This window comes from Strix uralensis, chromosome 12 (assembly GCF_047716275.1).
Source record: "Strix uralensis isolate ZFMK-TIS-50842 chromosome 12, bStrUra1, whole genome shotgun sequence".
Lineage (NCBI taxonomy): Eukaryota > Metazoa > Chordata > Aves > Strigiformes > Strigidae > Strix > Strix uralensis.
The window spans coordinates 25,167,864-25,225,578 of record NC_133983.1 but is presented as its reverse complement, the minus strand read 5'-3'; the positions used below and the strand labels follow the sequence as shown (position 1 = coordinate 25,225,578).

The 57,715-nt window shown below is 48.2% G+C and overlaps 3 protein-coding genes and 1 long non-coding RNA gene across 6 annotated transcripts; 2 read left to right on the top strand and 2 right to left on the bottom strand.

Moving 5' to 3' along the window:
• Nucleotides 1–2,552: 2,552 nt before the first annotated feature.
• Nucleotides 2,553–12,111, bottom strand: TAT (tyrosine aminotransferase). Of its 2 annotated transcripts, XM_074881565.1 has the most exons (13): nt 11,989–12,111; nt 10,146–10,388; nt 9,864–9,968; nt 9,025–9,092; nt 8,483–8,641; nt 8,169–8,307; nt 7,586–7,638; nt 7,078–7,230; nt 6,037–6,165; nt 5,513–5,596; nt 3,990–4,088; nt 3,038–3,218; nt 2,553–2,933 (listed from the first exon to the last, which is right to left on the bottom strand). In XM_074881565.1, the coding sequence occupies exons 2-12, from the start codon at nt 10,378–10,380 to the stop codon at nt 3,075–3,077; spliced, it is 1,368 nt and encodes a 455-aa protein (XP_074737666.1). In that variant the 5' UTR covers nt 10,381–10,388; nt 11,989–12,111; the 3' UTR covers nt 2,553–2,933; nt 3,038–3,074. The 2 variants fall into 2 exon arrangements, with proteins under 2 accessions (XP_074737666.1, XP_074737665.1); XM_074881564.1 differs by having other exon boundaries at nt 2,553–3,218.
• Nucleotides 12,112–15,832: 3,721 nt separating this feature from the next.
• On the top strand, nt 15,833–18,393 carry LOC141949011 (uncharacterized). Its single transcript, XR_012630626.1, has 2 exons — nt 15,833–15,959; nt 18,049–18,393. It is a non-coding gene; the product is annotated as an uncharacterized LOC141949011 (long non-coding RNA).
• A 722-nt stretch (nt 18,394–19,115) lies between these two features.
• Nucleotides 19,116–21,170, top strand: MARVELD3 (MARVEL domain containing 3). The gene is made up of 2 exons (XM_074881390.1): nt 19,116–19,680; nt 19,784–21,170. The coding sequence occupies exons 1-2, from the start codon at nt 19,116–19,118 to the stop codon at nt 20,392–20,394; spliced, it is 1,176 nt and encodes a 391-aa protein (XP_074737491.1). The 3' UTR covers nt 20,395–21,170.
• Nucleotides 21,171–21,954: 784 nt separating this feature from the next.
• Nucleotides 21,955–56,359, bottom strand: PHLPP2 (PH domain and leucine rich repeat protein phosphatase 2). Of its 2 annotated transcripts, XM_074882148.1 has the most exons (20): nt 56,201–56,355; nt 55,553–55,797; nt 49,500–49,633; nt 45,667–45,857; nt 45,097–45,222; nt 43,761–43,915; nt 39,587–39,733; nt 39,347–39,439; nt 36,845–37,075; nt 35,907–36,109; nt 35,356–35,416; nt 34,525–34,620; nt 32,414–32,569; nt 31,448–31,648; nt 30,883–31,045; nt 30,235–30,365; nt 29,727–29,837; nt 29,086–29,274; nt 28,723–28,954; nt 21,955–27,064 (listed from the first exon to the last, which is right to left on the bottom strand). In XM_074882148.1, the coding sequence occupies exons 1-20, from the start codon at nt 56,324–56,326 to the stop codon at nt 25,925–25,927; spliced, it is 4,131 nt and encodes a 1,376-aa protein (XP_074738249.1). In that variant the 5' UTR covers nt 56,327–56,355; the 3' UTR covers nt 21,955–25,924. The 2 variants fall into 2 exon arrangements, with proteins under 2 accessions (XP_074738249.1, XP_074738250.1); XM_074882149.1 differs by lacking the exon at nt 39,347–39,439 and having other exon boundaries at nt 56,201–56,359.
• Between the last annotated feature and the right edge of the window lie 1,356 nt (nt 56,360–57,715).

Below are 57,715 nucleotides of genomic sequence, written 5' to 3'. Positions count from 1 at the left end.
TCTTCCATTATTTCCCCACAGTCAGCCATAAAGGCACGGAGGGAGCTCTACCAAAGCTCTGCAGACCTTGTCCAAGCATCTGAGGAAGAGCAGCTCCAGACCTGTGCCTTGGCTTCTTAGTTGGTCTTGGTGCTGAAGGGGCTTTCTTTGGCACAAAGCACCTCCAAACACCAGCTTGTATGGCACAAAGCATCTGTGAGTATAACACCTGAAAAATGGTACTAGCACATTAATGATTTAATGCTAGTTTGGTATTGCAGCAAGGAAAACGTAGGTGTGGTCAAAAGGCAGTGTTATGTTTGCAAAAGATGGCAAAAGAGGATGTGGCCTTGAGAAATCACAGAATTGTCTAGGTTGGAAAAGACCTTGAAGAACATTCAGTCCAACCGTGAACCTAACATTGACAGTTCCCAACTACACCATATCCCTAAGCACTATGTCAACTCTACTCTTAAACACCTCCAGGGATGGGGACTCCACCACCTTCCTGGGCAGCCCATTCCAATGCCCAACAACCCCTTCTGGAAAGAAATACTTCCTAATATCCAGTCTAAACCTTCCCTGGTGCATCTTGAGGCCATTCCCTCTTGTCCTATTGCTTATTACTTGGTTAAATAGACTCATCCCCCCTCTCTGCACCCTCCTTTCAGGGAGTTGTAGAGGGCCATGAGGTCTCCCCTCAGCCTCCTCTTCTCCAGACTAAACCCCCCCAGTTCCCTCAGCCACTCCCCATCAGACCTGTGCTCCAGACCCTGCACCAGCTCCGTTGCCCTTCTCTGGACACGCTCGAGTCATTCAATGGCCTTTTTGGAGTGAGGGGCCCAAAACTGAACCCCTCATCGAGGGGCGGCCTCACCAGTGCTGAGCACAGGGGTAAGATCACTTCCCTGTCCCTGCTGGCCACGCTATTTCTGATACAAGCCAGGATGCCATTGGTCTTCTTGGCCACCTGGGCACACTGTTGGCTCCTGTTCAGCCGGCTGTCAATCAACACCCCCAGGTCCCTCTCTGACTGGCAGCTCTCCAGCCACGGTTGTTGTGGCTGAAGTGCAGAACCTGGCATTTGGCCTTACCGAAACTCCTACAGTTGTCTAACTGATCTGATCTAACTATCTTGAGATTTTGAGCTATATATATGGCTATGTCTCTGGCTTTCTCAGTGTCCCTAGCAAAATGCTGCTGGGCTAACAACAAACAGAATGGTGTTAATCATTGCGGAATATTTTCATGTTAACAAACACCTCTGAGGGGACTCTGAAAGGAAAGGGGTCCATGAAGGGAGAGCGGTCTGAAAAGAGCAGCTTGCTCTAAAAATGGGGTCCATTCATTACTAATGGGAATTAAAGCCACAGAATCCAAGATACATGGAGAAGAGCTCAAGGAGACAGATGAAACTTGACAGCTGTAGTAGATGCAAGACAGCGTAACAACGCAGCAATGTCATGCTGTAAAGGCCTGCTGACCCAACAGACCCCTCACATACCAGCCTACTTATTATTTGTCAATGTTTTATCTTAAGCAGCTCAGGTTATTTGGCTCTATTTGGAGGTCTAATGACATGAAATCTCTGAGGCCATCTACCATTCACCCATAGCCCCAGCTTCTCTCTCTTTGTTCTGGCACTGCTTTCTTTGAAGGGAAAGGATGTGGCACAGACACTCAGCTGATGTGTCAATAGCCTTTTCATACACTGCTGTCATTCTCAGATAGATACCTCCCCTCTAATGGAGTGCTGGTGCCCAGACTGTCCTGGGCAGGGGAAGGGGAGGCAATGAGATGTCTATGGAACCTGGCAGGAGGTCTGGCAGTGTGTAATCTAGAGCTAGCTCACTTCTGGTGTCACTGGGGGAGGCACGGCTGACCGTGTCCCAGTTCTGCAGGAGGACAGGTGAACAGAGTGGTAAGTGAGGACGTGAGGCACTCCCCAAGCTGCCCCTCTGTTGGTTTCAGAAATGGCTCCCTGAGGCCCTGGGCAGCTCACCAGAACAGGCAGGCCGACAAGCTAACGTTACTGTCTCTTGACTGCCGAGGCACTCCTCCTGTTTCTGCGGAATGGATAGACACACCAGGCCGCTGGGTCCTTATCAGCTGATGGGGCTGATGTATTTGGCCATCAGTGGCCCTGGTGCTGTTGGTGCCCGACAAACCCTCCACACAGCATGAGCGGTGCCCCCTTCCTCGCTGCTGCAGCAGGAAGGCCCGGCTGCCCCCGCCTGAGCACCCAGACACCAGCACCTGGCCTGGCCGGTGGTGGGCAGGGGCTGCGGGCAGCGGCCACTCTGCCGGGGGTCGGGCTGTGAGGGCCAGCTGGGGCGGTTCTGTGGGGAAGGGCCAGGCTGCCACAGCGACACCCAGCACCGGCTTGCAGGGCCCACCCTGCCCTCGGCACCTGGTTGGTGCCTTGAGAGTCTGACGCTCCCGCCGGGGCAGCCCTGGACAGCCGGTGGCCAGGCAGAGGCCAGCCAGGGGCACTGCAGCGCCGTGGGCCGAGCAAGTGGGACCCACACGGTGGCCAAGCCAGGCCTGGTGCAACAGGAGCATGGTGCAGGGACTGGCACTTCAGAATGTTTATTAATAAAAAAAGTCACAATAACTTACTCCCTTTGTTGCACAAAGGGCTCGGTATAAAGATCTCTGGCCTCCTAATGTAACACAGGTAAGTGAGAGGTGGGTACTTTTCTCTTGTCCTCCGAGACAGCGGCCTTCTCCTGTCCCCAAGGGGTCATGCAGCCAGCACAGGAGCTCCTGGCCGCGTGGGGCCGGGCTGGGGGGCCTGTCCCAGCAGCAGCCCCATGCCCCTGCCTGCAGCACACACCAACGGAGGGTACGGATGCAGAGTACACAAGAGCCTGGGCATGGGATGCTGGAGGGTGTGCAAGCTGCAGTGGAGGAGGAGAGAGAAGGGACTGCTTCTTCCTGTAGTGCTGAGGGGTCTGTGGAGGACAAGAAGTGAAGCAGCAGGACAGCAGCTGCTTACAGGCCGGGGGTGGGGGGGCTGGCTGGAAGCAGCCCTGCCTGCCCAGCTGCTGCCTCGTACAAGGTCTCGCCTGGCAGAGGCAGGAGGCCAGCTGTGGCTACTTGTCACACTCCAGATCCTGGGCCCCCTCAGCACCCTGGTAGTGCATCTCACAGAACTCCTGAATGCGACTGCAGGCCTCCAAGATCATCTCCTCCGGCACGGTGATCACCACACGGAAGAAATTTGGGTATTCAAAGCACTGAAATGAGAAAGGAAGAAGCTGGCAAATTACCTGGGGTAGTGCTGTAGTTTCAGAGTCCTGCCGTGGGGCCATGTGCTGCATCAACAAGTGAAAATAGTCAGTGTAGGACAGCAGGGCTGAGGTCTTGCTCCCTTAGACTGTTTTTTCTGTTCCAAGCAAATATCCCTTCTCTGTCTGTGCAGACATGATGCTGTGAGGGTGACAGGCCAAAGGACTCTGTATGGACTAGGCAGGACCCAGGAAATGGGCTGGAAGGAGACAGGGAAGGGGAGGGCTGGAGAGGATCCAAGGTCCCCTCTGTCATCAGTGCTGAAAGGGGAGCTGGGAGGAGGTGGGCACAAGGCACAGATGTTCTCAGCCTGTGCTCCGTCCCTGTGCCTACAGGGATGGGGGACTGGAAACAGAGTGAAGAAAGGAGCTTAGGTGAGAGCAGTCCGGGGCCTCTGAGGCAGCAGATTCAGCAAGGAGGTGTGGGGGTACATAGGGTCCAGGGGTACAGCTCTGCCAGCTTGAGAAATACAGAGCAAGCCTGGAGCTGGGAAGATCCTGGCAGCCTGACTGAGGGCTGTTAGTGAGCCAGAGACTGCCTGTCCCCATGCCTACATACCACGTGTGGAGCTCACGGCCAGCACATACACACCGCTGCAGGCCACAGACACTGCACACACCTCCCGGCCTGTCCCCAGAGCTCAGGCCTGCAAACCCCTGTTGCTTCTCTCCCCGTGCTTTGGCCCCGCAGCTGCCTGTGGCTCTCAGGGTTAGGCTCACCGTGGCTGGCAAGCAGAACACAGACTGCTCCGAGATGAGCCGCTCAGTGAACTCCACGTCATTTTCAAACTCAGGGAAATGCTCCATCTCAATCTCAACCTGCAGCAGAGAGATGTAACATGGCAACCAAGGGCACCAAAACTATCTGTAGTGTCCCTGCTTACCCACATGGCCCAGAAACTTCCCAGCCAAGCACAGCTGTTCACCCTCAATTTTTGCTCATGAATTGGGCTGACTGGAATGTAAGACACAAACAGAAACATATAAATGAAAATTTGGGTTTCTTTAAGAAGTGTTCATTAACTACCTAAAGCTAGAATTTCAGTTAAGGACAACTTTAGTAAAAAAACTGTTGGCAAAGATACAGTAACCAATTAGAAGTGAGCAGGAATAAATAAGATAGTGAAAAAGAGCTTGAGAGAGAACTCTAGTCAATATGCATTAATAATTCTGTCATGCAAGAAATTCATATGGTAAGAAAAAGACAAACTAAAAAGACAAAAAAGAAAGATAGCAAGGTCTAGCATATCACAAACAAAATAAATCCTTGTAGGATGATACAATTGGTAAAATGACACTGAAATGCTGGAATGTTCAATAAATATTTCTGTTATGTATTTGGAAAGGTGGAGGCTGTCCCTTTATTCTATAAAGACACAGTGATATCCTGGCCATCTGTTTGTAACCAAAGATAATTTTAAACATCTTATGAGAATATTCTTAAACAAACCAGGTGAAAGATAATTTGCATGCAGAAGTTCTGAAAGAGCCAGTGGGAGAAAAATTTTACCAGATGACTTAATTTGAAATAAATGTTCAGATACTGCAATAGGTGTGAAAGAATCTTAGACCTGTGCCTCTACACGAAGAGCATAAGCAGAATGACCTGTGTAGCTCTGGGTAAGATTGGAAGCAAGGTCAACTGATAGAGACTTATCTATAGAACATGAGTGAGACTGATATTGCAGTATTCTCCAGTTCTGGGTCCACATTTTTAAAAGCTGATGAAAAACTGGAGACACTATGAGACAAAAAAAAGATTAAAAATGTGTTAAACTTAAGAGAGTTAAATCTCTCAATTGAGCTTGTTGAGATGAAAAAGGAAGTTTCACCAGAAGAGTTAAAAAAAAACAGGTATGGAAAAGGCAGAAAAAGAGGCAACAGCACAGGCAGAAGACAGGCATGATAGTAGGAAGAAGGCTACATCTTCAACAGGAAGTATGATAATCTGATTTGTAGTGCAGGGGCTTCCCATTGCCAGCTGGCTTTAAATCCAGGTAAAACAACATTGTCTTGAAAAGTACAAGTCATTGATTTCTGTGCAGGAGCAAGTGGGTGAGATGTACCAGCCTCTGCTATGCAAGGAGTGAACAACATATTCTGGCCTTCTAAAGTGACCAAGGGATGTGTGGTAACAGAGACCTGGTGCCAAGCATCAGTCTGAGACCATTGACAAGCAATGGCCACGAGACCTGGTGTGAGTGTTGATGATCTGGAAATGGCACGTCGCTCTCCTTGCTTACCATGAGGTACATGGCTCCGGCAGGCCGGACAGGCTGGAGGCCAGGGATAGCTGATAAGGCAGCATAACAAAGGTCAGCATTGGACTGAAAAGCAGAAAGGAGAAATTTCAAAACAGGAGAAATTCCAGGAAGCAGCTCAGCAAATGGAAGCCAAGCTCTGGACCAGGACTATAAACAGGTTTGCCCACTGCAAATAAAGGAAGACTGAATGCAAACAGCATGGGTGATCATGGCCTTGAGCACAGCAGGCGTGACTGAGCTGAGCTCAGCAAGTCAGTGCCAAACATCCCATCCCCTGGGTCACCAGCTCCAGCTGCAGGGCTGGGCTGCCTGAATCTTATCACAGCCCATATTTCTGCCCCAGTTACCACATCTCCTGCTGGAATTGGATTTGTTAGCCTCTCCCAGTCACAGATAGAACTGCACCTTGAAGCAGGGTGAGGAGAGGGATGATGAACTAGAGAGATATGACTCCCTCCAAACAATCATGAACAAACTGTGCTCACCTGTCACAGCTTGTTTACCTTGAGGATGCTGAGGGTGTTGTGGTAGAATTCAGGGGGTGTTTGATGCAAGATACGTTCCAGTGCTCCTTGGACAATTGTACAGGGCCCTAGGATCCTTTGGCTCAGTCTTACAAGGCCATCCCTGATCTGAAAAAACATGGTGATATTTGCAGCTCAGTCTGTGCTTCTATGAAGAACAGGAACGGCTCCAAGGCCTACTCTCTTGTGTTCCTACAGCTGTTCACATTCATCTCTTCAGTGAGCATAGAGTACTAAAGAACATTTGCTTGACTATATGCCAGGTATCTGCAGACTATTTACAGTGTCATTCTCTGTTCCTCAGTTGGAGTCTGTAATGCCAACAGAGACAACCTTTGGAGCTTCCCAATCAGACCAAAACCAGGCTGGAATAGAGCTAATACAAATAAAGCAAGAGCTATTCCAAATACCACTTTGCATTTCCCTTAGGTCTGAGCTCCCAATGCACACTTTCAAAGCCAGGTAGGGACAACCAACACTGGCCCTTCAGCTCAGTCAGTTGGTCCTCTCTTCTCCCTCTTCCTCAACAGAAAGCTCTCTAGGTGGACGGGTCACTGCAGTAGATGGTTATTCTTGTAACACAGATGAACAAACAGCCAGATAAAGCACTGGCAGCACTGCAAGGTGCTTCTTTTAAGAGAAAGCATATAAGAGCACATAGAGACCACACCTGGACTCCACATGCTGGATAAGCCATGCAATACTTTCAGTGCACACTGGAGCTATTTGAGAAGAGAAGGACTTAGACACACACAAAAAGGACAAGGCATATATGAAGGAACAGCAGACACAAGGAGAGTGTTACAGTGTAGATGTGGGTAGAAGTCCATGTATGGGAGCAGATGGAGTGAGGAAGGGACATGAAAAGCCCAGAGGTGCAGAAAAGCATGTAAGCAATTGTGTGACACCCATGTGAGAGCGAAAGAGCAGTACATGCCTGTATCAGTTAAAGCCCTGATGATCCACACACTGAAGATGCTCCAGTCTGTAGCTGTGACAGCAACACTCAGCAGTTCTCACCTCATTGCCAAAGATGTCTCTCCTGTCATGAATCAGGATCCAGCCCATCCGCCAGCCAGGGACTAGCCACCGCTTTGCCAAGCCACCACAGGACAAGATTGGCACGTTGGTGCTGAGAGTTGCAATGGGTTCATATTTGCAGTCAGCAAACACCTGTGACAGGAGGCTGTGTTAGGGCTGTCCCTGCCTCTTACTGCAGGAGCTGTGGGGGCGTGCATGAGGCAAAACAAGAAGGGAGGCAAGGAAATGATGCAAAATTGGTGGTGAAAGCTCCCAGCTTCAAGCTATGAACATGGTAAGTGTGCTCACATGAAAGTGAGTGGTTTGGGAAGAGGAAAGGAGCTGGACATCAGAGGTGCTCCCAGGACTGCACACCAGAGGACTGGGAACTCCGGGCATTGACCCAGGCACAGTATAGGGGAGTGGAGCTGTGACTCACCTCTGGAGACCTGGCTGCATCAGAAAGGACAGGTAGCATGGGGGTGCAAGGGACTACAGTGACACTCACCATGTCTCCATAGATCTCGTCAGCAAGGACAGGCACGCACTGTCTTGACGCCACTGTGGGAGAAAGGGCAGTCAGCCTGGCCACCCTGCATCCTCCGCAGGAGCAGACTTGCCCTTTGCTGCAGGGCCTGGCAGGGCTCTAAGGGAAGCTCTATCCCAGGGCAGAGGGTCCCTACCTTCCTCCTACAGACTGTTCTTTCTGAGAGCCCAAGCACTGGAAATCTGTGCCCTGGCTGAGCCTAGTTCTGCTCTCACCTGCGGGGGCAGCTGCCTCCCTCCGACAGCCCTCCCACTGACAGGCCAGGGCTGAGGAAGTGTAGGGCTCCCGGTGAACACTCTCTCTCTGTGGAGCCGGAGTTGAGAAGTGAGCAGTCCAAGCCACACAGAGCATTTGAGGAAAGGCAAGAGGCACACTCCGCATGTTCTTGCCCAGATAAGGCAACACCTTCACACTGAGCAAGCCCTGTTTTCTGAGCTGGAGTCAGTCATGAGGGGAGAGGCAAAGCCCTGGGCCACAGTGCTGCAGTGATCAGGACATGGGCGATGTGGGCAGACACTAGACTGCAACCATGGCCCAGGCTCACCTGCCAGGATCTTCTGGAGGTGGCTCTTGCTGAACACAGAGCCACAGGGATTTGACGGGTTGTTCACAATGAGGCAAGCTGTCTTCTCATCCACCAGAGATTCCAAGTGCTCCAAATCAATTTCCCAGGCTTTCTCGGGCTAGAGAAGTGAAGGGGAAGTAACAGCTGAGGAACTGGACTTGCCACACAGAGTGGGGCATGACAGGGTGCCCAGGGTTGCTCGGGTCATCTTCACCCACTCTCCAGGCAGGGCCAGGGTATTTCTGAGAGGCAGAAATGTCAGGGCTGCCCCTTCCAGGCCTGCCACCACTTACCAAGAGGTTGTAGAGTTTGACCTCAATCCCCATAGACAATGCCAGAGTCTTGTAGAGGGAGAAGCCGGGCCGTGGCACCAGGATGTTCTGGCCTGGGTTGGCCAGCACTGCCAAGGCAAGCTCTATGGCCTGGCTGCAGCCGCTCGTTAAGATGACATCCTGCAAAGAGCACACAGGAGTTCAGCAGAAAGCACAGCCACTCTGAAGTGCCCCAGACACGTGGGAGTGACATAATGCCCAGGCTCTGCCAGGTGAGAGCTTCTCAGCCAAGAAGACAAGTCCAGAGCCTGACCGAAAGCTGGAAACCTCCAACAGTTGGAGAACTCCACCTCCTCCTGAGGAGGGTGGAGAAGAAGGGCTCAGGGCAGGGGGTGAGGGCAGCAGGAGGCTGCTGGGGGACAAGGCTGTGGGCTAGCCTTCAGTCTCACAGCTGGGCAGGGGAGGAAGAGAGCTGGGGCAGGCCCCCATGCTGTGTGGTCTAGGCATGGGCAGCAGCACCCTGCCTGCACTTCAGTGGGAGTGCCTCAGCTGGGCGCCAGTACCTGGGCCTCCAGTGGTGCCTCTGGGCAGTTGTAGTATGCGGCCACTGCTTCCCGGCAGGACTGGTAGCCTGGCGAAAGAGGAGCCAAACATGGAAGGGAGGTTTTTCCAGACTGTTTCCTTTTTCTTGCCAGTACAAGGCTCACAGCTGCCACCCAGCTGGGGGAAGCCCATTTGTCAGTGACACAGTCCCAAGGCAGCAGAGGCTGTCCTGCCTCGGGCCAAGCACGGTGCAGCCGTGGCGGGCCAAGAGCAGGGACAGACCCTGGGCAGGGAGACAGGCTCTGGCCCCAGCATGGGCCGAACGCAGGACTGACAGGAGGAGGGCAGCCAGGGAGCTGCTCTGACCCAGCGGGAGGCCAAGGGCCTCACTGTTTAGTGATGACATGGGAGCAGCCCTCCCTGTCACCACATGGCATCTCGGGTGAGGCAGGTGTGACCTTGTGCTCTGTGCAGGCTTTGTGCACTGACTGCAAACAGGGCTCAAGTTGTCTGTGAAGTCAAGGAGTCCAAGGAGAGTCCTTGTCAGGGCAGTTCAGAAAGGAACTTGGCTGCAGCCCATGGCAGGGAGACATAGACCTGAGCCCTTCTGGGCTGTTGTAATGGCTGGGGGAGCAAACACAGCTTCTGCAGGAGGCTCTGGGCCTCAAACAGATGACACAGGGAAGGGCATGCAGGTGTATCTGGGGGATACACATGCTCACGTGCTCATGGGACTATCGGTGAGGGCAGCTGCAGGGTGCTACTGGAAAGACATCTGTGGGCTCCATATACCTGCGGTGGTGTAGGGCCTGGCACATGCCTTCATCCTACTCTCACAGGAAGAGCTTTGTCAACTTACCAACGGATGGAGCATAACCGTTGTAACGTCCCGAGTCCAAAGCCTCCTTCATAGCCCGTGTGACCTCGTCGTTTGTGGGAAGGTTTCCAAAGACCGTCGGGTCTCCTTTTCAAAGATTGAAAAATGGTGAAGTTCTCACTGATCTGTGCAGGCACAGAGCTGTGTGGTTGTCTGGCCTATCCCTGGGTGTCTGCACAAGCTTTGTGCTTCAGAGCCCTGCAATCTGCCAGCCACACAGTCAACCCCACTGCCCAGAGGCTTCAGCCACAGCACTATGCTCACCTAAGGACAAGGAGATCATAGCTTTCTTTGGGTTGGGCTCCACCTTCATGCTGTCTACGATGGCTCGGACAGGATTGAAAGTCTTCTTTGACATTTCAGAAGCCCTGACAGCCCATCTTGGCTTCCGGCCCTTCACCTTCCCCAGCGATATGCTGTTCCCATTGGTCTTGAGATGAACATCCAGCACAGGGGCATGATCTCCATGGCCATTCACTTGAATCAGGTATGAGTCCATCCTGAGAGCTGTCAGTGTGAAGTGGATTTCCTGGGCTTAGTTAACACATGCCAAACAAGGGATCTGCCTGTCTGGGGACACAGCCCGTGACTTTCCAAAAGTAAACCTTCTGAAAGCTGTAGACCCTACCTCCTGCCTATGGACAACTCAGTCAGAAGCAGCAAGTAGGGCTGTATTTGGGGCCAGGATGGAGTGAAACCCCACACATAAGTGAGAGCACAGTGCAATGGGAAAGATAAAGGCACCTCTCTGTGCTAGCTGCACCCCTGCCTAGCATGGACTTACTGTGCTGAGGAGCAGGTCCCGCAAAAGCCAGCGGCCAGGAGTTAGCAGCATGTGGTGGTCGCTGCTTGACTGCAGATTCAATGTTCCACTGACAGAAGGGCCAGGTTCACCCTGCTCCTCCCCCAGCTATCAACTCGCACACCTCAATCTGCAACCACAAGGATCAGCCCACTATGTGTGTTCACATCTAGAATGTCCCTCCAGTCTGCAGACAGAAATGCAGCACTCTGAAAATCAAATCTCAGATGCCAAAAAGCTAGTTCTGGTCCAGTGTTACCACGATGCACTGGGCAGCGGCAGGGTATAGGTTACAGACAGTTGCCTCTTAGCAGAGCAACAGCCTGGTCCAGAGAGCCTAGATCAAAAGGCAGTGCTTAGAAAATGGAGCAAGACTGCTACAGCCAAGAGGGAAATCAGGGAGGTGGCACTACCCCAAGCAAAGGGTCTGTACTCCTGCCCCAGGCTGGGTAACAAGCAAGGCACAGCAGGGGAACAGCTGCCTTCTAGGCCCCAAAATGCACTCTCCAGCATGTATACCCAGAGCACAAGCCAGACCCAGCCAGCAAAAGCCTTACAAGCTGCTGCTGACCTAGGGCTTGCCACCGGCAGAAGGTTAGGGGCAGGGCACAGGGCAGGCAGAGACCTCCTGAGCCACCAAGCCCATTCTTGCTGATATTGCCACACTATCTTGTAATCCTGCCACAAACCGCTTATGCTCTCTGTACTGCCCTATTTCTCTGCTCCACTGACAGGCACTTCAGTGAACAGCTGCCCTTTTCTGATGGCAGTTACTTAGCCCCATGCTCACAGATATTCACAACACGTCTAACCTTTCCTTGTTGCAGAAACTGAGCTGGATGGGTTGTAGCATTGCCTGGTTCAGGCAGGATTTGCCATCTGAACAAATTTCTCACAGCTTCAGTGAAGTCTGCACCTAGAGATGCCCCACGCTGCTGCAGTTACTCTGCCAGCAGTACCGCATTAGCCTGTTTATAGCAACTCAGGCTGATATAACAGGGTCACAAAACAAGACTTCAGCTTCTCTGCTGCTAATATCTTCTGGGTCTCCTTTCTACCCAAAGCAAGACAGTCGAAGAAGCATGCAGCAGGGCTGCATAAAAATTGAGCAGAGAAATGAGCGACATATCTCAGCTGGACACAGCGCAGAGTCTATCCCCCAAGAGCCTTCACACCACCCAGCAACATGATTCTCCTGCAAAGGGGAGCTTCGGGCACAACGGACTCCTTCAGCGTAGACAGCCAGGGAAGATCTCTCTGCTTCTCCCCCCAAAAGAAGCAAGGTACCAGAGCATAGCACTTTACCTTTTACAGCACAGAGAGGGAGACACCAACAAGCTTGGGGGTCCAGTCCCTACTTTTCATCCAGGACAAATCCCCTTGAGAAGAAATTCCTGCAAATTCTTGCCCATGAAATAAGCCCCAAAACTGGGCGTTGGGAGTGAATCGTTTAGCCATTGGCTCACAGAGAGGGCTGCTCTCCCCACCCAAAACCACCCTCTCCTCCGCACTGAAAGTGTGTTCACTTCAAACATCTGGAACATGCCTGCGCATTAACTCTTTCTGGGGGCAGCCTGCCCCCCTTTGGCACCACTTCCCTCAGTCCTCAAAGACTGCGGAAGCAAATCTGCAGAGTCCAGGTATTCCAGCCCTAGCATCTTGTAATGCACCAAAAGTGGACTGATGGACCCCAAAGCCTGCAGAAAGCATCAGTCTGCCCTGACCTCAAAGGCTCTGGGCTCCCAGTCCACCAGCTAGCAAGGAGTTTGTGGCATCATTACAACCAAGAGCTATCTTCCTCTGTAGGCTGAAGGGAGGCAGGCACTTCCCTAGCTGGTGTCTTGGAGGCACCTGAACCTGAAGGGTTAAAGGAAGCTCAGGTTGCCATGAGTTTGGGTTTTTTGTTTTTTTTTTTTTTTTTTTGTTGCTGCAGGTCCCAGGCAAACTCATAATTTTGGCAGCTAACAGGAATGATGCAATTCTTCCCCCTCTGATGGTTTTGCAAAGCACAGATGACACCATTCCCAGAAGGTCCTTTTTTGCTAAGTGATGTGAAATCTATGCATTCCTGTCCCTTGCCTCCTGCAGGCCTGGGATAAATGAGAGGCATTTGCACCCTCCCTGTCTCAGGGGCTAGAAGCAGGTTGGGAGGTGGTGGGGTGCAGCCAGCGAGTCCGGACAGGGTTCCTAGCCCCAGACTGGCTGGCAGGCCTCTCACAGCTCCTGGGGGCTTTGGACAAGGAATAGCACCTTTCAAAAACACTTCACAAACATCTTGTATTGGAAGCTGCTTGGACTCTCTTCTGCTGAGACCTGCACAGTTCCAGACTATTTTCTTTCTTCCTTTTACTGAAGTCTGACATGAGTGACCTTCAGAAGTCCATGCAGGCCTTCTCCAAGCACCTATGGTTATTTTCTTGCTTTCCCTAGCTGGCCCCATGCTGCAGCCCTGCCAGGGTTAAATGTGGCACTGGGAGGCCTCAAGGACAATGCTGCATGTTCTGCCTAGCAACAACCCGAAGCTGACGCAACTGGAGCTCTACCCATCATACTGCACACAGCCGTGGGGTTCAGGGGAGGGCACACTAGAAGCCTGCTGCCAAGAGGGGAAAAAAAATGTGGCTCTGGAGACATAGGTAGATGCAGTTACATAAGGCTGAGAACCTGGCCAGATGCAGGGGGAGGACAGTGGTGCACAATGGGGTCAGTGGGTTTCTCCTGGTATTACTATGCCCTTCTTCTCTCTCTGCACGACTCCAGGCCTCTGGATGCTCTCACATGGGCTCTGCAGCTCCCCTCCACCTTGTGGTGCACAGAGCTTCCCAGGGCTGAAGCTGGAGCACACAGCTCAGCACTTCATATTCTACAAATACGGCCAAGCCACCCCTTGTGTGGTGTGGAGAAAGAGGTGGCCATACCCCGCAGGATGTATTTCTGACAGCAAGACAGCTGGCTGTCTTGACCATCAGGACCTCTGTACCCCACTAGCCCTGACCAGCCTCCCCTCTGCAGTTTTCTCCTCCGTCTCGGCAGCTCTCCCCCACAGGTATCTTCCTGTATACCTCTTCAGCTCCCTCTTTCTTGTGTACCTTGAGCAAGTGATTTTTGTCTCTTCCCAGTGGAAGAAGAAACTGGTGATGGCTTCAATGTTTTTTTGGTACGGCCTTGCTCTGGTACCAGGACTGCCCAAGAGTCCCGTTCCTGTGAACAGAAGCCAAGCCAGCAAGAGCCAGCAGTTCCCTTTGCCAGGGCCAGACGCAGTTAGAAAGCAGGACTGGCAAAGGGTCGCTTGAGTGGAGTACAGGCTCAGTCCCCTGTCTCTGTCAGGCTGCAGGCAGGACGTGCACCAGTGGGGCTTTGCCCACATGCTCTGGACCCCCAGTTCAGGGTGCCCTGCTCCAGGGACAGACACTCCATTGATACTCTGCACAGAAATCCACCGGGCTCAATAACAAATCACTTTACTAGTTATCCTCACATTTTGCTTTTATTTTCAGCAATTTCTGCCCACTCCTTTCTGATACTGGTACAGCCCCAACCAGTTCAGGGCTGGCAACCACAAATATGTGTGTAGCCTAATCTCTGTTTGGTCTCTGCATTTCCTATTGAATCAGCTTTTAATAACCAAATATGCAATTTTTCCTTTTTCTTTTTTTTTAAATCAATTTACTCTTACTCTCATTTAAATGGGCAAACAGCCAGGAAGCCTTCTTGGCTCGCATGAATTTTGTGACTGTTTATCGATTCCCACAGCATATTTACCTTCATAACACTGCGGCAGGTTTCCTGAAATGCCAGGGACAAACCTTGCCTGTTACAGGTCAGGTCACACGGGCACTCTGAAAATGCACATATTCACAGCTAAACCTGCCTTGCGGTGTGAACAGGGCTGCTGTTCCGAACCTACATATAACTGCATGAGTCTCTGACCAAACCATGATGATCTTAATTATCCAGCATTCACCTGAAAGGGGGCATAGCACCTGTTATCTCTTTGCATAATCAGAGCAGAAAATCAGCGCCAAAAGAACCCGGCTAGGTTCTACAAAGCTGTGCAAACATTGTGTGAAGGAGCCAGAATGATGGCACAATCCACACAGTGTGACTCAAAGCCAGTAACTGAGTGACTCAAAAATAGACAGAAGCTACTTCATCTATCTGCCGGTAGTTAGGATCAATTTTGATTTGATCTCAGAAATAAAAATCTGAAAGACATTAAAAGGTAAATAGCACAGTCTAGCTAGAGATGCCTCATTCTGGAAAAGTCACCTGTGTACAGCAAGCGGTTTGCAGGGTGAGCTGGGCTTTGGAAAGGGGAGCACTGGCACCTGGAGCTTCTCTGATCTCTGCACCTCCTCTGAAGGTGGACCGAGGTGGCTCACACTGCAGCAATGCAGGGCGTGGCAGCAGGGACAGCGATACTCTGTCCAGGCTCCTGGTGGAGATCTCCTTGGCAGGCCCCAGGCCAGGCTGAAAACAGCTGCATTAATGAACGCTATCTCCTACCACTGCCATTTCCCTCTGTCAAGAAAACTAGGGAATGTACAAACCAAATGCTTTCATAACCACAGCCCCCCACAATACCAGTGTCTGCAAATGCAGGGCTGCAACCCGATACCCGCTGCACTGGGCGATCCAGACGGCGCTGGGGCGGGGAAGGAGACCAGCGGCTGTGCGGACCCTTGCGCGCTCAGCCTGGGCTCCATGTCCCTCGGAAGCACGCTTGAGGGACGCTGCGGGCACCCCAGGTTCGTGAGGAGTTGGAAGCACTGTTGAGCTACAGGCCCAACAGCCACAATGAAAGACTTGCAAGCCCTGTGACGGGTGCTGAGGAATGCTCCACACAGTGTGGACATTAGTGGCTCCTGGGTACAGGCACAGTGAAGAGAAACACCTTGTCCAGCCTTGCACTTTGCTTACATCCAGGTAAACATGATGTTCCCTGTGTTTTGAGTTATGACTTCAGAGACTTAAGCTGTTGCGTGCTTTGTTGTGGCCGCTGCCCCCTTGATGGCCTTGAAGCCACAGGGACAGTGACCAGATGGTGGGGATGGGATGGAAAGGGGCATGGTGGCTTTGCAGGGCAAGGTGACACCGTGAGCTTGCAGTGAGTGGGGTGGGCAGCACCAGGCACCTCCTTCTCTCAGAGCACAGACAGGCCAGCCCCTCTCATGACTGAATTTGAACCCCAGCAATGGAAACGCACCACCTGCCCAACCAATCTGCTCCAGCAACAACTGCTCGTCTCCTTACAAAGTGGTGGATTCCGTGTGTGTGTGAGTATTGTCTTTTTTTGAGGGTGCCTAAGTCACATCTCTTTTGCTTCAAGCTAAGCTCACTGCTTCCTGACCATGACAGCAGCAGACAGGGAGAACAAAATATTCCCCTCCCTCTGACAGCAGCGTTTTACAAGTTTGCAAGCTGTTAAGACACCTCCCTATTAACAAGCTTGCAAGTTGTTAACAGACACCTGTTCTGTCAAATGAGAAGACTGGGATCGATCTTTTTCTCATAGGTTGTATTTCCAGAGCTTTCTTTTGCTTTCCTCTGGATCCCCTCCAGCTGATCCACTTGCCTCTGGAAACACAGTGTACAGGATTAGAGGCCTAACCAGCGCTGAAGGGGCGGGGGGGGGGGGGGGGCAGAAGAGTTTCTTCACATGTCCTACATGTGACATTCCTGTTTATACACCCTAGCTATGTTAGTTTTTTTCGCAACAGGATGACATTGTGGACTTGAGTTCAGTTTGTCATTCACAATAACCTCCAGTTCTTTTCTGCAGCACTGCTGCATCGTCATTGTGCTGCGCTCATTGTTCCTGTAATTATTTATTTATGTGGGACAGTCAATAAATCTGGCTGTGGTGCTCAGCAGTGATTGTGCCACAGCTCCCAGCTGCCTCATGCTGGAGAAACATGAGGCAGTTCATGACTTGCTCCTTCCTCTTCACCCTCCAGGTTCCCAGGGAGGGCACTGAACCAGGTCAGTGCTCTTGGTCTATGGCAAGCCAGGCCAGGCCCTTCCCTCCTTAGTGCAGCAATGACATCAGGAGCAGCCAGAAACAGAAGAGCCAAAATTTTTTTAAAAATTAGAAAGAGGAGCCAAAGCAGAGGTGAAGATTAATATTGGTGTCCTCAGCTTCCTGTTGCTCTCTTCTGCTGACTGCTACTTGTTGCAGTGAGAATAGGAACCCAGAAGACAATGCTGGCCAAGCTCAGCTATAGTACTTTGAGCAGGAGTGAAGTGACCCAAAGCATTTTTTTAACATTTCTCAATATAGCAACAGAAATGAAGTAAGATTGACTCAGTTCTACAACACTGTGAAGTTTGTACCTCACTTGTTAGCAGCAAACACTCTAGTAGAGCACTGAATGCATCACCAAAGCGACCGAGCAGTCCTCCCAGCTGTCTTTGAACAAGTAATTCCAGCACATCACAGATTCCAAAGACAGCTTCAGCTCCGGTTGCTGGATGACCAGCAGCAACACTCTGCATAAGAAATACTTATTTCATCCCTTCTTGTGACTCATGAGTATTCAGCTTAGTTGTTCGTGGCTCTCTCATGGCAGTTAAAAGCTCTGCTAAGCCAAATGGCGCTGCTCAGGATCCTAAAAGTATACAAAGGTTGCTAAAGCTTTCAAGCTCATCCTGTGCATGGCAGCAAGGAGGCCTGGGCTCTGGCACATGAACACGAGTGCTGCAACGTATGCACACCAAAAGGTGTGTGTGCAACAGTCTCATTGCTGAGCATCTGCACTATCCTCAGGGCCCCTGTCCTAAGCTCCCTACAGTCTCCCCATTTCCTAACTTCTCATCATCACACAATTCCCGTCCTCTCTACCTGAACTGGGGGTTGAACAAAAAGTTCTTTTGTTTTGCTCTCTCTTACCCCCAAACTAAGTAAATTTTAAGACAAGTTTTCAGATCTCTCATCCTTCTTGGAATCAGGCGAAATGTTAGGAAGAGTGTTTTTCTACAGTGCTGAGGTGCAGAAGTACTGCAGCTTATAGGCTTTTTACGGTATCAATCTATAGGGTTGTTGCTGTTGCTCCTGCAAGGACAGAAGGGTGAAGCAATCACTGTTGCCACCAATCTTACAGGTGGAGGAAATGTATTGCTGCATCTTAGTGACAAATTTGGACCTCTGGGGGCACATATTCAGACACTGTGTCTGAGACCTCAGGGTATAACTCTGTTTCCCTAAAAACGTCTCTGTTTTCCTAAATGCAACAAAAGTATTTCTTTGCAATGCTAAAGCTTTTCCAGGCAGCCTTTGGTCTAACTCTTGGATAAAAATATTCACTGTGGCTTCCCTCTGTGTTTCCAAATTGTCCCACTGATTTTTTTTTTTTCCATGACACACAGCTTTTCCTGAATCAGCTCTGCCCTTACCAGCCCTGAGAAATGCTGACACTTGTGCATGGGTGAGATCTTGGGCACTTGCCTTCACTCCAGCAACCACCAATAAAGGAGCAATTCATCGCCTCTGCTGAAAGGTAAGGGCTGCACTCAGCAGCCTCCTGGGACGTGACGGCAGCCAGTCCTACTGGGCAGCGCAGCAGGATGCTGTTACTGTGTGTGGAAATGGGGCAGCCAGGAAAAAGGTCACATCGCATTGTCTGAAGTGGCCTCCAGCGATCAGACACAGAAAAGGTCTACTTGGTTCTGCAGAGGTGAATATAAGGTAATAAATGCATCTAAGGAAAATTACCTGAAGGTGGCCTGCGCAGCGCTGAACTGGGACCCAGTCGTTGCGCCGCGGGTCAGATCCCCCGGTGTGGACGACCATCCTCTGGAGATGGCAGCTCCACAGGCCGGGCCGTGGGCGCAGCGGCGGGGCGCTGGGCATCGCCGGGAGCGGCACAGGATGAGGCGGCAGCACTCATCCCGCTCTGATACGGAACCCTGGTGCAGCCGTGTCTCGAGGGCTGCCTGGTCTGGCCACCACGTCCCGTGGTGGTTTCGGGGAGTCAGGATGGCTTTGGGAAGGTCCAGAGAAGGGCGGCTGACACAGCAGAGGGCACGTGCCACTGCTCTGCGAGGACAGACTGGAAAGGCTGGGCCTGGGGTTCACGAGGCAACGGAGCGGCAGGACTGAGGCGCGCAAGGGCAGGAGGCGGCAGCCAAGCAGGATGCAGAACCCGCCGCCCGGGTGATGCTTTCACCAAAACCCGCCGCCCAGGAAGAAGCGGCACGTGCGAAACGGGCGGGCGCTCCGTTTCCAACGGGCACAGGCCAGCGCTTGTCCTGCGGCCCCGGGCCTGGCGCGGCCGCGGACGGGGCCTGTGTGGGCGCGAAGGGAGTGGCCGCGCCCGCGGGTAGCAGCTCCGTGACCAGGTGCCGCAGGGAGCGGCCGCGACGCGCCGTGTCACCCTCCCGGCGGCGGGGCCGGGGCTGAGCCCGCCCTGGGCCAAGCGGGGCCAGGCCGGGCCATGGCGGAGCGGAGCGGCCCCCGCGTCCCGCGGGCGGGACCCACCGGGGCGGGCGGGCGGGCGGTGAGGGGCAGGGGGGATGGCGGCTGTGAGGGGCCCGGGCGGGCGGGAGGCCGAGAGGGGCTCGGGATGGAGACGGGCTGGGGCGGGCAGGTGGCCGTGAGGGACCCGGGCCGGGGCTCGGCGGGGCGGGCCGGGCGGGCGGCCGTGAGGGGCTCGGGCGGGTGGCGGGCCGGGCCGGGGCTCGGCGGGGCGGGCCGCGGAGCCGTGAGGGACCCGGGCGGGGGTCGGGCCGGGGCTCGGCGGGCCGGGGCGGACCGGGCGGGCGACCGTGAGGGGCCCGGGCGGGGGTCGGGCTGGGGCGGGCCGGGGCGGGCGGGCGGGAAGGGCCCGGGCGGGGGTCGGGCAGCGGCCGTGAGGGCCCCGGGCGGGTCGCTGCCATCTCCGCCGCCGTCTCCCCTCAGCGCCGCCCCTGGAGCGGGGCCAGGGGAGCCGCCGCGCAGCCGCGCCGCCGCGCCGGGGCTGCTGGAGCGCCATCGGTGCCGGTACCTGCGCACGGGCAGGGGTGAGCGGGGCGGGACGGGGCCGTCGCGCCGCCGGAGCAGCCGGCCCGGCCCGGCGTCCCTCCCGCCCGCCCGCCGCCCACCCGCCCCGCGGTTCCCCCCCAGGCTGCTGCCGGGCGGTCGAAGCGCTGCTCGCCGGGCTGATCCTGCTCTGCGGCTCCGTGTCCGGCGGCTCGGCGGGCGGGTACACGGGCCTGCCCGGCCTGGGCGGCCTCTACTACTACCAGTACGGCGGGGCCTACAGCGGCTTCAGCGGCGCCGACGGGGAGAGGGCCCAGCAGCTCGACCAGCGCTTCCACCGCCTGAAGCTGCCCCTTGCCAGGGCGGCGATGGCTGCGGCAGGGACCCTCATGGCCTTCTCCTGCCTCCTTATCGCGGCCGGTGTTCTGCACCTGCCGGGGCGCTTCCCGGCATGGCTGCTCCTGGAATGCGTCCTGGACACGGTGACTGCGATTGGCATCGTGCCCGCTCTGTACTGTTTCTTCCATTTTCTGCTGGGGGTTTATAATTCGTCAGTGTGCAGAGAGAGGGAGCGGCTCTATCAGAGCAAAGGCTATCAGGGCTTCAGGTGCAGCCTGCACGGTGCCGAGATCGCTGCCGGCCTCCTGGGCTGCGTAGCTGCCATCGCACACCTGCTTAGCGCAGGCCTGGCTGTCAGGGGGTACAGAGCTGCTCGCAAACTGAAACAGAAGCCCGGACAATTATACGAGCTTTAGAATGATTCCTCCACTCCCATAACAGTCATTATTTTTGCCAGCATCCTTACTGAGACAAACCAGTGTGCTTTTCCTTCTGGGCAGTGCAGCCTTAATGCAGCAGAACACACCCCCAGAGAGTAGAGTGGAGTCAAGCTGTTCCTGACTGAATCTGCATTATTGAATTACTAGTGGACACAGTCCGATGGCTTGTCTTCACCTGGGGGCTGTCTCTCAGTAGAGAATGACTCTTGTGTGGCTGCCGAGAGAGCTGCCTTTCCCTCCCTTCTGGCCAGTGTCTTGTTCTCCCCTGAGGTCTTGCTACAAGTGCTGCTACTTGCGGGAAAGAAGCCACAGCTACTCCCCACTTCTGCTGCTGAACAGCTTTCTGCAGCTGGAACTGTCTTTACAAAGGGCATCTGACTGTTCACTGGGAACAGAGCTCTTAAAAATGAGGCCCGTGGTTGTGGCAGCTCATTACTGCTTTCTTGTAGGGCTCTTGCAACATTATAACAGGGCAGTCTGAACGTGGGGTTTATAAATCCATCACAGAATCCTGAAATAAACCTGAAAAATGATGAATACACTCAGCCAAATTTGTGACACAATGCCTTTTCAAACTCTCCTGGAGAGGGCACTTTTTTTTTATGAAATGGTCTTAATAACTCGTATACAACAGTTTTGCTTAAAAAGATGCCCAGAGTTGAAATAGACAAAAACTTTAAGAACTCCAACAGGTGCTTTAAGATAGAAGTATATTGTTTTCAAAATACATTTTAATGTACAAGTTGGGGAAATGAGATGCTGCTGTTCTTCTATTTATAAAAAAAAATATTTACTTTTTTTTTTTTAAAAAACTTTTATAGGAAATTTAACAGGGAAAAGTAGCACTAGAATCACAAAATCATGCCTCAGAATGAAATGTCACTTCAGAGCAGTGCCCTGTCCATACGAAGATGGAACCACCACTGGTCTCACAGACCAGTTCTGCCCATATTAAAAACCAAAACAAAACCTTAAACACCAAACTAAATATACCAGAAACGTGCTTTGTCTTGGATGCATCTCCAGTTTCACTGGCACCAGTGACTAAATCCTCACAATTACCAAAACCATGGAACATTGTGGGAACTAGAGATAGAAAAGTAAAACAAATGCTAAACAGGAACACGCTGGGTACTCTGGGGTGTGTTTGACATTTCTTCCCTTTCAGTAGCTAGATGCATCGAGTGTCTCAGCACAGGGATTTGCACAGACAGTCCATTGTGGTCCTATTTCTTCTAATAATTCTGTATTTCCTGCTTGCTGCAGCTATTTCTAGAGAGCTGTACAGTACTATTAGAGCAAGTTCACGGGGCAAGATTCCTCTGTCAGGATACAGAAGCTGCCTAATGACTGGGATTGTGAATTCCACCCTCACGGTGTTCTGCGAGTAGGTTTGTGGGGATGGCTGATGAGTGAAGTAGCACACAGAGCTCAGTGATGGGGAACCTACAGCACAGCTACTGCTAGCCACAGCTACGTTTGACTGGGATATTGCACAAATTCCCTCCAGCGCAGTAACGGAATCAGAATATGTAGTTAGATGAAAGTAAAAATCTTTATTGCTAGGTCAGCTGAAAAGCTGATGCAAAAATATTCCTTCCAGGACTGCTCTATACGCCTGAATAAAGAATCAATGGGATAGTGTTTTCCAGCAATCTTATGTTATTTGCTTCTCCAAACCAATGCAAACATAGGCCACAGTGCTGAAGGTGCATTCACTGGACAACCTATTCCTGTACACGGTAAAAACAGGGACTATTATAGGTGCATGCTAGATTGGTATACAGAAAATACTCTCCTTTTGAAAACAAAAACCATGAAAAAATATTATTTAATTAACAGTTGGCGTGCTGCAATATTTCTTTAATGTGCGCTGGGTGATATGAGTCAAGTTAAAAAAAAAAAAGGTAACATTTTAAAATGTGAAAAAAGAGAAATACACTTGAGTCTTCAGACAGCAATGGAACAGCAGACAAGGATTGCACAAAACCGAAGAGGTGAACCTGCTGCCTGAGGGCGGCCTTTGGCAAGTGACAGGGAAGCCATCGCCATCGGGAAGGAGCGTGGAGACTCCTGAAGTCCAAGGGCCCTGGGCACGGCCGAGTGTCTTGTGGACTGGGAGAAGGATTTCAGGCTTCACAGCAGCCCGACCCCAGAAAGTGAAATACTTGCTCCTTCTTGGAACAGGATTTTGCTCTCTCGTCTAGTTGAGGATTCTGATCAGGTCCCAGCAGTCTGTGGCGCTGCCTCCACCAGGCCTGTTCCTGGTGCTGGGAACAACTTGGAGGCTGCCCCTGATTCTTAATACTTGGGCCCCAACTACTCAGCCCTGAACGTAACCCTCATGGGCTCCTGTTGTGGAAGCCTTTCTGGACGGGACAGGGCAGACAGGTCAGTGCCTTTAGAGTACCCGTTCTCAGCAAGCACGCTCATCAGCAGAGCCAGAATTACTGAAGAGATGGACAAACGAACTCCCCAGCCTGAGCCGACCGTAGCTGCACGGAGCACGGCAGGTCTGGCACTGCACAGCACGGACAAGAGAGCCTGATGAGCCCAAGCTGTGAGCCTCTCTGATAGCGGGTCTGTTAAGGAATGGGACACTCGTAGTGATGTGGCTTCATGGAGATGATGTATCTGTGCAAGAACCACATACAAAAATCGGGAAGGAGACGAGAACGGGAAAAGAACTGGGAAAACACTTTCTATCCCCTGCTATGAGTCCTTCACTAGACTTGCCCGTTCATACCTGCTCCACCTACAGCAGTGCTCCCAGGGAGCGTGAAATCTAAGGTGGTGGTAATAAGCAAGGTGAGGAGGGCAAAGGAGAAGCTTGCTGCCTCTAGGGAGGCAGGAAAACAAAAGGTGGTGGTGGAGGGAAACAGTCTGTGCTGCCCAGGGTAAGACCAACAGTTCATGGTATCAGCTTAAGCAGAGAAAGCTGTGGACGCTACCCAGCGTAAGAGAACAAGCCATGCTCTGCCATGGCAGTTCACACCCACAGAAAATGGGAGCTGGCTGTATTAAACTCCCTTTCTGCTTCAAAACCAGAAACAGCACTGGAGAAAAAGGCTAAGTAGGAATTCCTTGCATTCCATTCTGTCACTACCATGAAAAGGAGCAGCTCAGAAATCTGCATGCTCCATTGCAGAGCTTTATTTTACTTAGTCTGTCCCCACTGAGCTAGGAAGAGCCATTCAGGACTAACTCCCTGCGGCAATGCCAACTCTTAAGTGCAATGCTACTGGTTCAGACTGGCAAGGACACACTGGATTTTCCACATCAGTGCAAGAGAGACCTGATCTGCATTAACATCTGCCACTCTCCTAGTGCAAGGTTTGTCACAGTCTTACTCAGAAAGGAGACACTATTTCTGCATCAGTCCCAAGTTGGAACAGAGGCTGCTTTGCAGCCCTGTCAGGTACCAGAAAGTGTTGGGCCAGGCACAGATATTTGGTAAAATTATCACCAGTGACAGAATTAAAAATTACAGCCAAATACATTGGCATGAGCCTTTTCTGCATACTTCTATGAAGAGAACATGAAAGACATTTGGGGTTTAGTTTTTGAATCTTTTCTGCTGTTGTTTCTCTGCATAAGGGATTCAAATGCTGCCATTTCTGCAATTCTAGGAATTATCTTTTCTCTCCATTTCCAAATGAAACTGGCATTTAAACAGCCAAAATTTGTGAGAGTTTAAACTTTGGAAAAAGTTGGTTGTTTCATGATTACATTGTAACTAACACAAGGTGTATCCTAAAATGTTGCATTCTCATGCATGGTAAAAATACACTTTTTCCTAGTGAGAAGAAAATCAAGGTGCTTTGAAATCTCAGTAAAACTCCATTAGATTTTGTCAAAAGATCTATATTGACAGAATCCCACCAGTAGTCTGCACAGTATTTCCTTCTGAGCAAGGCCTCAATTTGATCCAAAAATATACAACTCAAGCCCCTCAGAGCTCTTGAGAAGAAACTTTCAAGTTTTCTTCATAAATATAATTAACAAAGAAGAAAAGGCACTAGCCCACATTACAGTTAGGATTATTGCACCACTGACACGACCAGCTCTCTGCCAGCCAAGGGAGACAGATCTGCACACTGCCGAGCTGTGGTCTTCTCACAACCCGTACATGAGATAATAACACAGGCAGCCAACTTACACCCTGCACCAGAAACCCTAATGGAAACACAACGCATCTGCTGAGTGCAGACTGGCCAGTTCACCATTACTGGGACTGTTTTAAACATCTTTTCCAGTGCTGATAAAGATGTTATTAAGGTGGAAAGTTCAGTTTTTCCTTTTGCATTGAAAGCTAAGCAGAAGCAAGTATGCTTTCACTTTGTGGCCAAATTGGGCATGTACCATGAAATGCAGGTTGCTGTAGATTTGGAATGTGACTCCTGTTTTCAGAGGCAAGCGAAGATGCTGTAGCTGACAGCGCAGAGGTTTGTGTTGGTGGAACAGAGCACTGAATGCCTTCCCAGCACAGGAAGGGCAGCCCCGCTGCTCACCAGCCTCAGAGCAGCACACCACTGCTCACAACTTGGCTTCCTGTTAGATCAATTACCTCACTGAAACGAGCACAAGCTCTGGGTTTCATCCCGTCTTCTGGACACAGGAAGCCTCTGCTGTGACGTGTCCATGGCGGAGGTGGCCAAGCTGCTGCTGAGCTGGGTCTGTGCTCTGTGGCTCCAAGCACTGACTCTACACGTGACCTTCATCAACCAGTCCAGAGCTGATCTTTCCTATGCTCCAGGTAAAATGCATCAGCAGGCACCTGATATTGCTCAGCCGTGTATTTTCTCACCCTGCATAAGCTGATCCCATCATAACCCTCACTCTGCCCTGCACCTGTGCTCATCAGAACTCGGTACCCCGAGTCTTCTGCTGCCCCCACCACACCTGCCGTGGAGTGCTCTCTCCCCTCACCCAAAATAATAAAGTGCTGGGCTGAAGGGGAGCAGAACAGCTTAAGTGCAATCAATAAAAGTGCTTGCAATTAATGTAGGAAACCATTCTTGGGTCAGCTTCACTGCAACTGGCTGTAATCTTTCAAGGAATAACAAAGTTGGGTGCTGGCGGGGGTGGGGGGGCTGCATCAGAAATATTCACAGGACTCCAAACACTGAACGTTGCCCCCTCAGCAGCCTCCTCACCCCACAGGCACGTACGCCAGACCCTTCCCTACAGAGCTGGCAGAACCTCAGGGTTCAAGGAGTTACAGGCAGGTGTTGGAACATCTGCCTTCTTCCTAGTGCTTCCACAACCTCCAGACAGCCCCTAACACAATGCTCAGCTGCTGCTCCGAGTGCTCACACAACAACTAAGACTCTATGGTGACAAGTGGACAGCCCAGACCTTAGCACTCCTGATTCTTCCTTGACTCCATTAAAGCAGCGGCAGATGCCTGTACTCCTTGCAGATCCCAGCTCCCCTTGGAGGGCAAGACAGCCCTTATGGGACAGGGCTTCCCGGGACAGACAATGTGGGAGCAGTACTTGTAGGGTTACAAAGCTGTGTCAAACTCCTCTGGCAGAGTCGCTGCATGTTCCTCTTTCTGCTCCTGATCCGCTCCATTCTCCTGCTGCTGCTTCATTTGCTCCTTCACTTCCTCCTCCAGATCAGGTGGCACCACAAATTGATCTTCTGGCTCCACCTGGGATGGAGCAGCAAAATAGCCAGTCTTCTTCTTGGGTGCCTCTGTGGCTACTTCAATGAGGTTGAGGCTCTCCTCCAAGGGCACTATGGAGCCATTGGAAAGCTTCTTTCCATAGAGACAGCATGTGGAAAGAGATTTTTGCAGTTCACACTTTTCCCTGACCCCTCTCTGCACAATGTTGCTGTTTACACTGTTCTGTCTGTGAATGATGAGGACAAGCCCTGAGTCGTCCTCTGGCCCCTGAACAGAGGAGCTGCGCTCTGCAGCAGGAAGTTCAAGCTCCAGGCCCTTTCCTTTACAGCAGTGGATGTCCACCTCTACCTCCACTTTACTGCCATTTGTCATCACGCCCTCCACAGGCTGCTCATCATCGCTATCCAGACCGTTGTCAGACTGGTTGCTAGAGAAGGTAGCACTGGAAGGCTGGCGCTGAAAGATGCTCGAGGGGGGCACAGGATGTAGGCTGCAACGTCGCTCTTGTCGTGGCAGCAAACTGCCATCAAGACCAACAGCGTTGTGTTCATCTGAAGCAGTGGAGCCCACCTCACTGCTAACCTCAGAAGCAGACAGTTCACTGCTGAACTCGGAAGCAATTCCACTGCTAGATGAAGGTGTTGCTGGCTTGGTGGTGGTGGAACTAAATCCCCCAGGACCTGGCAGAGTGAGGCCATGCATCTCACATGTGCAACTGTCCTCACTGATGTTCAGACACACCACCATTGCACCTACATTGTCTTGGCAACCGTAGCTTTGGGCTAAAGTGCAGAGTTTCTTCGCAGCAGCTAGCGGGTCATGTAGGTGACGCACGGCTGAGACAGCCTCTGCGTAGGAAAGGTGTTCCCAGAGAGCTTTGTTCCCTAGAAGTAGCAGCTCATCTTGTACAGTCAGTGGAATGGAATCAACGTGTGGTTTGGGCAGGATCCAAGGATGCAGGTATGTGCAGCCCAGCATCCGAGTACAGCAAGTCACTCCATTGACCTTATTGTCCTGCAGACAAGAGAAAAGGGGCAGTAGCGTTAGATCTGCTATGAGACCACCCGGAGAGCAGCCTTTCCCCTGCCCATGTACTGGTTCGGAGCCTTGAGAAACACCACACTCAGCTACAGTGTAGGAGAAAGGGATCTAGGTCCAGGTACCACAGCAGAGACATTCACTGTACCTGATCATCAGGTACCGTAATCGCCCACCACCCATGCTGGCAACAACTCACTTTTATTCCACATGACTTCTTGTCACATTCTGAAGAATTGAAGCAAACTAATCTGAAATGCGCAGCTAGACTACCTGCAGCATGTTGGTCAGAGAATCTCACTCATGAGTCTTACATGAAACTTATTTTTTTCACAGTATGAGCGAGATAGTGACTTTTGGCTTTCTCACTGCAAGGCAGATTATCCAAACATTAAATAATTCTGTGTATTTTCTGAACTATTTCCCTCTTTATTAACATACAACTGCACTCTGAAGCGTGGACACTACGTCCTCAGGAAGATAACAAGTAGGTGTCTCCCACTGCTGCTGTAACCTGGGGGTATCACCTCCTTCCTGTTCCTGCTAGACAGTCCCTGGCCAGCCTGGCACTGGGCTCCTGGACAGAAAATTGCCCACAGCCCTCAGCCCCTTTTCCGAGTCAGTGCATACAGAGCACACAGCTTCCCCAGTGTTCTGAATTTCATTTCAGTGATCTTAATTTCTGTATCCTCTGGGTGTTAAACACAGCTGTTGCTGCTAAGTATTAAAAACCATTAGAGGACACATGCAGGGAAGTCTCCTTAGACAATGATTTCACTTTTATTTTTCAGAATCCATTCATCAGCCAGCTTTTAAACCATTTAATGTACTACATTGATTCCACAGTTACTTTTAGTCAGAGTGCTATGGAATATAACACATTAACAGATTATCCCTGTCAGAAATAATTTTATCGAACAAGCTGATAATTTTTAAAAGACTCACTGAGCATAAAATTAACAACTGGCACTGATTTCTCAGATCTTCACCGACAATATGTCTTCCAGTTCTTTGGAACTTCCCTGTTATTTCCAAGTTTTTAGAAAGTTAACCTTTACAGAGTTCTGCAGAAATAATATTAATACTTTTGCATAAAACCAACAAACATTTCTGTCTTTGTGTTAAAATTTTTACCTGTAATATACTTTATATCTACATTCTGCATGTGTCAAGGGCTACTAATCCTGTACCTTCTTTCACTGACTAAAACACGGAAGAAATCCAGAGAGAGGTAACTTGAGTCCAACAAAGATATTTTGTGGGTTTTGAGACAAGATGACTTCCCAGGCCCTGCTCTGCTCTTCAGTGGCTTCTCTCCACACTCACCTAAGTCATGCACAGTATTACAGACCTCCCCTCCTTTAGCTCCACACCTATTTTCTTTCCTCCCTCTCTCTCCAAGCCATCCTTGGCATCCTGTACCTGTAGTTCTCAGGCCATAATGGGTGTTTTAGGAACATGTCATTCCGAACAGCTAATCAGCAAGGTAGGCAGAGCAGGAAGCAACAGTCAAGTCACTCAAACACCTTCGTGTCATCCTCTCCCCTGTAGTACTGGCAGGCAGCAGAGCTCGTGCATTTGTAGCAAGCTTTTACAGGAGGGTGGAAGCTGAAGTGAAGAGGGTCCAAACTAACCTCTGTTATAATTGCTTTTTGCTCCTTGACTCTCTTGGCTTCTTCTGAACACTGTTCCAGGCTGAAGACTTTGGAGAGAGGCAGTGGTTTTCCACTTCGGCACAGAATGGCTTGGCACGTCCCCACATTGGCCACCGTCAGAGAAAAGTTGCTCGCTGGATCAGCTGCATCATGACGAATATAGCAAAGGACAGCAGAGGAACCCAGCTTCTGCCCAGCCATGCCCAGCTTCCTGTGGGAGAAGTAGTGCAGGAAGGCTGCAGGCACCAGCAACACGTGCTCTGGAGGGCTGCCTCAGCCCACCAACACATCAGGTGATATACCTATGCAGGTCCCACCAGACCAGCTGGCTCCCTGTCCTACCTGTGGGAGACCAAGAAGGTGTTGGACATGAACATGGTGTCTGACTGCTGTACCTCCTCCAGGAGAACATCGGCCATGGTGCACTGCAGCAAGCGCGGCAGCTCCTCGTTCTTGTCACCATCAAACATGCCATACACAGCCTCCACCCCCTCTGCAAAGCTTCCCAGTGCCAGGGATGACACACACAGCCTGTTAGAGAAGCATACGAGCAAAGTTAATACGTCTCAAAAGATTATATGGTCCCCAAAACCACAGCCATCAGGCACCTTGCTGCCAGTGCTGTTCTCACAGGGCAGCAAAGCCACTGTCCCATGAGGTGTGCAGCTGCATTTTATGATTGGATCTCCTGAACCCTCCCTGACCACACTCAGGAGAGCGCAACAGGCACAGCCAGCAAGAGAAAGAAAAAGCATCTCTGCTAGGGTGGGGAAGCAAAGTCTGAGCACCCCAGGACAAGTGTTAGACCTGAGGAAAAGGACAATGCAGAGGCTCGAGTTACCAAGATTTTGCAAGAAATCTGGAGAGACAGAGGGACCGATGAGCCCTTGAGCAAAACAGGCCTGCTTGAGCACTTGGCAGCGCACTCCACCCAGCACCCTGAGAAGACAAAGAGTCAGCACCCAGCAGACCATGATACTCACTTATTTCTTTGGCCTGCCATCTCAGCCACTCCATGACTCCAGAAGGTAGAAGTGAGTGCCGAGTCTGCCGTGAGGGAGGGCTTAGCGTCGATCTTCAGTGTGGTAATGTGACTACAGAGAGCGAAAAACACAAGTCATTCTCTCCTAGATCCTGCTGAACAGTCTGTGCCAAAGAACCTTGTCCAGTCTAGAATTTTAGACAGGAGCCTGTGGAAAGAACTGCACCAAGGAGAGGAGTTTAAGGTCCTGGCTTCTGGAGACATCTGGCTGCTTATGCCAGAGACAGCAGGGAGAACCTCCTACCACCTGAGAAACCGTCTGCTTGCTCTGATGATCTGGACCCAGACTTTTTCCTTCCTACAAGATAGAAGTTTCAGGTGCCTCAGGCAGGGAACATTATAATGTTATATAGTGCTGTGATACACACTTTATTATGTCATGTCCCCTCCTGGGAAGGGTTACCCTTCCCTGTGCAGGTCACTACTGGGTTGGCATCTCCATGGCTCACCTGAAGATGTCCAGTGTCTTGTGTTCCAGCACCAGGTTTGTGTTTCCACTCAGATCCAGCTCTTGCAAGGCACCTGGCAGTGCCTCAGGGATTAGGATTTCAGTTAACTCATTGCAGCTCAAGTCCACAAACTGCAGCATCAAAAAAAAGCACAATGATACAGAAAATATTTTCTGTTCTGTCATGTGGTCAGTTACTCCAGTGCTCCCTCCAAACATCATATGACCCCACTACTGACTGTGTCCCACAAACAGGTCATGAAAATGGGTCTGACCTATCAGTAGAAGAATGATTTATAAGCAGCAAATGCTTAAAACCTGCAACAGCCAGGACTCCAATACTGAAAGAATAGGTCACACTAAAAATAAAAGAAAGCCTGTATATACAAACCTGCCTAGCTATGTTACACTCTCCACTGTCTCAATGGTAAACCAGAAATGCACTGAGACAGATGGTAAAGCCGAATGAGAGATGACCCATGTTTGATCAGCTCAGAAAGGTGACAGATGCAGAATGCATATTCTGTGCCCCATTCTTGGGCTGATCAAGCAAAATGCTGGGCTCTCCAGTTCCTCTCCTAGCAGTTAATGCTGCATTCTCCAACCCAAACTTTCCCCTGATATCTCTTTACCTTCTCCATAAGAATACCTGAATACGGGGCAAATGCAGGATCTCTGGAAAGATGCTGATTTCATTAGAGTGTGCAATAAGTGTATGAAGTAGCTTGCAGTTTGCCACTGTTGTGGGAATTGTTTTCAGTTTGTTGCCACTCAGATTCAGCTCTTCCAAGTGCTCCAGCTTACTAAGTTTGCTGAAAGGGAAACAAAATAATACTGTATCTTACAGGCAAGAACGTGTCACTTTCTGAAGGTGCAGGTAAGGTATCCATAGACACTGCCCTTTATGAGCTACACTTCTAATCTATTGATAGGAGACCAAAAGTCCTAAGAGATGCTTGAATAAGAGCTCAGGGTCCCCAAGCCTGGCTGGGATTTATACAAGAGACAGATCCCTTCACCCCTGATTTCTAAAGCACTAAAGTAAAAGATTGTAGTGTCTTAATTTTAAAACTGGCAAGAAAACCTAAGCTGGGTTTTGTCATCAAGCCGCAGGGAGAACATCTTGCTTTGACACTGATTCACGTACAGTCACAGTAAGGCAGACAACATCCTCCTGGTGAGCGCTGTCTCGCCTGCCAGCCTTACTTATTTACCTTGCGGGGAAAGCCTGTAGGTTGTTGTTTGCCAGATGCAGGATCCGTAGGCTCAAGTGTCCCACCAAGACAGGGATGCACTGATCGGTGAGGTTATTGTTGGTCAAGTAAAGCAGTTGCAGCATGCTCAGACTCTCCTCCCCTGTACACGCAGAGGGCAAGGACTCCAGGCTGTTTGCAGATGCATTCAGGTACCTGAGGCTAACCACAGCAAGTGCAAAAATCAGATTTCACATCATCTAAACCACTCCATTAACAGCAGGAAAAGGGGCTATACAAATGCCAGTGTGGACAGAGCAACAGCATTAGACAGGAGGCCAGACAACACAGTCTAACATCCCTACTCACACTAAGATTTGAGTCTACTAATGTCTTATTAGCTATATAGCACTGCAGATGCACACAGCATTTCACAGTAAACAGTGGGCACTGAAGAGCCTGCGGAGGGGGTGGGTAATACTGGTGGAATCAGACTACATAAACTCTTACTCAGAGTCTTTAAAAGAAGGGTTGACTCACGTCTGAATAGACAGTAATGAGGGGTTGTTCATCTGTAAGGGTCTCTCTCGCTTCTCTCCAATGACCTGATGTACTTTCTACTGTAATATCTGAAAATCTGTACGGCTTCTTTCCTTTGCATCTGAATTTATGCACTACTTTTAAAGACAAAGCTCTTCAGGCAGTTACATGACCTTAGAAACAGTTGCAACTGAAGCTAATTCTTCGGTTGGCTGCTGGGTTAGGCAAGCCTCTGTTTTGCTGTAACTAAACAGTAACATGGACTGATTCCCTCAAATCAGCTTGATAACTTCCCTTATGGCGCCTGAATTACCTCCTCATAAAGTGCACCCATCGTTATCTCTCATACAAATGGCACCTTGCAAGGGCAGTCACGCAGATGCCACCACCAGCCTTTACAGCTCCAAAGGTTAATGCAGACAAAAGGCATTGGCTACTGCCACTCACTTCAGAGCCTTGACAAAGAGCATCTCTGGGAGCTTAGTCAACAGGTTGTGCTGAAGGTCCAGCACCTCCAGTGGAATGTGTTCTACAAGAGGTGGAAGGCTCTGCAGACGATTGTGCCCCACCATCAACTTCCGAAGGCTCAAGCTGCTCAGGATCCTAAAAAGACACAGGGTTTTCTGTATCAACTTGGTTCACGCCTCCTCACATCCACAAGGTGGGAAAAGGTAGTATTTAATCCATTATAATTTGACTGTACAGCATAGAAAAATTAAAATACACTGATCCATAAAATGTAAGCAGTGACAAAGCAGAAAAACACACATGGTAAGGTGCCTCAGTCACTCTGAACATGTGGAAGTGTTTCTGCATTTCCCTCTATGCTACTGCAGATCAGTAACTTGTGATGCGAGCCTGTCCATCTGCATTCTCTCAGGCAGACAAAAAAGTGAGACGTCACAAAGGATGGATTTAAATGCCTGTTTTCACTTGTAGGAAGAAAGAAGTGCTTCCCCCGTGCCAACTTTAAATTCAGAGCTTTAACCAGCTGCTTAGCATTCCTGTATTGCTTCTGAGGCTGTTGTCATTCTCCAGAATTGCAGTGCTTATTGAAGGAAAAGGCCTCTATCCCCATGAACTGCAGAGAACTGCTTGCAGGACTTGTGAGAAAGGATATCTGAACACATCTGGACACAGCCTAGAACCACCCTGCCCAGTTGTGTGAGGTGATAATTCGAGACTACATTCTAAGAGCCCTGTACAGAACAGTCTTAAAGCATGAAATGCTAAAGCTGCATTAGTGTGCTGCTCCCTGTGGGCCAATGAATTCAGTTTCTTCCTGTATGCTGCGGCTCTCAAACCTAATTATACTGGGGGGAAAAAAAGCCATTCAAATGCAGACACACCGATTTCCTTATTCAAGCTGACTCATCCAGAGCTGGCTTGGGTATCTCCCCTCAACACTGTCACATACCACTTTGATATAATTTTGTTTTCAGACAACTAAGTGTAAGAGACAACTTCACGATGAACTCTGTCCCCTTCTGTGAGGCTCTTTAAGCTTTAGTCTCCTGGATTAACCTGATCAATGGCTGAAAGTCAACACTGGCGAGGTTCTAACTGTACACGAGACATACTTACTGGAAGAGATCCCCAATAGATACAGTAAATTCCAGCACTTAGGAATCTTTAAAAATGCTTAAATTTCTTTTTAGAAAATACATTTCTGTGTCTGAATTCTGCAGGTTCTTTTTCCGTAACATACTTAAAATTTGGTCTTTTTCATCCATTGGCACAGCTAAAACTCTTTTCCAAGTCCTCCTTACCGCACCATTGTACATCTTTTTCTTGCTTTTGGTGCATATAGTCTTGTCTCTGACACCCATTAAGACTGTCACTGCTAAGATCCTTTCCTATGCCTGCTGCTTTAACCTGCTCCCTGCATTCCCTCACCGTGATCCACCCTTCTGTTCAGTTCAATACAGCTCACCCTAGACAGTGTCTCATTCTTTACAATCACACCCCCACCACACACACTTAGGCTTAAGAACATTTGCGCTTTGCTTCTTCCCATGTTATCCCTGGTACCTTGGAAAAGTCATTATAAATATCTGCAAAATTGTATTAGTTCTCGGCTCCCCTTTACTGCATTTCTGCAGAAACTGAAAGGGAAATGGGGAGAAAGGAGCTGGCTGATGATGTGTGGTGAGAGCTATATCACATCTCTGTGCTATCTCCCCATAAAAGGTAACAGATTAAATCTCCGTGGGGCAATGCAAGGCATATTAGTGCCTCACCTATGACCTGTGTTCACAGACACTATGGTAACACAAATAAATCACAGCAGTGTGTTCTACTTCAGGTGCAAACAGCTGCAGTAGAAGCCAGAAGCATAGGATGAAATTACCTGGCCCCTGTTATTCAAGAAGCTGATTTGGAAGTCAGTTCTTTCCAACATTTGAATACAGAGTATTTTCGACACTGCACAGAGAAAGTAAGTGGATTATATCTCTGCACAACAAGGAATAAAGCAACTGAACAGCACTGCTGCTCTCTCCCCAGTCAGCTCACCATAGAAGAAAGCTCAGCTCTGTATAAGAAGAAGGTTTGCTGACCTCGATGGAAGCTCCACAAGGAGGTTGTAGCTCACATCCAAAACTTCCAGTTTCTTTGCTTCACAGGCCCAGTCTGGGACACACTGCAGTTGATTGCTGAGAAAAACAAGAGGGAAAAGCTAGACACAGCACTCCATACAGAACATACCCTGTTTGAATGTTGCATGACATTAGTGACAGCCAAACCAAAAACAATAGGCAGAAAATGAACAACAGCATCCGAGCTAGTCAGGTGGAATTTATCTCATGCCTAGCTGTGTAATGCAAACTGAGCTGGTGCACGATTGGTGGAAATGCTGATGCAAGGCTCTGATGATCAGACTTTCTGTTTACAGCACTGCCATCAGCGGAACAGGCCACCCTACACTATCCTGCTATTGTGCTTCAACCCAGAACCGAAGCAAAAGGTGATGGGGTCCTCTGGGCACCTTGACAGGTCACACAACACTGCTCCAAGGCCAAAGGCAACGAAGACAACAGCACAGACCTCCGGCAGCTACTCTAAATGTTTGCTCCACAGATTCCCACCAGTCAGCCCAGTAAGCTGCCACAAGTTCAGTGGTCCCTGCTTGGCTTTTTTTGCTGATTACAGCCTACAGCTGAAGGACAGCCCGTCACCTAGACAGGTCACACTGCTTCAGAAGGGCTTCTGGTCTGGGACACTTTCATCACTCTTTAGTGCTGGGCTTTCCAGTTCTATGGTGAAGATGGAGCACCTTCCCTCAATTGTTCTCAACTCTTTCAAAAGCTTAAAAGCTCCAGAAAATTTCTGCAGAAACAGCAAAGGTGTCCAGATACTTGCTTTATATTCTGTGGTGTATAGTCACTTACTGAGAGAGTTCTAGACATGTCAGTTGACCAGGAACAGGATAAATATTGACAGCTGTCAGACCTGATGAAGTAAAGCAAATAATTATGATTGCAGACCTTCAGAGGGAAAACAGCACAGAGAAGCAGACAGACTGGCTAGCAAGTGAGACTTGTAGTCTTGCTTTATGGATACTCAAGGTCTCTACTCATCCTTCCCAAGACAGAGTTCACACTTCATACATCTGCCATATGGCACTACAGCTTCTCACTATCCCATTTCTCCATCTGCCACCTGGGGCACCGGAACAAGGGGGAACTGTACTTTTATTTGTGGACTCCCAAACAGATCTCACTGGAAGATGAATTCCTTAGACAGTAACTCAACACCACAACCTCCCCGTTACACAGCCTGTGCACATACACGCATATGTGATCCCTAGGAGCTGGCCTGAGAAGACCCATCACGTACGGTCTCACTACTGTAGCACCAGCATATTTTTTTTGTGTGAGAGAGGGCAAAGGGCTGTTTTTCTTTGTTCCTGGGGCTTGAAGGAAGAAGGCAGGTGACGTACAGTTGTTGTTGGCATAGAGGGCACGAAGGGAGAAGCCACTCAGCGTCAACTCTTTCAGCTTATTCCGTTCGCAGTGCAGCTGCTCCAGGCTGCCCAAGGAGCTCAGATCCAGATCTGTCATCTGATTGTCCCGTAAATCCATGTAAGTCACAGATTTGTTCCCCTCCAGAGTGTCAGCTGCTGCTCTCTTCAGGTTGTTCAGCCTAAACACTCAGAGAAGAGTCACAAAGTCAGAAAATAGGACACTGAACACTGGACATCAGTATGAAGAGAGAAGAAAGGAGAGGAAAGGAAGAGTTCTGGTGAAGGCTAACACCAGAGGTGAGCACGGTGAAATGCATGCGGAGCAATGGTGGATTTCAGGCAGTGAATACAAAGAAAAACATTTCCTTTGTCTGCACTGCTATGTGAAACCATTTTACCCATTCCCCAATGTTTAAGAGATTATGAAGACCAGCCTAGAAATAAGAAGCCAGGCCAAGGGACAGCTACTTAGCACTGACACAGGAAGCTAATGCAGAGACTAGATATTAGACTGCACTGCCACAGACAAAAAGTTCTTTGTCCCTTTCTGAGAGCTCTGCAGTTGGCAGCCTGGAGAATCAGGATCACATCTTTAAGACAGGGGGAGGGAGGGGGGAAGGCAAAAAAGGGTACGAGAGATCAAAGAGCTATTGAAACTCACAGTAACAATACCAAGAGAGGAAACTAGAGGGCTGAGCCACATTCAGTGGCATCAGGCACTGCTCAGTTAACCTTGCTTCTCTAGTGAGTTCTGCACACCCTCAGAAACAGAACTCCCTAAAAGCTAAAGAATCACTAAGAGAAAAAATTACACCTAGTTTATTGCAAAAGGTACTAGAAGTTACACAGCTCCTCTGCTGTAAATGGAGAGTAGCAATCTGGTTTATATACGTACACAAGTTTCCCACCCTTACCTCAGGTCCACGCTTTTGATGTGACTCATACGGTTCAGCACTGCAAGATCCAGGGTCTCCAGCAAGTTCCCTGCCAGGGCTAGTTTGTCTAAGATGACGAGTTTCTCACAAATTGCTGGCAGTTCACAGAAGTTATTAAAGGAAAGCCCAAGGCAGCTGAGCTGTTGCAGACTTCCCAGTTCTTCTGGTAAGGATGTGAGGAAATTCCCATCAAGCCAGAAGGTCTGGAGACTGAAGCAATGAAAAAGAGAAAGAAAATAGTTCAGCAAAGGGTAGCGAACATTACATTTAGCATTTTCAGTGAATTTCCTCATACAGCTAGCTGGTCTCAGTGTGGCTATTTTTTAAAGGTACCTAACAGCTAATTTTATTCTTATACACATAAAATTACTGGAGTACTTTCATCATGCATGTAATAGGCTTGGAACTGCATGTATACAATACCAAATAGTTCCTAAATTATTTTGGAGGTAAACTTGCATTTGTGCCAAAGACTGTAAGTTAACATAAGCAAAATACAAATCAGTACTTAGGTTGTAAATGAAAGATATTTACCTAATCACTTGGCTTTCTACAAATTAAGAAGTCCTCACTTAGCATGCTGGGCAGTCTTTAAAAGACCTGTGACAAACTAAAACCAAAACCAACAGCAGTAACAGTACAGACCTGTCTCATAAGAAGCAATTAAAATCAACTGCACTGTCATCATTCTATTGCTGGAATCTCGTATCACTATTATGGCAATTATTCACATCTATGGCCCAGTTTAATCACAATTCACCCCCCCCCCCCCACTAACGCACTGGTAACAGATTTTTAGATTCTAGTTGTGCTTCCAAACACTCGGAAAAGAACAGGGTAGCTTTCTGTTGCAAGACGAAAAGTTTGCATGGCTCTCGAGACTCCAACCCCCAAAATACAATTCCCTCATTATGATTATGTTCCAACAAAGAACTTCCTGAACAGTGTTTAGTGGTGGTAGAAATGCAATCTGGGCCCATAAAAAGTTCTTATGAATAAGGGCTCAAGGGGTCATAAAGATGACTAGACCCATAACCAAGTTGTAAACCTCTGAAAACTATAAGCCTGCACAGAGCTTTTTCCTCACAGTTTGTATATGGCTGAAAGATTGCTCTGGAAATCACTTGCTTACAACCAATGTAGCTGCAGACACTCCTTTAAAGAGATAAGCTGGATGAAGATCAGGCCACAATGAACCAATAGCTCAGTATCAATGTTTATCTAAACAAATACAGTAATAGTCTTGCAATTAAATTTACCTAAGCTTAAGCTTTTATGCATTCTGGGTAGCTACTAGGGAAAATGGAGAAGGTTTTTACTCCAGCAAACACTTTAAGACAAAACTTTCAGAGGGGATTGTCCAAGTATTTCCATGTTAAAATCCTCCTTCTAACACAAAAAGCAACCGATTCTGTAGAAAGCTATCAAAACATACTAGTGCTGACAAAAATCACTAGACCTCTGTGAGAAGTTACTACAGAAAAGTTTTATACAACAAATTAAAACTTTAACAGAAACTGCATCATACACCTCTGCAGCTGCAGAACAACACACTTATTTGAGAATTCTTTGAGAACAGTACAATTGTCTTCAGACAATGCCTCATCTGCAACTTGTTTCCTCATCTTTTCTACATCAGCAGCTGTAATGTTTTAATAGTAGTGATTAATGAATTGCACCTGAGACTGCCTTTGGTCCTATAATGTACCCTTATAGCTTGAAGTTGTATACAGTTAAGAAATCTGCAATCTCTTTTGTGTAAGACGCTTATGAATACTGCAGCAATACAACGAGCATGCTCTTGCTCACATAAATAAGGTCCACAGGCTAGGCCTCAGAATTTGAGACACATGTATATTTCTCCCTAGTTCTACAAAGCCTAGCTGATCTCCATGGATGTTTCACTGTACTAATCTGTGGCTTCTGGAAATGCCCCTGACAGCATGATCTTTAGAAACTCTTAAGTGTTTTTATGTAAACATAACAATATTTATGTTTAACCAATAAGGCATCACACCATAATAGCAGTTTAAAAAAAATTTAGAAGAGAATGTAGGAGGGAAATAACAAGAAAGCAGGCAAGGGAATGCAAGATGGCAGCCAATGCAAAAAGAACAGGATGCATTCAAATTTACATAAAAATGTGACATAAAGCCGCAAGAAATCATACAAGTCACCCCAAAGTAAAAAAACCACACTAACCAAAAAACAACCCCCCAAAACACACGCCCCATAAAGAATATAAAAAGCTTTAAGTTTACTAAACTTTAAGTGAGAGTACATTCATAGGCTTAGAAGCCTTCACGTTTACTCTAGTTCAGCAAGGTGGCACCTGTGATTCAAGTGTCTTCCGAGACCACTCCAAAATAGGCAAAATCCATTAATCTCCTCTATTAGAAAACTGATTAACACTCGTATATTTTACATAGTTAGTAGAATAGGCAGGAAGCCACAAATGATGAATGATAACTTGCTACATACCAGTGACTTAAAATGGCAACTGTATGAACATATTGTGATATCTTAATTTTCAAGGAAAAACAAACCCTATGGGACATCTTGGTTCTTGACCTTCTGTCGGAATCAAATCCATCATTCAGTCTTCATGGCAGAACAAGGTGCCCCAGCACTCACACCTTCAGAAGCAGCACCTTCACATCCACTGTGCTCAACTGAAGCACCACGGATGTTTGTGACCACAGGTAAAAAGAATATACTTACTTCAACAGTTTGCCAATCTGGTTTGGCAAGTAATGAAGTCCATTACAGGACATATTAAGCTCTGTCAGAGTAGAGATCTCGCACAGTGATACAGGAAACTCTCCCAGTCTATTATGAGACAGGTTCAGGCTCTTCAACTGAGAAAACCTATTGGCAAGAATACTAGTTAATTCACAAACCTCCATGGTCTCAAACCAAAAACATACAAAACCAGTCATAAAGAATTTTTAAGTCTTTGTACACTGACAATACAGTTAGCTAATTCATTATGGGAGTTTCTGCACAAATTTGGTTTTAAGTCACTGATACTTGGGATCTCAGTGGTAATGCTGGAAGTGATCAAATACTGTGGTTTTACTGCAGAAACCAGTAATGACCTTCTACCCTGACTCCTGACAGGCTTCCTCCTAGTGCTGTTACTAAGATGAAGACGACTAAAAATACTCAGATCAAAAAAATTACCCTCAAAGAATTATTTAAGAGTAACCTTCTACAGTTACGCAGCTTGGGAAAATAGGAGCTGAAAACATTCACTGGAAGTGTTCTGAGAATAAGACAGAAGAGGGGAATACCCTTTTCAAGCCAGGCACAACAGAAGGCCTAGCAGAGCTGTAAAAGGGAAAATGAGGAAAGCGCCGATTTCACACTGGGAAGCCCCAGGACCTGCACCCAGAGGTTCCCGGAAGGGATCCCCCCGCCTGAGGTGCCACTTGCTTGGCAGACTGCGCCACAGGTATGGCGTGCAAGTGCTGGCACAGACCGCACCGCCGCCGCTGCGGTCCCACTGTGCTGAACAGATGGCTGGTTGCTCCAGCTCCTGCCATCACTGGGCTGGGTCCAAACAGACAGAAGAAACTGAGCCTGGGCTGGGGTAATATGCAAGAGGTTCTTCTCAAAGACTTCCTACCTCTTTCTAGAGGAAACAAACTTATTTTTCCCCAAGTAATAACCTCCTCATCCCAAACTGGAACCATCAGAAATTAATTCAGTGGGGAAATTAACATCATACTTCTATGAGACAGTTGTGAATCTAATGTAATGTACCAGAGAAGTACTTCTTGGAAACACATAGTTCATTCATCTTCTCCACCTACCATACTTTTTGCTAGGCAATGGTGAGTAGCTCTTATGTGGAAGAAAAGGTTTTAACATAGGTAACAAACCGAAGGTTAATTAGCTTAAGGCAAAATATTGCTTCTAGCTTGAGATGTCTTGAAGTACAAGACTGAAAGGTTTTGAAATTTTTTCTGCTTTATAACGACTCCTTTTCCAGATTCAGAATACTTGGAATGATCTGTGTAGGAACTATGCATTATATTTCTCCATTTTGCTTTATAGTATTTGGAGGGGGGGGGTGTTTTTTTTTTAAAGAGGGAGTATATCTGAAACTTGGACATGGGTTATTTGCTTTGAGAAAGCACCATGTCATATAAATAATAGCACAGGCATTTTATGTTTGCTGCAGCCACAGACTCTCTTGTAATGCAACCGAAAGCCAAAGAGAAAGATGCTGCATTGGTAACAGCCTTCCTAAAGAGAACATACTGTATGATGCAAAGATCTAACTGACACAAAAATCAGCAACTTGCACACAGAACTTCACAACAGTAATGGAAAAGGAAACAATGAGGATAAATCTACAGATCTGAACTTTCTCATTAACTGGTTCAACTTTAAGAGATTTAGGACAGATCACAGTTCTCAGGTTTTGGAATCAGAAAACGCTTTAATGAAACTGCTTTCTCTGGAGTTCTACAATGGCTTTTCCTGTGGCACCTGTCCTTAACACCAAGCAGCTCTTTCTCTGTCATTAGCAGCGTGGTGAGAAGCTGCCCAGGAGGCATGGCATTAAATGCAACAGCATAACCGATTTTTAGAATTCATCCCTCTGCAACAATGTCAAAGCAAACACAAAAGGGGCATTAAAGTTTCCAAAAGCTGTAGGGAAACTGGTACATGACACCGCCTGGTCTGAGCCTCCTCGAGCACACAGTCATATTCAACAGCGTGGACAATACTCAAAAGCCTTTTGAGTTCCCCTTCTGTTCCTTCTCCTTTGCCCCAACGTTCTCAAAGTGGTAGGGATGTAGGAATGGAATGCAAACCAAACTCTCATTCATGTTGTATACACGAACAATGCGTTACAGAAAATAATGATCCTGAAATTGCTACAGCTCCTCAAGTTTTGGTTTGTGCTCTCACAGGGCATGCTGAGATTACACAGAGAGGTATGGAAACACAGCAACAAATCCTCAATGAGATGCCCATTCTCTGTTCAGCAGCCCAAACTGGTGGTGGCCTGAAATATTCCCAGTTTAACACAATATCCTGCTCTGCCACCAAAGCATCCCAGTACAACTCTGTATCAACTAGCTAGAATGGTGATAATAGACGTGCACATGTATACAGATGTGTGTGCACACACACACTTATCAACAAGGATCAGACTTGATAAAATTTTCCAGAAAAGGGAGATACTTGAAAGACAGTACGTTACATAAAAATAAGCTAGGAGACTTAACAAAACAGGTGGGCTTATTTAATTTTCTTTGCTTAACATTTCCCTTTTAGTTAATTATTTTTGTCCCATTATTACAGTTATAGCTAATTAGACTCCTACAGCTTCAAAGATTTCCTCAGAGTAAGAGATCTGATCATTGCAAAAAATTCTGCTGTTCCAAACTGTCAACTTCTAGGCACTGATATAACACCTACTGCAAGCGAGCAAGTTTCTTTATTTGGGGCTGTGACCTGATAAACATCTTAAAAACCTCACAAAGAAAATCTTTTCAAAAGGCAATGAGCAGCCTTATGTGGGCTACCTAATGCTACCTGTTTATTCAAGATTGTGTGAAGTGAGGGCTTCTTTTATGGCTTTTGTTTGTTTGAGGATTTCAGCTTCATCAGACATAGTCACTGCCAGGAAAAGAGTCGAGTTTCTGATATGTCAGATCTCTGTTGACTATATGCAAGGTCAAAAGAAATTTCAAGCCCCTTTGCTGATCCTGTGAACCAAGGGATACCGCACTTTAGAAAATAAAGTTCTGATATGGTTTTCAACATCATACAATGTGTATTTGAAGAGAGAAGTAGAAAGCAAAATCTTGAATTATTTTAAGCAGCTATTCCAATAACAGAATTTATTACAATTCAGCAGTTCAAAAACACTTAAGCAAGTTTGGAATTAAAACAAAACCAGACTAGACTGGCTCTCAATGGAACTGCAAAGAATTCCCAGAGGTGAGCAATTTTTTTTCCCCTGTATACCCTCATGGATACCTAGGTATCTCATTACTCTGTAGGAAGAAAAATGAAATAACCTGGTAATAGGCCCCTAGAAATCAATGAAACAAAAACACAACAAAAAACCTCAAATCAAAACAAAAAACTACAGTTTTGCAAAGTTTCTTCAAATACATTGTTCCTGAGGCCCAATGTGTTCCAAGCACAGAGCTATTTGACAATATTACTATAGGCTTCCTAATGGCTTTTGAAATTCATAGAGCAACTCCTTGAATTCTTTTTAGCTAGCACAGATATCAACAGACTAATCTTCCTTTAGATTTTTACGGTTTTCAGGAATTAATTTTAAAATATTTCGTAAGACTCCTTCACTTACCTAAGATGACTACATCATGCTTCCATACCATCACACAACTGCTACTCTCCTAAAAGCAGATCATTACAAGTTGCCAAAGCAAGGCTGAAGTCTCACAGGCCCTCTGCCAATTCCAAATGCACATTAAGAACTTTCCAAAACAGGCTTTCTCAGATCTGCACTTCTTCCTACAAACACTTACCCACAACAGCAGCATTATGCTTTCCCTCACCTTTTATTTTATACCCCAAAATGTTCTCTGTTCAGCAAGCAGCCTTATATTACTCTTGCACCTTGTCCATACAAATGGCGTATTGTTCCACAATGCTCATCTCAGATCAAACTTAGCACAAAGAATCTATGGAAGGGAGTTCACGAATACTGTAAATTGCTGGAAGCTTATGCCTGCCTGTGCTGTTCAGTTCTGCTTCTTAGCCCCCTCATCTATTACAGCTTCCTAAAGATCAATCTTTTTATCATCCCCACAAGAATGGGCAATACACTCTCCCTCCTCTTCATCCCTGGATGCACATGTCAAGAACTCCAAATGTAGAAGAAAAATAATTCTTTGCAGACCTGCAAAGAGAGTCAAGACTCCCTGCTCCACTTGATCTCATAAAATTGTGTCGTAGGTTGAGGTAGATGATGTCTTGACTGTAGAAGAGGTGCTCAGGTACTTCCTCAAGGCTGTAGCACGAAAGATCAACCATGCCAAGTCGCATAGACACAACCTGAAAAGAAGGAGGAAGAGCTGCAGCTGTGCAACAATTTTTCTCTGGAAGTCTAATGGAGGGCCAAAGAATGCAAGTAGTAAACAATTTGCAAGAACATGGAAGAAGCCCCTTGTACCCACCCGGTAGAGTCCATTCAGGAAACTGAGTCCACGGAGTGTGAGTTGACACCATTTGCTGCTATTGTTTCTGCAAGGCCCCCGACAAGGATGCGTATCTAGATACCAGCTAGGACACACAGAAAGCCCTGCTCTGTACATGCGATGGGCACTGCCTAAAAGCTAGACTGTAAGATAGACAACCTAGTGGAGAAAACCGTATCTTTGACTGAGGAAACTGCTGAGAAAGCATAAACTCTGAGTGCCTTCCAAAGATGTAAGCAGCAACAGGAAGCAGCTGACTTTCCAGTTCAGTCCTTTAAGGTTTACAGGACCTCTGCTTGGTCTAGCTACTACTTCTGACTTTCTTTTGCTAGCTTGTTCAGGGTATAATATTGGAAACATAACCTGTTATGATGAAAAGGCTTCATAAACTATGGTTTTGCAACATTTCATAAAGTCTTTGCAAATATCAGGTCTCCTTTCATTAAATATGGTTTGTTTCAAGGTCTTCGGTGCTTCATTCCAGATCTTATGACCTGCTTTATCCTGAACTCATTTAATATTTCACAATATTATATATATATGAAGTCAAAATTAAGCTCACCATTAAGCTATCGCCCTCTAACTGTACTTTAATGTGGAATAAGGATGCAGCTCTGAACAAACTACACTTCCCTTGCTGACCTATGATCTCTGTGCTAACTCAAACTACCAGGGTAGCCCCATGCCAGTCCAGGCCACAGTTCAGGCAGATTCAAGTGCGGCAACAGGTTGGTTAGAAAGTCAGCCAGTCCCTGGGGTTCACTCTAGTGACCTGTGATTAGTTACTCTCAACAGGTGCAGCAGGGGTGAAAAAAAACACAGAGCTACTACTCAACACTGTTGGACAGGCAGAGAGAGAAGACTAAAAGAAAATCTCTATAATCCTGAGCACATAGGAAATGAAGAAAGCTGGAAAGTGTTCCGGGTACCTTCTCCAGCATCCTAGCTTCATCTCTGCCTGCATACCAAACCTTCATCAGAAAACCCTTCTTACCCCTGTACCCACCACCTGAACCACTGCAGCCTCCAGGGCCTCACCGTGGATGCCTGTCGGTGCCACCGCTGGTACTCTGCCAGCGTTTCAAAGGAAACATGGTATGTTTGGGCTTGGGCTCCAGCAGATGTGAAAGCAAGCGTGTACTGCCGACGTTTCATCTCTTCCACCTGCAAAGGCAGAATTGAAAACAAAGTCTGCCTAAACTCCGTCAATTACAATGGACCTGAAGTCTAGGGTGAGGTATTACCGACCACCAGTAACAACACATTTTGCTGAAAACATCGTTGTGAAGTTACTGGAGAGAAACACAGAAGTAGATCCTTCTTAACACCTTTCTGCTAAAGTAGATCTGAGAAGTAATACTCTCCAGAATGCTCATTCACAGTATTGGCTACTAATGTGAAAGCAGAACTAGTGTCTCTTTGTTTTTATTAGCCTTAAGACTACTACCTAAGCAAAGAAAGCAGAGCTCTACAGTTGCACAGCTCTCTGCACATGTTAATGCAGTAAATTGTTACAAAAGCCTAGATTAACCTCTTGTGGATAATACCCATCATTATAATCTCTTCTTCTTTCCTAAGACACAGGAAGCTAACCAAAAAAAGTCTTACCTTCCCTCCAACGAGAGGCAAGATGTGCATCTTCCCTGTGTGGCTATCCTTCACAGAGGACACAATGAGGCACGTCCCACAGAGAATTACCAAGCGCTCTGCCCACTTGTGCAGCTGGGTCTTTCCTTTGCGTACGTTATAGACTCCAGAGAGCAGGATGCGATCTAACTGTTCCACTTGACATGGCTTTTCTGAAGAAAAAGGGGGCATTAGCATTTACTTTCCATTTGTTCTTCATTCTCAGCTATGAGTACAAATAGCAACACAGCTGTGACATGCAAAATCAGTTATTGCAAAGAACAAGTAAAGACAAGTCAAGTTGTGCTTTAAAAAAATAATCTCATGCAGAAGACAAGCAACTTCCTCAGTGCAGCAACGTCTGACGAGCAACCATTATATGTATGCCTTTTAGTACAACGTTATGTGTTTTTAATCTACAGGTAATTACAGACCTCAGCAAACTTCCACACTTGCCAAACATTCTTTATTCAGATGCAATAAAAAAGCAATTTCAAACTCTTGTTGAGTCAGCTGAAGTCACAGAAACCATCAAATAAGTAGCTTCTACTGGGCTTTAACGGAAGGCCTGGAAAATCAGCTACAGAAGAAAGTGCGCTGCTAGCTATGATTCTGACCAACAAAGTAGAATGCTGCTTCAGCCCTCTAATCCACATACACTTGCTTTTAGGTCATCCTACCTCCTTGCCCCTTCTATTTTATTTTTTTTTCTTTTCCAAGATAATGACAATGTCCCAGATGTTTTCCAAGATTCTGTTCACTGTTTATACTATCTTACTAGCTAGGAAAATTTTCCAAATAGTCACTTAATTGAATACTTTGAAGAACAGGAATAAGTCTCACCTGATGGACCTATGACTTTCAAGTATTAAGAATCTCCTCATATGAAATTTATAATTCATTTTATCCTAACACACATCCTGGCAATGGGTCCTTTGTTTTACTTAAAAAAAAAAAAAAGGATCATTTCCTAAGTTGCTACTGACAGGCTGCTTTTGTCTTGAACTGTCCTACAAGTGTCTTGCTATCCAAAAGCAGCATGAACCTGTAGGTATTTATATTCTCCCCTTCCCCCACCCGAAAGCCAGACAAAGGAACTGAGTAGCCAACATATATGCCAATGACAAAAACTCTAATTAGATCCACTAAAATATTCTCACTATTGATTAAGCACGCCCCACGTTCAGACACAAACCATACTCCAAACTTTTATTAGGAGCAAAAAGTTACTGACTAAAGTTGTTATACTGTTTCTCAGTTAGAAAGCAGGATCTTCAGCTTGCCAAATTTAAACCACTGTCGTGATGTCTATACAAGGCTGAATTTAGCTGAAATATTTAGCTGTTTATTTACAACAGTGGCTTTGTTTCAGGGACATGAAGTTTGGCATAAGATGTCCTTTAATGGTGAGAAACTCTAATCATCCACAGAAAAAACTGCTTGGATTTCACCAAGCTGAAAGACCAGCCCCAGAATTGTAAGAAAACAATATTATGGGACCAAAAGTGGTATCCTACTGACTGCCATAACAGAATTGTTCCAAGCACCAGATATTACTAAGCAGCTACACCAACCCTCCAGTTTCTGTAGCCGCTCTGAAACTTCTGTGACACCCATGTCCTAGTGCTAAGGAAACATCCAGGGGCAACGTTCAAGGACTTCCACTCTGAATCCCAGCTATTTCACAACTCCTCAAGCTATGTATAAGAATGGCCTTAGCCTCTAGGGACAGGCAAGTTCCTGTCACTCTCTGCAGCTCCGAGCTTGGCCTTGAACGTCACTGTGATCATGCTTAACTCCATGCTCCAATTAGCGAGCACAGGCTAATTGTGAGCACGTGGAGAGCAAGGGTACCGGTCATGAATAGACAGAGCTAGCACCTCTAACAGCACCTCACAAGTTACACAAGTCCAGCTACAGCAATGCGAGGAACCAAGACAAATCCCCACCAGAGAGCGCACAACCCTCTACAGCCATGCCTATCACACCCAGCACAGATGAGCAGTTTGATGGCCCCGGACAGCTCCTTCCATTTGATCTGTTGTTGAAGCATGTAAAGACTCTGTAACGTTTGGTCTCTGAACTTGCCCCATCCAGCCTGGGTCACTGGCCTCCATTCTCCAAGTGACTTTCATGGAGAGGAAGCCCTCTCCGCATTCTCCCAGCCAACCTAACACACCCTCTCCCCTCATAAAACTCTTGGGCTCCTACAAGTATCTCAACAGCCAGACTTCAGGAAGCATGCTTCCCTCTCACTGCTGTTTAGGGTGAGATTTTGATTAATCCACTTGTACTCCCATCACCCCAACTGGGCATAAGCACTCACCATGCACCAGGGAAGGAAACAAACTCAGTGTATCACATGAGAAAGGCAGACAGAAAAGTGGGAAGAGAGCAGAGAAATCCAGGAGACATCCCCAAGGAGTGAAAGAAATATGAAGGCTGCTCTCAGCACGCCAGTGTGGAACACCTCCCCTGTGAAGAAAGGCTGAGACTTGGGGCTGTTCAGCCAGGAGAAGAGAAGGCTCCGAGGAGACCTTCTTGCAGCCTTTCAGTATATAAAGGGGGCTTATAAGAAAGGCACAGAGAGACTTTTTACCAAGGCCTGTAGTTACAGGACAAGGGCCAATGGAAAAGGTTAGGTTTAGATTGGACATAAGGAAGAAATGGTTTACGATGATGGTGGTGAGACGCTGGCACAGGTTGCCAAGAGAAGCTGTGGTTGCCCCCTCCCTGGAAGGGTTCAAGGCCAGGTTGGACGAGGCTTTGGGCAACCTGGGCTAGTGGAAGGTGTCCCTGCCTGGGGCAGGGGGGTGGGACTGGATGAGCTTTAAGGTCCCTTCCAACCCTACCCAGTCTGTGACTCTGTGATTCTAACTAATGTTTCTTTGAGTAAAATGCATTACTTCATCCTTCAAGTTCTCAGCTGCCGGCTTAGCAAAATTATCACATAATCCTCCACAGTATTCCCTCTAATTCCTCCCCTACCTTTAAGAATCACTTTGTCAGCATTTGCTTTTACTTTCTTAAAGCAGGTCTCCTGAACACCCTCCAATCCTTATACTTCTTCCTTCGCAGCCTCCTTCTAAGAAGGACTACCCTCCTGTGATGACTGAACTTCTAAATTCCATTTTCTACCTACTTGTTTTCATGAAGTTGAGTCACTGTTCCCGAATCTTCAGCAGTTCCTGCTTGACATACCCAGACCGAATTGCTAACTTTTTCCTCAGAAGTTCTCTACAGTCCTATGCTTGATGCCTCTCCTTCCAGCTGAGGTAACCTCTGACTCCCCAACTCCTTGCCCTCTAAATTCAGACTGTACACGTGTCACGCTTCTGCAGGGAAATGCACGGGGTTTGTAATGGCAGCCTGCACTACTGTTAACCAGCTGGCACTTCCATTCTCTATTTTAACAGGCTGGGGGGGTATTTGACCAGGACCTTCCTTGCCCATATCCATACACCTTTTGGAAATACAATCTTCAGGTCTGTCTAGACTGAACTGCAATATGTTTCTGCTCCCAAGAGGAGCACTAAGGTGTTTGTTGTAACACTGCAAACTAAAGACAACAGAGCAATCTCGTGTCTTCCTGTGGAGCTGTCTCTTCTCAAGCCATAGACAGGATCAAGAGAACTACCGAACTGTTGTTTTTTCTATTAATCTTGAAAACTCATTATTTTAAGAAATGCTTATTGGTACTTTGGGTGTTTGATGTAGCCATCTATAAACCTGGTAGGTCAATGACTTGGGCTTCAGCTGATTTCCACCTCATAGTTAAAGCTACAGCGACAGTGTGCACACACACAATTTCTTACCACTGTAAAAGCGAATCATACAGCTGAGATCAGAGTTTGCTGCCTCTTCCTGCATTCTGACAGGATCATCAAAACCCAACCCAGCCAAGTAGTCGTACACAATCTGAAGGGGTTTTTCTGTGGGCTCCAGCCTCCTGTCAAAACACACAAGAAAGTAGTTTGAGAATGCAAAAAAGATTAAACAAGCCTCATTGCAACTAAAGTGTAAGGAATACCAACATACTGGTTGTTCTGTCCCTCTGACAAGGTCTGGCAAGCACGTGTTATTGGGGTCTGTGCTTCCTGCTTGCCAAGTAGCACTGAGGAACTGTAGCACTTGAAGAATTACATTGCAGAAGGGAAACAGACAGAAAAAGCAATAGGCATAAACCATACAATCCACCGTGATAATTTCCATTCCATGATTTAAGGAGCACCAGGAGGAAACAATGACGAGAAACAAAACTAGAAATACCACATAAAAAGCAGATGCCAAATAATTTAAAAAACCTGTTACAAAAAAAATCTCCTGTTACACTAAGCAGAGTTTAATCTCCGTGGCAAGTACAGCATTAAATCATAAAAAACAATAATGGAGGTATTTATGACTTTAAATATATACTTTTTCCAAAGTTGGCCCACGCATTCGCATTAGTAAAATGGAAGTCAGATTTCTAAACTTTTTTTTTTTTTTTTAAAAATCTTTTTAATCACTCAGTGTGGTTGGAACAAGCCTCTGGAGTGATCATCTAGTCCAACCCCCCTCTTCAGCAGGGCCACCTACATCTTCTTCATCCTTTTTCATCAGGTATTTATACACGCTGATAAGATTCCCCTGATCCTTCTCCAGGCTGAACAGTCCCAGCTCTCTCAGCTGAAAGATGCTCCAGTCCGTTAATCATCTCAGTGGTTCTCTACTGGACTTGTTCCAGTGAGTCTGTGCCTCTCGCGTACCCCCAGCACCGGATGCTGCAGGTGTGGCCCTTCCAGTGCCAGCAGAGGGGAAGGATCCCCCCGAACCTGCTCAACACTCCTCCCAGTGCAGCCCGGGTTGCTGCTGGCCTTCCTCACCGCAGGGGCACAGCGCTGGCTCCTGCTCAGCCTGGTGCTCACCGGATGCCCCCGTCCTTCCTCACAAAGCTGCTTTCCAGCTGCCAGACCCCAGTGTGTACTAATGCCTGGGCTCTTCCTCCCCCGGCCCAAGACCTGCCTTTTCACTTGGCTGAACTCCATCAGGTTCCTGCCTGCCTGTTCAGGTTTAGTGGTTTAGCTCTAATAGCATCAAATTTTAATCTCAAGGCCACATGGAAGTCACCTGGTACCATTTCTTATGTCTTAGAAACAGAATCCAAGCTTGACTTAGTATCACAAAGAGTGTAACTTGCCTCTGTAATTGTGATGACTTCACTCCTGATGATGCCATCCACTTTATATCTTCAGTGAGATGGGAAGTCTTTTGTAATAGTTTGGAGAGCCTATAAGCAAGGACCAGACCCCATGCTTTCCAAAATAAGATGGACAATAGCTTCCAAAACAAACAAAAACCCCAAAAAAGGAAAACAGCAGTCGAGAATGGAAATTCAAACAGTGCTGATCACCTGGTACCACCACCAATCACTCTGACACTGCTCATCACCTTGGAACTCCAGGAAAAAGATCCTAGCCCAGCTAAGACAGAGCAAGCTCTTTGTACAATCAGCAGATTTATGAAACCTTTTTTCTTCCCCTGCTTTGCGAGATGGACACGGGACAAGAGATTGATTCAAAAGAGTGTAATGCCATCAATGCTGCTCTCTTTGCAGGGATTTCTTCAAAATGCAGGCTCTCAGTCTTTTTTAGGACCTCTTCTAGAGATCTAGAAGCTTAGAGCCAAGCAATTCTACAAAGATGTAACTGAGGTTTATGTTATCAATTTTTTTTTGTTTGCTATAGAAACAGACATGCACATGACACCAAACTTTCAAAAGAGCTTTCTGATATAATCTTGGAAACCTGTGTTATCTGTCTCCTGTAACAGGCAAGCTACTAGAAACTGGAATAAATAGTAGATTTCACCAAACGATGCTGACTTCCAATACGGTAAACCCCGATGTATTTATACCCTTCAGCACAGAATCCAAGAAGAATACGAAAGATTTGACTGGATCTCCAAATACCTTGCCTAGGTTTCCTTTGACTACCCCTAGATTCCAATTCTTCTGCTGTTAAAGCCTTATGCTTGCCAGAAAACAGCTTTCCCAGCATGTGACCCATAGCTCAGGAACCATAAATGCTTGAGTGGCATTCACAAAAAGAACACTTCAAGCAGTCTGCATCTAGATTTCCTAGGAAAAAAACCCCAAACACTCAAACATTACAATTTGGTGGCTGAATGGACCGAGGCTTTTGCAAGCACAGACTGAACAATATACTTGCACATTCAGAATTCGGGAAGAACCTTAAGACAGTAAAGGAATAAGCACTTTTCACATGACACAAATCACAGTTCTACAGGTTGCTCAGTACTCTGAGGTACAGTACTGTGGCTTACCCTCCTGAAAAAGCTCTATCTCCCCATACCTGCTCCTTCTGGAGATGAGATCTGATTTTTTCATTATTTTTATTCTTCTCATCTTTCACTTCAGCAAGAATTAATACTGTAGGGTTTCAAAATGCTAATTTGAAAACCCCTTAATTTTCTTTCTTGTCAACATAAATCAAACTGATATGCTTCTTGAAGATACCAAACACAATGTCCTCAGTTTTGGCTTTTTTTCTAAAAAAGCCATGTACAAAAGGAACATTAGCAGCAATATCTATTCAAGCCTAATCCCTTAACAAATGTATCTCTCTTGCCATAGTACCATTTCTATCTGAAAACAAATCAGAAGAGTAGTCTGTGCTATTGCATCACCTAGGTTTGCTTGCTGCTGGCAGGAAGACAAAAGCCTTACCAAAAAGTTAAGTCTTCTGAATTCTCCCAAGTTGTCTGCAAAACGCCACAAGTTGTTCAAAGTTCACTACTCAGCAAAAGTTCTGAGTTTACCAAAGAATCTACACCTAAGAAGTCACATGGATGCAGGATGCAATGACTGAGCACTCTGCAGATGAAGCAGGTCTTGGTGTTGCACATTTCAAGCGTGAGGACCTGGTGGAAGGGTGTTTGACTCCCTGCCTGCAGCCGAGCTGTGCTGCTGGCACTGGTCTGTGACCTGGGAACCCCAGCACAGAGCCCAGGCCTTCAGCGACTGACACAGGTCCAGCACAGGGGGTGCAAATAAAGCAATGAACAAACCCGCTCATTACCTACGGACCATATTCAAACCAGAAAAGGGAGCGATTCACTGAATGCCTCTGGAGACGTTCTGGAGACCTGACTGAACGGATCACGGGTCCAAGCTCTTGTCAAGAGCCACGTGATTCCCTAATCAGCCCTGGGATAGGCCGGGAAAGGGAAAACAAAAACCAGATCTGGAACGGCGGTTTCTATAGGAAATTTCTTGACTAACACGATCAAGGCTGACAGGTACCAGAGACAACAGTTAAAGCTTGAGGTAGAAAAATATACTCTCCCTCCTAAAGAAAGCAATGTGGTGTGAAACCCCACCTGGCACGCGATCACATCAGAAATGTAAAGATTCATCTCATACCCAGTGCAACACGCATGGAATGCCAGCACATGCGGAGAACAGCCTGGCGTCACAGCAGCTGCTGTGGGACACAAACAGCCCATTATATCTGCATCAGTATCACGTATCGGGTACTGGACACTTCCACTAGTTAGAGCAGCAGCTCTGTTAAGCGAAGCTGCAAAGGGTAAGGAGGCAGAAAATCCAACAAAAGGTACAGTTTTGTTCCATAACTCCTGCTGCGACTGTAGCTCTTCTTCAAAAGCAACAGTCCAGTTTTCAAATCTTTGTAGTTTAAATTTTTGTTGTGAGGGGCATCCAGATCAAAGAAGGTACCTGTGCTACTTTTGTTTAATCCTCCCCTTTGCAGGACGGTGTAATTTGTGAACACGAGAGGATGCTAACATAAGGAACAATTCTAGCTAGAACTCCAAAGATCCTTGAGGTGCACTGTGGAGAAGAAAAAATTCTGACAGAAACTGACTCCCCTGTGCGCAGACTGGAAAGGGAAACACAGAATGATGATCACAAGGACACCACTGAATATTTAAAGTGAATACACAAAAAGGGTTTCTGTTATTCTTCCATTTACCATCCTGCTTTCGGTCTTCTGAGTCAGGTACCAAATCAATCTTTGCCATATCCAGCTCCTGAAAGTCCCCTACTGATATTAAAAGGGTGAAAGATTCAGAAGTTGTTTGGGAGACAAACGTACCTACAGTAAAGCGCAATCAGGTGCTTAACAGAGTAATTTGTATTTGTGAACACATTATTAAGTAATCACTGAACTTTGTTCAAGGAAGGAATTATCTCAACGGGGCACAGGGATATCTTCAGCATTCTGTCAGCTTCCTGTGGACAAGCAAATTGGTACCATTCAGGCCTCCTTCCTGTTACTAACACAGATGCTACTGAAGCAACACTGGTAACTCCCGTTTCTCTACTGGAAGTAGCTCAGGTGGCAAATAGGTTCTGGGAATTGCAAGGAACAGACCCACTGTAATCAAGAATGCTTCGTGAAATTTAAGACAAAGCTTAACAGAGTGCTGGACACACCAAGAGGCAACAAGAGTGGGAAGTAAACATTTACATCTCGGTACTTGCTTCCAAAACACTGGTAGCAGGACCAATTTGCTAATCTAGTACAAAGCCTGTGACAAACCAAAGACAGGCACGGCTACCTAGCACGAGAAGAGAGACAGATAGTGGAAAGAATTCAAACACAAAGGCCATTTCAAAAGCTAAAAAAAGGCAAAACGCTCTTCTCTGAACTCATCTACAGGTTCCCCTAGTCTTTTCATGATCTGCAGTAAAGGGTCTGTTCTTTCTAAATGCTAGAAAAATCTGCTCACTGTTAGGGTCCAAAGCAAGCCAATTTCCTTATAAATTTTTCAAGCAACAAATGGGAGGTTTTCAGCTGCCTCGATGGCTATGTTTGAGTGTCCATCTGTCCTCATACAGTGTTTCTAACTAAACTATCCCCGGTTCTGATAAGCCAGGGTGGGCAAGGCAAATGGGTCTGTCTGACTTTCTTCAACAGTCGGTTTTAACACCCTATTGTCCGCACCTCTCTCACTAGCACTCCCTCCCCCCACCCGATGAAACACGTGCCACGTTTTAAGAACTTGGACACGTGTAACTTATGACTTCCATTTCACTGTCAGAAAAACAGCTACTAGTCCTGTTCAGCATGTGTTGTCTCTACTGCTTATGCTTAGCCTTCCAAGTAAGGAGACCACAGCAATTTTTCTTCCCTGAGAACAGGAGTGGCAACTTTATAAATCTTAAGTCCAGAAGAATCAACATAAAGTTTAAATCTTAACAAACCTAATGGGACCTTGTATACCTAAAGGAGTCTGTAATACACCCACAGCATAAAGTTCATGCATATTAAACCCTGAGCTGTCTATTTTCAGCCTAAATTGACTGCAGGCATAAAACATAATCTGATGCTTAAGCCTTCCTTATAGAACCCTTACTATGTTATCTTTCTGTCTACCTTTACTTATTTACCTGGCAACTCCTCTTAGCAAAAAAATCACTAACACATAAATATTACATGATGTAACTGTGTAAGCACCTTACATGTTTCACTGATTCAGAATAACTGTTTACAGTCTCTTAAATAGCTTCAGTTTTCTGGACACTAAAACGTTCCCAACATAGAACATAATGAAGGAGTATATGAGCAGTAGCCTCTGCCTACAAAATGAGGAGAGATTTCTGGCTAGAGCACCAGCCAAACCCTCCCAGCTAAACACCCATGGCTTAACTATGAGATGTGTAAAAGGCACACCACTACTTCATTTTCGTGTGTTGTGTTCGTTACTCGAGGCCGTACCCAAACGCTACCTACGGCCTCTGCCCCACGCCGCCCCACCGATGCAGGCAGGCACGCAGCGAGCAGAGCTCCGCGGGCCTAAAGCAAATGTTTCTCAAAGGGATTTATCCCTTCTCAGCCCTCACCTGACCAGGTCGCCATGAAGTTGCAAAAAGAGGTTTTTCCTCCCTTCTCCATCGCATATCTCGGACGCTGGGGTGTCCACGGTACAGAGGACCAAGCGCAAATCTGAAGAAGCAGCAGCTGCAGAATCTCCTCCGTAAACATATACGCAGCCTCGTCCGACGTCCTCTCTCAGCCAGTCCCTCTCACGGGAACCGAACCGACTCCTGTTCAAACAGCTCCTGCTCCCGTTGCGCTTCACGTTTCTCTGCGAGGCAGCCCAGAGCAGAGCGTCAGCGGCCGCCTCCGAGCCGGCGGCGGGCTGCCTCCTCCTCCTCCTCCTCCTCCTCCTCCTCCTCCTCCACCGGAGGCCCCCGCCGCCCGGTCCCGCCTGGCCCCTCCGCACAGGCCGCGGCCGGGCCCGGAGAGCCCCGCCGCTCCGCGCCGCTGCCCTGGGCAGGAGCCGGCGGGGTCCCCCCGGGCACCGGCCGCCGCCCCGCCCCGCCCCGCCCCGCCCCGCCCGCACGGAGAGACCCCAGCCCCGCCAAGGTCGAGGCGGGCAGCGGCCCCGGGCGCGGCGCCGAGCAGCCGCGGCGGCCCCGCCGTGACGACTCGCCCCCGCCCCGCCGAGCGGCCCCCGAGCGGCGCAGGCCGCGCTCCCCCCCCCTCACCTTCAGCACCCGGATGCCGCCGCGGGGCCCGGCCCGGCCCCCCCGCGCGCCGCCCGGCGCCGCCGCCTCGTCCTCCTCCAGCTCCGGCGGCTCCCGGGGCCCCGGCCCCGGCCCGGCCTCCCCCATGGCCGGGCGGACGGCGAGACCCGGGACAGCGGCGGCGGCCCCGCCCCGGAAGTCGCGGGAGCTTCCGCCGCCCGAGGGCCCGCCCCCGCCACCGGTTCGGGGCCGCGCCCGCCGCGAGGGGAGTGGGGCTCGGGCCCGGGGCTGCTGCAGGGCGGCGCGGCCCCTGCCGCGGCCCTCGGCTGCAGCTTGGGCAGGGCCGAGGGGGACGCGGCGGCGGCGGCCGCAGGTGAGCGCGGGGGGGAGCAGCGCCGGGCTGGGGCGTCACTGGCGCGAGTTACCCAACGGCTGAGGTGATGGATTAACCGGCCCCATCCTACCTCCGTCCGGTCTGGCCCGGCGGTACCTGGCCGGTGGCTGCTGGAACTCCCATCGTCGCGGCGCAGGTTGCCAGAACCCGGACAGCCGCTGCTCGCGCCTGAGCGGGACCCAGCACCGGCCAGAGGGCCGCCTCCCGCCTGTCCCGGCCGGACCGCTCGGCCCGTCCGCGTCACGCTTCTCTCCTGCCCCCTTAACTCCTGCTCTTATTTCAGAGCTAAGTCCAGACGTGCTTTCCAAGCTCTCACCGTTGGTATTGTTTTATGGCCCCAAACACTTTGTGTTCTATTACATGTTTCCTTTAAACATTTCCTGCCTCCTTCTCCTCTGTCCCAGCGTTTTGCCGCGCCGTGGGTCTGGTCCTGGCTGCAGGTGCTGAGCTTCAGCCCCACCGCAGGAGGGAGGCCCAGGGCCGGCTCGCCAGGGCTGGCTCGCCAGGGCTCTGCCCACTCCAGAACCAGGGCCCGAGATGACTAACGGCTCGCTCCCACATAAATCAGCAGTTTCTGATGCCATTTCTGAATTCTCCAGAATCTGAGGAGCTCTTCTATTTAAAAACCAAGGAACTGACAGACAACCCATCTTACCAGCGAAGTTAAATGTGCTCCCCAGCACTTTGTATTAATTCGAGTCATTAAACCAAGGCAATCACAGGAAAGGCCACCTAGTTCTTTACACTTCCAGACTATACACACAGGATGAGAAGACTTTAAATCAGATTTTTGTTGCGTTTTCTCTACAGAAAGGCACGATTACAATGCATCTCTAGCTACAGCTTCATAGTTCTGTAACTACTTTGCTTCAAAAGAATTTCCATAAAGGAAGGACACGTCAGTACAGAGGCGATTGTACTCTGCAGAGAGAAGTGTAATTACGTGTTAGAAAACTCATGAGAAGTTATCTAATAAAATGTTACTGTGACTAGAAAACATAAAGAACCACCTTCCAGCAGGCCCATGTCTTGCTTTAATGGACCATGAGGTTACAACAGTCCTTGTCCCAGAGGCACACGGAGTATGAAAAGGGGCTTTTTAATCAGCAAGGGAATCAACCAAGGGCAGGCTGCAAACACCA

Coding starts and splice junctions, on each gene's coding strand:
- PHLPP2 (XM_074882148.1), bottom strand. CDS start 56,326: ATGGGGGAGGCCGGGCCGGGGCCGGGGCCCCGGGAGCCGCCGGAGCTG. Junction 49,634..55,552: donor CTTCATGGCGACCTGGTCAG/GTGAGGGCTGAG, acceptor GTGTTTTGACAG/GAGGCTGGAGCCCACAGAAA. Junction 31,649..32,413: donor CTCTTTGTCAAGGCTCTGAA/GTGAGTGGCAGT, acceptor TGCTGTGGTTAG/CCTCAGGTACCTGAATGCAT.
- TAT (XM_074881564.1), bottom strand. CDS start 10,380: ATGGACTCATACCTGATTCAAGTGAATGGCCATGGAGATCATGCCCCT. Junction 9,969..10,145: donor TATGATCTCCTTGTCCTTAG/GTGAGCATAGTG, acceptor ATCTTTGAAAAG/GAGACCCGACGGTCTTTGGA. Junction 4,089..5,512: donor CCGGAGCCATGTACCTCATG/GTAAGCAAGGAG, acceptor TCTCTGCTGCAG/GTTGAGATTGAGATGGAGCA.
- MARVELD3 (XM_074881390.1), top strand. CDS start 19,116: ATGGCGGAGCGGAGCGGCCCCCGCGTCCCGCGGGCGGGACCCACCGGG. Junction 19,681..19,783: donor GTACCTGCGCACGGGCAGGG/GTGAGCGGGGCG, acceptor GTTCCCCCCCAG/GCTGCTGCCGGGCGGTCGAA.